This window comes from Myodes glareolus, chromosome 3, assembly GCF_982192425.1.
Source record: "Myodes glareolus chromosome 3, mMyoGla1.1, whole genome shotgun sequence".
Lineage (NCBI taxonomy): Eukaryota > Metazoa > Chordata > Mammalia > Rodentia > Cricetidae > Myodes > Myodes glareolus.
In genome coordinates this window covers 21,400,337-21,472,262 of record NC_142028.1, presented here as the reverse complement: position 1 = coordinate 21,472,262, position 71,926 = coordinate 21,400,337, and the positions used below count along the sequence as shown (strand labels likewise).

The 71,926-nt window shown below is 36.2% G+C and overlaps 4 protein-coding genes across 12 annotated transcripts in view; all 4 read right to left on the bottom strand.

Annotated features, from left to right (window-relative positions):
* The window catches only part of LOC125399099 (NKG2-A/NKG2-B type II integral membrane protein-like), an 11,901-nt gene extending 5,676 nt beyond the window's left edge, over positions 1–6,225 (bottom strand). The window contains exons 1-7 of one of the 2 annotated variants that reach the window (XR_015737429.1): positions 5,740–6,223; positions 4,211–4,554; positions 3,787–3,888; positions 3,285–3,335; positions 2,267–2,415; positions 341–441; positions 1–39 (exon numbers count right to left, since the gene is read on the bottom strand). The exon at positions 1–39 is cut by the window's left edge and continues 103 nt beyond it. Coding sequence is in view for 1 of the 2 variants with exons in the window: in XM_087904084.1 (XP_087760210.1) it covers positions 1–39; positions 341–441; positions 2,267–2,415; positions 3,285–3,335; positions 3,787–3,888; positions 4,211–4,397 (629 nt within the window). In the remaining variant the exon portion in view is untranslated. Of the gene's footprint in view, positions 40–340; positions 442–2,266; positions 2,416–3,284; positions 3,336–3,786; positions 3,889–4,210; positions 4,555–5,739 lie in introns of both variants that reach the window. The other variant, XM_087904084.1, reaches the window with a different exon arrangement.
* Positions 6,226–15,045: 8,820 nt separating this feature from the next.
* Positions 15,046–31,754, bottom strand: LOC125399097 (NKG2-A/NKG2-B type II integral membrane protein-like). 5 transcript variants are annotated; one of them, XR_015737426.1, is made up of 11 exons: positions 31,538–31,696; positions 31,135–31,236; positions 29,923–30,092; positions 28,781–28,881; positions 28,329–28,470; positions 27,273–27,573; positions 22,481–22,584; positions 21,839–21,932; positions 17,544–17,632; positions 16,505–16,653; positions 15,046–15,728 (listed from the first exon to the last, which is right to left on the bottom strand). XR_015737426.1 is itself a non-coding variant. In XM_085687235.2 (6 exons), exons 1-5 carry the CDS (start codon positions 31,602–31,604, stop codon positions 28,353–28,355), a joined length of 558 nt encoding a protein of 185 aa, XP_085543361.2. In that variant the 5' UTR covers positions 31,605–31,749; the 3' UTR covers positions 25,846–27,573; positions 28,329–28,352. The 5 variants fall into 5 exon arrangements, 2 of the variants coding, with proteins under 2 accessions (XP_085543361.2, XP_087760209.1); XR_015737428.1 differs by lacking the exons at positions 15,046–15,728; positions 16,505–16,653; positions 17,544–17,632 and adding an exon at positions 20,737–21,734; XR_015737427.1 differs by lacking the exons at positions 15,046–15,728; positions 16,505–16,653; positions 17,544–17,632 and having other exon boundaries at positions 20,737–21,932.
* Positions 31,755–40,391: 8,637 nt separating this feature from the next.
* On the bottom strand, positions 40,392–56,222 carry LOC146895308 (NKG2-C type II integral membrane protein-like). 4 transcript variants are annotated; one of them, XR_015737424.1, is made up of 8 exons: positions 51,399–56,214; positions 50,987–51,088; positions 50,304–50,354; positions 49,863–50,032; positions 47,838–47,938; positions 45,149–45,291; positions 43,352–43,434; positions 40,392–40,981 (listed from the first exon to the last, which is right to left on the bottom strand). XR_015737424.1 is itself a non-coding variant. In XM_087904081.1 (7 exons), exons 1-6 carry the CDS (start codon positions 51,463–51,465, stop codon positions 45,174–45,176), a joined length of 609 nt encoding a protein of 202 aa, XP_087760207.1. In that variant the 5' UTR covers positions 51,466–56,216; the 3' UTR covers positions 40,392–40,981; positions 45,149–45,173. The 4 variants fall into 4 exon arrangements, 2 of the variants coding, with proteins under 2 accessions (XP_087760207.1, XP_087760208.1); XR_015737425.1 differs by lacking the exon at positions 50,987–51,088 and having other exon boundaries at positions 51,399–56,216; XM_087904081.1 differs by lacking the exon at positions 43,352–43,434 and having other exon boundaries at positions 51,399–56,216.
* A 1,334-nt stretch (positions 56,223–57,556) lies between these two features.
* Positions 57,557–70,237, bottom strand: LOC148122568 (NKG2-A/NKG2-B type II integral membrane protein-like). Its single transcript, XM_085687233.2, has 8 exons — positions 69,623–70,237; positions 68,261–68,608; positions 67,838–67,939; positions 66,750–66,800; positions 66,311–66,480; positions 64,469–64,569; positions 62,743–62,885; positions 57,557–58,561 (listed from the first exon to the last, which is right to left on the bottom strand). Exons 2-7 carry the CDS (start codon positions 68,445–68,447, stop codon positions 62,768–62,770), a joined length of 729 nt encoding a protein of 242 aa, XP_085543359.2. The 5' UTR covers positions 68,448–68,608; positions 69,623–70,237; the 3' UTR covers positions 57,557–58,561; positions 62,743–62,767.
* Between the last annotated feature and the right edge of the window lie 1,689 nt (positions 70,238–71,926).

Sequence of the window (71,926 nt, the reverse complement as noted above, 5' to 3'; positions counted from 1 at the left end):
ATGACACAATTATGTTCACCATGGGAAAGTTCTGTTATCCTACAATGGTGGAAACACAAAATGAATATATACTTTATGTAGATAATCTATTAAGTGAGGGACTCCTATAAATAAGTGCAAAAGAAGGATGCAAGTAGGCAATGGTGTCTTCACTAATAGTGTGGTAAATACTGATTATTATGAAAGCCAAGTAGCCAATTCTTCAGATTCACATAAGAAGTTCATGAGAGTCAGCTTCTTTCTGTCTATTTATAATTCAATTTCATTTATTGACACCATTCTTTTGAGGCTTTATTTTTATGAGTTTTTCTTGTCTATTGCATCATTCCTGAAAACTTACTTTGGTTTGAAAGTTGAGTCTTTTTTCCAAACCCAGGGTTGATCTCTGCTCTCCCGAAAGATTCCAGTCCATGTGATAAGTGAGAGGGATTGCAGAAAGTTCTGCCAGGGAATCAAGGAATTTTATTAGTATAAAGTCTTATACTGTCTTTCAAATGTGTTAGTATATTCTGTCACAGTATGTTTATTATCTAGTACAAACCAACTTATTAAAGTTAAGAATACTTACTACATTGCCAAAATATTCACATATATATGTAATTTTGACTTAAAGTATACTTTCAAATGTTTACAATTATAAGTTTTATTCTTGTATTAGTAGGATACTTGGCAACTTATTTATGTAACTTAATTTATATATATATATATATATGTGTGTGTGTGTGTGTGTTCACAACACAAACATAACAGGGATTCAAACAAATTTCTGGAAGTTATGCATGAAATTCTCTAGGTGTTGACCTCAAATCAATTTTTCTACTGTTTCTCAAAGTTCAGTTTTAGAAAGAGGGTTGTGCCTTGCTATTGATGAAATGGGTGATGTAGTGGACATAGTTTCTGTTTTATGGGTGCCATGTTATCACTAAGTAGCTGAACCTCCACTGTTGTCAATCACTGTAGAGGTAGCTTACTAAAAGGGTAGCTCTAAAGGTTATCTTGGCTATTGTTATAAATAAAGGTCAAATATGGGGAGTTATAATCAAAGAAACAATCAAGAAATTCTGAAGGCCTGAAACAAAGCTGAAAGGGCTTGACACCTGAAGGTAGGGGACTACAGAATGGCAGGGCATCTTGTGTCACTCATTCAATGGAAGGAAATTACCCTATATATTCTTTCTCGGCACCCAGCAACAACATGTAGATTATATGAGCTCTCTCCTCCATGTCTAAGAGAGACTGACTGGCCAGCAGCACTCTGCAAGGCTGAAAGCACCTAATGGGGTAATTGGTCATATGAAGGGCTTCTCTTACTTGCTGAAGGACACCAGTGCAGGAGCTGGTGTTGGGGATCCCATGAGTACAAATAGCCATGTAATATGCCACTGTCTTTGAGGGTCTGACACTCACTCCTTCCTTCAGGGACCACTAGATAGAGTGGGTTTTAGAATGTTATGCTTATATAACACAGCAGTGAAAATCCACAGCCTTCAGATCAATGCAGGAGCATGGATCAATGATTTGCTCTAAGAATAATAGTGTTTGTTTTCAACATTCCAAATGCTGCAAGACTTTTGTACAATTCCTCATGTTGTGGTGAACCAAAACCATAAGATCATTTTTATTTTCTACTTCACAAATGTAATATTGTTACTGTAATGAATCATACTATAAATATCTGATATTCCTTATGGTCCTAGGTGACCACTGTGAAAGGGTCATTCACCCTCAAAAGGATTGTGACACACAGGTTGATAACTGCTGAGTTGCAGGTTGTTTATTCAACAGTGCATATGTATGTCTGATCCAAGACTTACAAAACTCAATGGCAAGTGCAGCTATTTATAGTGAGTCAGAAAAAAATGTTTTGTGCAGGTACATCTGATGAGAGTATGCATAGGAAAGGGAATTGAAGGAAATCAAAATGTCTGCCTCGTTATTTGATGATAATTGCCTCTGCCAATTCATATTCCTATCATGTATTGACTATCATACACATATAGATATTTTTGTGTATGATAAAATTAAATGGCAAAGTTAATTTCAGAGTAAATGCACTTGTAGAAGAATGGTTTTCATAAAATTAAAAAATCTGGATATAAGTATTCAGTACCAGTACACAAGAATAGATAAAATGTTCTAAAATAAAGCAACGAAATATTATACAAAGTCATAAATACATAAAACATGTATAAGAATATTAACGGAACCAACACACATCACATTGGCAGAAACATTTAAGCAATGATGGACACATGGCAGCTCTTACCTGCTCCTCTTCACTCTCTATGTAAAGCAGACTAGCGTTTTTGGCATTGCAGGACACCAAACTGTCAGTCCAATTTTTCTTCTCCACACTAATGTAATAAAAATTGTGGGAATATGACATCCACTCTTTTGGACAATGACAAAGGTGTCCTGAAGAAATGTGAATTTAATAATGAAAATTAATATGTTTTTATGGATTTGGACCTTCACGTAAAATATGTGTTTACACAGTTTGATAAATATAAAACAAAATATATACTCCATCACACAAAGAAAAGAGTCTGTCCAATGGACCATGAATTTATTCATCTAAACTAAATAAGTAATTTATATGATGTAGGTGGGTCTTCTTTCTATGTGTTGCTTTCATTGTTTAATTAATAAAGAAACTGCTTGGCCTGATAGGTCAGAACATAGGTGGGTGGAGTAGACAGAACAGAATGCTGGGAAGAAGGGAAGTGAGGCAGTCGCCATGCTTCTCCTGCCCAAGATAGATTTTGGTTAGAATCCTCCCGGTAAGCCACCACCTTGTGGTGCTACACAGATTATTAGAAATGGGTTAGATCAATATGCAAGAGTTAGCCAATAAGAGGCTACAGATAATGGGCCAGGCAGTGTTTAAAAGAATATAGTTTCTGTGTAATTATTCCAGGTAAAGCTAGCTGTGAGCTAGAAGGCGGGATCGCAGCCCTCTGCTCCATTCACTACATTTTTACTCTGCAAATTATTCAAAGTCTCTAAACATGAGCATTATTCTAGAATAGTGAATTCATTTCTGTCTTATCATAGTTCATCAGTTGGAAAAAATCAAAGAAATTAAACTTTGCATGGTTATTTTATCTGAATATCTCTTATTGTGACACAAAAGAGTTATTATCCTTAACATTTACTTATGAATATGTAGTGTTCATGTTTCTAAGTATTTTATTCCTAGAAATCTACTATCATCTTTTCATAGCTTTAGTCAGACACAATATATAATGTGTAAAAACATCAGAACTTTGACAAGAAATGCATACCTTTCTGGGGTCCTGACTTGGACAAGTTGATTTGCTCCTTTTCTTTAGGATCTGGTGAGTTAAAATAATTCTTATGAAAACAAGCATGTAAAATATTGTAACAATTTTAGTTTCTTAGTTTGGAGCTGAGGTACTGTCTTTGAATAAGGATATAGGGGAATACAATTAATTATCAAAAAATAAATAATATGGTGAAAACTATATCAATGAAAGCCCAGGTTTCATCATTTTTTCCCATATAACCTATGATAAAGTCCTTTTAAAACATCTCAGTAGAGAGTTTCTAAGGTTCTAAACTATGTGTTTGAGTTATGAAATCACTGATAAAACCAAAAGCAAACAGTTCATACAATTTGATAATACATTGATAACATCATAATACCATTTCACATCTAATACGAATGCAGACTTTATATTAAAAACTCCTCTTCTTGGTAAGTTTTGAATGGCAGTTTCAGCCAATAAAGTGAAGAGTGCTTTTATGTTTTAAAAACATGCTTACAGCTTGAGAAAACTGTTGTAATTAAAACCACAGCGACCATTAAGGCAAAGCCGATGACACCCAGGAAAACAATGATGAGTTTTTCCGGAGGAGATGGAAAACCTGCAGAAAGAAATGTAGGGATGAGGAGTGGCAGTTCACAAGGTTTACGTACACAAAAAGTCCACATACACAGTGAGTCAAACAGACAAACGTTGACCCCAGATCCTCCTCTACACCGTTATCGTCTGTAGGCAGTCTCATCACAACAGGATCTTTGTAAATTCTTGCAACAGAGTGACATCCACGCTCACAAATTATAAAAGCATGGATCGAGTTAGAGCTCTGGTCCTCACACGGAGAGACCACTGCCACCTCTGCACCCATCTCTTCATGCCCCTGGCATCTCAGAGCAGTTACAGTGAGGGTCCATTCAGGGTCTCACCTTTGCAGCAACAGTCCCTGCAGACCGAGGGATGGTCTGGAGAAGGATTTTGAAAGCTGAATTCCACATAGGTGATTTCCTGCTCAGTTACTGAGATGGAGCTGCGGGTGCCCCTTGGTTGCCTTTTCTGGTTCCTTGAATCCTTCGACACATTCAGTTCTGCATAGGTGACTCTTTCATTACTCATCTCGGCAGCCGAATGATGCCAGGGCCTGTACCATGCAGCTGCTCACCAAAAGGTACACATTCTGATGCAGCCATGGGTGGGGTTTGGAACATTGGAGCTATTTTGAGGTTTTAATTTGTAATCTGTTTTTTTGCCCCATGAACAATGAACTCATGTACTGTGGTAAAAATAAAAAGTAAAAAAACACATAAATAAATAGAGTTTTTTAAAGACAATCCACTTTTGACAAAATATTTTTGTTAGCACAATAACTTTGTGAAGAACAAATATGTCTATAAACAAAAAAATTTTACAAATTAAATTTAGTTTTCATAAAAGTAACACTATGAAATGTTTAAAGCTTACATCAAAGATCCCTACACTATATAACACAAAAGAAAGTTGCATTAATTTTTATAACTTAAATTTTTTTAGTTTTGAGAATTTCACACATGAGTACCATATTTAAATAATTTCCATCCCTCTCTCTTACCCCCAAGCCTGTTCCATGAACTCCACTCTCTCTTGAATCCATGACTTCCTCTTTAATTATCATTGTTATATACACATGTGCAGGCATACAGAACCATCTGCTGAACCTTCATAATAAATTTAAATTTAACAATGAGCAAAGACTGATTGCCTTAAATGAGTAGTCTAGGATAGTTGATAAACGTACATGCACATAAATCTAGCAATTACATTTAATAGCTAATAAATTTATAAAAGTAAGTGGCGTTATTGAGTGTATTTTATTTGAAGTAATTGAAGAGTATAGAGAAATCACTGAACATTTAAAGATGTAAATATTAGAAAATGGTATGTCAGAATAATCTTGCATAAAATAAACAGTACTAAAAGTACTTTCAAAGTGATTTTAATACCCACTTTATTTAAAGAAATAATCATCTAACACATGAAACCATAACATGAGAAAAGTAATTCAACTAGAATGATGACAGTTCAAATTATCACAAAGAGTCTGAGGCTGTCAAAGTCAGTATCATTTTAATCATGTACAATCCAACTGAAATAGCTCAACATAATTGATAATTCAAGCAATTAGTCCAGGAATCAGCGAGACCTAGAATTATTTATGGCTTTAAAACTTACATGTGAACTTTGAGAAGTTACCTATAGCCCAGTGAATTTGTCTAAAATATGAAATAAAACTCATTTAAGGCAATTAATTCTTACCATTGTCATGCAGAAATTTCAACAAATGCTATTTTTTAGTCTTAATTTCTACTATGACTATTCCTCACTATTCAGTCCTTTCAAGAATTTGTGACATCTGGGATAAATCCATATGTTGTTATCCAAAGATCTACAGAGCACAAGTTGCAACAGTTAAAATCCATACCTCATCATCAAGTCTCCTGTGGCTGTAGGTTTAAGTATACTGACAAGAAAATATAAACACGAGCTGGTGACGGACGCTCCACAGACAACAAGAACAGAACTTTGAGGCAGTCCTCCAGGGAATTCCACACTCTTGGATTATCCGAGTAGTTTAGAGGCATCCACACTCTAGTTTAGTTCCCTGCATCAGAACTGTCCCTTAGTTACTCCACATTTCACATTTGCAGTGTTCTGTCAGCTGACTGGGCTGGCGGAGAAGAGGCCAGTGTCAAGCTCTCTCTCCTGCCAGAAAGCCAGGGCTCCTGCAGTGAGGTGAGGAGCTCACAGGAGGTCTGTGGGAGCTGAGCATGGAAAGGTGAAAGTCAGAGGCAGAATCCAGGACAACAGTGACAGTGAACTAGACAGGCTGCCACATGATGCTCAGGGTAGGTTATGAGTGGAAAAGAAATTTCTCACTAATGTGTCTCTGAAGGCTGAACAGGAAATTCTCATACCCAACTGATTTGGAAATCAGTTTTTCTTATCACACCTTTACAATATAGGACACATTGGGCTTCCGTCCGAGGCACAAAGTCGTCTTGTAGTGTGATGTGTAGTGTGGTCTTTTCTAACTGTTTCACTAAAACTGTTTATATTTGTATAAATTAGAGAGGTCAGGGCAGGGAGATTGGCTGTATGTGGTGTCTTCTACAAAGGGCTTCTACAAAATCATTATTTTAGAAGAGAGACTTAGATTTGCAAGCCTTGGTTTTACACTAGAATACTTTTTTCCTTTTCTTTTTTTTTATCCTCCTTCCTTCCCTCCCTCCTTCTCTAATTTTAGTAGAGCTTCTTCCTTAAGCTGTTCATGTCAAGTGTGTACATTTTAACACACTTACACTCTCTCTATGTTTATATATATGTACATATATAACTTGTATACATATTTATACACATGTACACATATATAGTTTATATATGTATGTATTATAAATACATAGAGATACATATTTAAAATCTTAATTATACTATAATGAAAAATTATAAATTCATAGAAATATTATATACAATGCTATCTATTACTGATTTTTCTGAGCAGTGATCAGATTTTCAACCTTTTATGACTAGCACAAAAAACCACCCTTGCATACTCATCATATTAAACTCATATGTTTCTGTTTAATATCTTACAATTCCTAAGTTATTTAATTTTATGTTTTGCCTTTATGTTTGTCTATGTACCGTATGCATACCTCGTGTCTTTAGAGGCCAGAAAAGGACATTGGACCCTCTTAAAGTGGAGTTATAGAAAACTGTGTTCTAAAATATGGGTTCTGGAAATTGAACCTGGATCTGATAGAAGAGCAGTCAATGTACTTAATCTCTGAACTATGCCCCAAACACCTGTTGTAAGAGGCTGTTTGTTCATTTTCCAGCTTTACAGACTCCCAAAATAGTCACATAAAACTATATTATTTAAATCACTGCTTGGCCAATCACTTACGTATATTGCTTTCTAACTCTTACATATAGTATTAACCAATTTCCAATAATTTATATTTTACTACAAGATTCATGGCCTACCAGCAAGGTTCTGGTGTCTATGTCTCTAACAGTGGCTTCATGACTTCTCCAAACTCTGCCTTCCTTCTCACAGCATTCAAATTAATTTCCTCACCTAACCCAGTTCTACTCTGCTATAGGCTTGAAGACAGTTTCTTTATTAACCAATGGTATTCACAGCATACAGAGAGGAATCCTACAACACCTTCCATTTTCTGTTTAAATAAAAAGGAAGGTTTTAATTTTAACATAGCAAAATTACTTATAACAAAACAGGTATCAAGCAAGAATTATAGTTACAATATTTATATCTATGTTATCTTTTATCATAACCAAAGAAACCTATAATTATCAATTCTTCAACTACATCAAAGACCAAAGAATGATATAACAATAATATTACCTAAGTAAACAGGAAATGCATTGGAAGCAACTTCCAAAACTCTAGAATTGATGGAGACATCTTGCTGCCTGGACATTTACCCAAAGTTGTTCTGTATGGCTGGGGCATCCATCTTTAACCTACAGGTCCATAGAATCTAGCAATTTTTCCAAGAAGCAGGAAATTTCAAAGACAGTTCCACCTATACTGGCAATTTGTCAGTAACTTTCTTCTGTATCCTGCAGAATGTCTAACAAGCTCTTTCATGAAGCAGGATTCCTGAAGGATTGTCTCACCTTTAGGCAAGTTCAGTAGTCATTTCTCTGTGGGACCTGCATGTCTAGTTTATTCAGCATAGCAGCAAGCAGTCCAGGCAAGAGTCTTTTCTTACCCAATGGCTATCCAATGCCATAAGGAACATCTTCAGTGGCCATCATCCTCCTAAAGTAGCTAGCTGCTGCCAGGAGCAGATGTGCCTCACTGTTATGAAAAGTCCTAAGTTCTTAAACATTTAAATGGCATATACTGTAGTCTTTGAAACATTTGAAGAATTTCTATCATCTGAAATACATCTAGAAAATCTAACGAACATGACTACAAGCTTGACTGTTATAGATAATTATCTATTTACCTATATTTCTTAATTAAACATTACATTTTTAAATGAACTGCACAAACACAATACCTTCATCAGGATCAGAAATATACATACAACAAAATTGACCTTAAATTTGTATCAATAAACCAAGATTCACACCAATGTAAATATCTATAGCATATTCCCCTTTAAATGTAAAGAAACATTTACAAATGTGGACATAGTTCTTTTCAAACTGCTTTCTGCATTTTGTTGGATGAAGTAATTTTGGGGGGGTGTTCATGGTGACCTTTATGGGGGTCTTGGTCTATCAAACCACATTAGACTGGAAAGATTCCACAGGTCCTCATCCTCTGTGGGAACAAAAGAAGAAATTCTTTTCAAAAGCAATATATCCTTATACTCAAATTCTGAAGTCAAGATAACTTTAACGTATATATGTTGGTTACTTAGCTTATTTATCGTCAAAAAATTCGAAGAAGACACATTATTATACATAATCTAGACTCTCTGCATTTTTCATCTTTATGTGGTTTATTTGTTTTTACTCTATTACTTTTTAATATCTATTTTATTATCTTTACTCATTCAATCTTTTAAAGCAATTTAGTTCTTTTTATAACTTTCTATACTCTTTTTCTTTGCTCTTCTAAGCTTATGTAGATTTAACCAACATTGTGACCCATTTAGAGGTCTATATCTGTTTGAATCTGTTTTTATCAAATGTATGTAATTATTTATTGATCAGAAGCACTTCTTAAAATGTTAAGCACGTCTTAAGAATCTAAACAGCAGCATTGCTAAAGGAAATATGGCTCTGCCTGCTAGCTCTGCCCAGTCAAACATGGTGGACATCCATTGAGTGCCTGAAACTGCCAAGTAGGAGCCTTCCTCACTACCTCAACTCTGATAACTTGCTGTCCCAAGCTGCCACCAAGTAACTTTCAGCATGCTGTCCATGAACCCAATATAAATGCCCAGCTTCCTGAAAGAGCCAGTTCATGCTGGCAACACGACCCAGAAAACCACTGTTTCAAATCCACTTGGCTTTTATTTTCTGCTACTGTTGAATCAGGAAAACCTCTCTTGAAGTAGCTGCAGCATTCCACCAGCAAGCAGAGGCCATCTGGAAAAAATGCTTCTTTTTTTTTTTTTTTTTTTAGTGTCTAGCATTCCTTTCCAAGCCCTCTAAGGTTTACATGGATTTAGTTGACCACTTTAGAGTGTCAATTTGTTGTAAGAGGCTGTTTTCTCATTTTCCAGCTGCCCAGACTTCTAAAATAATAACACAAAAACTATATTATTTAAATCACTGTTTGGCCAATCACTTAAGTGTATTGCTAGATAAGTCTTACATCTAGTATCGACCCATTTCCAGTATTTTATACTTTATATTTTACTATGAGGTTCATGGCCAACCAGAAAGTTCCGGCATGTCTGTGTCTAGCAGTAGCTCCATGACTTCTCCAAACTCTGCCTTCCTTCTCTTTACATTCAGTTTAGTTTTTCTGCCTAGCTCAGTTCTGCCCTGCTCTGCTATAGTCTCAAGGCAGTTTCTTTATTAACCAATGGTATTAGAGCATACAGAGGGGAATCTTAAATCTAACACTCCAATATTTTATTTCATATTTTAAAAATAATAATTTCTAGGAAATATTTCCAAAACAAATATAGATTGAATGGATAAAACATTGAATTTTTATTTTTTTTTATTTCTCATGATAGCATTTCTCTGTGTATCTCTGGCCGTGGGCATATCTAGCCAGCTGTCCCTTTGGGTGTAAGGCTGGTGTCAAGCAGAAGCTGAAATTTCAAAGCAGATCATTTCGATAGCTAGCAGTGCCTAGTAGAGTTCCAGTGGGGCGCATAGGGGAATGAGACCATTTCCAATTCTGGAACTAGGACAAAATTTTACAAAACTGCCTCCTGAATGTGTCCCCTCTTTCAAATGATCTGTCAGTGACATAAAGTTTCTCAGAAATGTTGTAAAGGAATGTTGCAAATTACTGCAATTGTCAGGGGATATGAGTAGGAAACCTCCTTGAAATACCCCCATAACCTATTCATCTCACATAGGCAAGCATTTTAAATGTAGTACATTTCAACTACATAATTTGACTTGGATTTTGTTAATTAAAATAATGCATTTTTACTAAAATATAAACAGTTATGATAGAAGATGAATGAGTAAATAACAAATGACTATTTAGAATCTAATCTCTGGTTAATTGACACAGCTTAAAAATTAATATTATAGGCAAACAATGGGAATGCACACATTTAATCCTAGTACTTGGGAGACAGAGTTTGAGTCCAGCCTGGTCTATGGAACTCTGTTTTCATGATAGAATTATTATAGTTCCCACGAGGCTAGATGAGTTTCCTTCAGAACATGCTATCACAGTGTGAATGTAGTATCCTTGTCCTGCTGTCTTGCTTTTGCTCTCACCCTGTGAACAGTCATTTCTATTCACCAACCAGTATGGAATGTGTCTCAGACCAGAACATAAACAATTGGTGAGATATTCCCAGCAACCAGAACTACAAGGTGGAGTGCAAAACAAAAAACTCTTTTGATTATGAATGAATCAGCCACAGGTTTTACTTACAATGACAGAGAAGAAGAGATAAAGAAGATTAATTTCAGCTCAGTCTTTCATAATTGCAGCATGGGAGCATCCACATACACCCAGGACTGCAGAAGACACACTCAGTATATGATCTGTTAAGCATAATTCCACTATGGGTCATTAAATGGCCCTATGAAACAGCTTCATCCTCTTTGGACTATTATCTGAGACCTAGATTGTGAATCCAGGAACCCATCAAATGGCACATCTGTCCTTGACTTAAAGATAGTTGTAAAGAAAATGGCTCACTGTAGATCATGGAAAAGAGTCTGATAACTCAGTTCCAGTGCCCCTTAAACAGGGTCAGGCTATCTGTCAGGGACTCAATACTTGACACAATGGAAGTCCCCAAACTCCAAGAGAATTTCACTTATTCATACAACTTGCAAAAGACTCATCTTATGCACACCTGAGACATATTATCTCAGCATCAGCAAACTGGCACACAAAAAGTCATTAGCATGTTCATGTAGTATATATCACTTTTAATGAAATATCACCTGGTTTTAAATTTTTTAAATACTCTGAGCTACATTAACAAAATAAAGAAGAAAAACAGAATATAATAGCATCAATATTTGCTAAAAGAACTTTTCATGAATTCAATATTTTCTATTTTTCAACAAATGTGCTAATTTATGTGTTATGTTTAGTGCATTGGTTTTTTTGTCTGCATGTATGTCTATGTGAATGTGTCAGATCTCCTGAACCAAGAGATACGGACAATTATGAACTGTCATGTGGGTGCTGGGAATTGAACTGTAGGTCCTCTGGAAGAGCAGCCAGTGACCCGAACTCCTGAGCCTTCTTTCTAGTGCCTTCAAGGTTTTTTATGATAAAAATTTCAACCAGTTATGTACCTTGGTACAACCAATGCATGATAAGTTCACTACTTGACAATACAAGTTATCATCATATGTAACACAGAAGTTAGTTTTTCTAGCTTCATCTTTTTTCTTCAAAATTCAAGATGTCATTCTTTTTTTCTGCTGTGTAGTACTCCATTGTGTAAATGTACCACATTTTCCTTATCTATTCTTCAGTTTATGGAATTTAGGTTATTTCTAGGTTCTGGCTATGACAAACAAACTGCTATGAACGTAGTTGAGCATATGTCATTGTGGCACAATTGAGCATCCTTTGGATATATACCCAAAAGTGGTATTACTGGGTCTTGAGTCATCACATGTACTCACTCATAGGTGGATTTTAAACATAAAGCAAAGAAAACTAGCCTACAAACCACAATCCCAGAGAACTTAGCAATGAGGAAACTAAGAGAGACTTACATAGATTTAATCTACATGGGAAGTAGAAAGTAGAAAAAGACAAGATCTCCAGAGTAAGTTGGGAGTATGGGAACCTTGGGGGAGGGCTTAAGGGGTAGGGGAGAGGCAGGGAGGAGAGCAGAGAAAAATGTAGAGCTCAATAATAATCAATTAAAAAGAAGGAAAAAAGAAAAATAAACTGAAGTTTTTTTTATAAAAAAAAGAAGTTGGATTTTTTTTCTCTAACTTCAAGAATAGGCAAAAGCATTCATTTATCATCTCCATTTAGCACAATTGTATAAGTCCTAGATAAAGCATTTAGACAAGAGAAAGAAGTGAAATTGTCACCATCACTACTATTTAATTTAAATCATTCGTGTTACATGATCTGGGCATGGAAGCTTAAATATACTAATCAAAAAGTTTAGGAGGGGTTGGGGCAGACTGACGGGCCCCTGGAATTGGCAACAGGATTTACCCACAGTGTTTGTACTGGCTTTGTGGGAACCTATTCTCTTTGATGGAACCTTAGTCAGCCTAGATATAGTATGGAGGACTTTGGAACTTCCCCAAAGCAATGTGCTTTATCCTCTCTGAAGAGTAGGTGTGGGTTGGGGTTGGGTGTTAGTGGAAAGAATGAGAAGAGGAGAGAGATTGGGAACTTGGATTGGGTATGTATAGTGCTGGGACTACAGACATGGCATGATGTTTTAGTTAGTATTTCTATTGCTGTGATGAAATGACATGATCAGGAGCTACTTATGGAAAGGGTTTATTTGGCTTTCACTTCTACATCATGGTCCATCATTGAAAGAAGTCAGAATAAAAACTCTAACAGGGAAATAAATGGTATGGGAAGTCCATATATATATATATATATATATATATATATATATATATATATATGTGTGTGTGTGTGTGTGTGTGTGTGTGTGTGTGTGTGTGTGTGTGTGTGTGTATGTGTGTGTTGCTTTTATTGGTTAATGAATAAAGATCAGCTTTGGCCTGTGATAGGGCAAAATAGAGCTAGGCAGAGAAAACTAAACTGAACGATAGGAGGAAGAAGACAGAGTTGGGGAGAAAGCTTGTAGACCTACTGAAGACAAACACTGAATGGAACTTTACTTGGTAAGCCACTGCTACATGACAATACACAGATTAATAGAGATGGGTTAGTTTTGAATGTAAATGTTAGTCAGAAATATGCTTACACTATTGGCCAAACAGTATTACAAGTAATATAGCTCCTGAGTGATTATTTCAGGAGTTTGGGTGGCCAGGAAACAAACAAGCAGCTTCCAAGAACAAATTAGCACCCAATGTGGGGCATGAACACATAACCTGAGATTAAGAGTCTCATGTTCTACTGACTAGCGGACTGGAACCTGAAGCCTTGAGCTGGTACAGAGAGCATGAAGGGTTGCCACTTACTGGCTTCCTCAGCCTGTATTCTTACCAAACCCAGGACCTCCAGCTCAGGCATGGCAACATTCAAGATGAGTTGGGTTTTTTACCATGAATCATCAATTAAGAAAATGCCCTATAGGCTTGCCTATAGACAGATTTTATGGAGACATATTCTCAATTGAGGATCTCTTCCCTCTAATGACTCTAGCACCTGTCAAGTTGGCATAAAACTAGCCAGTACACATGGGATTCTACACTTAGTTCCTCATGCTTGAGATTGAACCCAAGGCTTCATGTGTGCTAGGTAATATCTCCAGAAACTGACTTATTTCCACAGCCTCTGCTTCTGCATTTTTGTTGTTTACTCTTAGACAGCATCTCTTTTTTGTAGATAATTTAAATTTTTCTTTTGCAAGTAAAAAATATATTAAGTTTCTTCATGCAAATCAGATAAACCATATATAAACCTATCATAATCTTAAAGAAAATTTATTTTAAACTTTAAATGCAGAGAACATACTATGAGGAATTTAATTGAAGAGCATCACTTAAGACTTATTCAGTGGAATTTTCTTCTCTTCTTCATGATGTTGTGTTGATGCCAGGGAAGCTCTGGCCACACAATGAGGTCTGAATGTCTTGTGTACTATAATTTTGGATGAAACATAAATTACTTGTTTAATTATTGTGCACTATTAGATATTTTGTCATAGTAACACAAAATTAAACATTTCTTTCAGCGATGAGGTTTCTGGAAGAACGAAAAGTATAATAAATTTAAAAGGGACTGTATCTAAAGTCATACTTTCCTTTGAGTGATGCTGATGGGTCTCCACATTGCTTTACTCCAGAATTAATAAAAGATCTGTATTGAACAAACTGTTCAATAATTCTGTATTTCAAATTTGATAATTATAGGGTGATGGAAAGTGCAGTTAAGGCCTTGTTCATGGCTCTCAAATGCTCTACCATTGAGATACAAGTCAATCCCTTTTAATGATATTTTATGACATTATTTGTTCATAATTTCATCCAATTTTAGCAATCTCTTAAACTAGTGAATTAGTTTACATTATTTATGTCCACAATTGTAATAAATGTTCAAGAAACAGGTTCTGGCTATTACAAATAGTGTAGCTATGAACATAGTTGAACAAATGCTTTTGTAGTATGATAGGGCATCTCTTGGGTATATTCCCAAGAGTGGAATTGCTGGGTCCTGAGGGAGGTTGACTCCCAGATTCCTGAGAAACCGCCACACTGATTTCCACAGTGGCTGCACAAGTTTGCATTCCCACCAACAATGGATGAGTGTTCCCCTCACTCCACATCCTCTCCAGCATAGGCTATCATTGGTGTTTTTGAGTTTGGCTATTCTGACAGGTGTAAGATGGTATCTCAAAGTTGTTTTGACTTGCATTTCCCTGATCGCTAAGGAGGTTGAGCATGACCTTAAGTGTCTTCTGGCCATTCGAAGTTCATCTGTTGTGAATTCTCTGTTCAGTTCAGTACCCCATTTTTTAATTGGGTTAATTAGAGTTTTAGTGTCTAGTTTCTTGAGTTCTTTGTATATTTTGGAGATCAGACCTTTCTCTGATGAGGGGTGGGTGAAGATCTTCTCCCAGTCAGAATGTAACCTTTTTGTTTTAGTGACATTGTCCTTTGCTTTACAGAAGCTTCTCAGTTTCAGGAGGTCCCTTTTATTCATTGTTTCTCTTATTGTCTGTGCTACTGGGGTTCTACCTAGGAAGTGGTCTCCTGTGCCCATGACTTGTAGACTACTTCCCACTTTCTCTTCTATCAGGTTCAGTGTGATCAGATTAATATTGAGATCTTTAATCCATTTGGACTTGAGTTTTGTGCATGGTGATAGATATGGATCTACTTTCATTCTTCTACAGGTTGACATCCAGTTATGCCAGCACCATTTGTTAAAGATGCTTTCCTTCTTCCATTGTATACCTTTAGCTCCCTTGTAAAAAATCAGGTGTTCATAGGTTTGTGGGTTAATATCCGGATCATCTATTCAATTCCCTAGGTCGACTTCTCTGTTCTTATGCCAATACCAAGCTGTTTTCAATACTGTAGCTTCTTTTATAAGTTGCTGTAGTGTTGCAAGGAGAGGGGCTGCTTGTTCATCCTGGATGCCTGGCTAGCGTACACCTGAAATAATTCCACAGAAATTGTATTAATTAAACCACTGCTTGGCCCATTATCTCTAGTTTCTTATTGGCTAACTTTCACATCTTTATTTAACCCATTTCTATTAATTTGTATATTGCCACATTGCAGTGACCTACTGGGAAAGATTCAGCATGTCCGTTTCTGGTGGCTATATGGCAGCTCTCTCTCTAACTCTGCTTTCTTACTTCCAGAATTCAATTCTGTTTTTCCTGCCTACCAAAGTTCTACCCTAACAAAGGCCAAGGCAGTTTCTTTATTTATTAACCAATAAAAGCAACACATAAACAGAAAGATCTCCTACACCATTTCCCCTTTTCGGTTTAAACAAAAATGAAGGCTTTAACATAGTAAAATTACATATAACAGAACAGTTATCAAGCAAGAGTTACAGTTACAATATTCATATATACTTTTTAACTTTTATCACAACTAAGGAAAACTATAACTATAACTATAAATTCTTCAACTTCATCAAAGACCTCAGAAGGATATAATATTGCCTAAGTAAACAGGAAGTGCAGTGTAAGCAACTTCCAAAATTCTAGAATTGAAACAGATATCTTGCTGCTTGGACAGTCACCCAAAGTTCTTCTGTACCATTGGGGTATCCATCTTCACCCCACAGGCCCATAGTATCCAGCAGACTTTTTCATGAAGCAGGATATTTCAAAGACAGTTCAGTCACTTTCTTCTGTGTTCTGCAGAATGTTTTGTGGAATTTTTCCTGAAGTAGGAACCCCGAAAGATCATCTCACCTTTAGACAGGTTCAGCAGTCATTTTTCTGTGAGTCCTGTATGTCCAGCTTATGTAACAGTCCAGGCAAGAGCATTTTCTTGCCCAAATGGCTAACCAACTCCACAAGGAGCCCCTTTGATGCCCATCTTCCTCTTAAAGTAGCTTGTGCTGCCAGGAACAGATGGGTATCATTGTCATAAAATGTCTTAAGTTCATTTTAAATGCCTTATTTTGAAGGTCTCTGAAAGATTTAAAGAATCCCTATCCATCTGAAATACTTCTTTGAACATCTAGAAAATCTAACTAACATGACTACAAACTTGAGTATTATATATAATTATCTATTAACCCATATTTCTTAATTATAAATTACATTTTTAAATGAAATACACAATCACTCTACCTTAATTAAGAGCAGAAATATACATATAACAAAACTAACCTAAAATTTTCATCAATGAACCAAGATTCATACAAATGCAAATTATTCATGCCTATGTCATATACCCCTTTAAATGTAAATAAACATTTACAGACAAATTTGGGAATAAGGGCATAGTTCTGTCCATATTGCTTTCTACTGAATGGTGGCACTGTTAATCAGGCCTTTCATGGTGTATCCTGTATGCTAAGTTCGTCTCAGTCAGGGGTTGGGTGAAGTAATTTTTTGAGGGTGTTCATAGCAACCTTTAAGGAGGGTGTGGTCTATCATACCAGATTAGCCTAGAAGCAACACATAAACATATTGGTCTGGAAGCAACACATAAACAGAAGGACCTCCTATATCAGCCATAGTTATGGTGTTTCATCACAAAATTCAAAAGGAACTAAGACAGAGTTTAAAGAACAGCCAAGGTTGTTGTACCAAGGTGAATAATGCAGTTGGTGTTGCAGAACCAGAACAGAGAGGAGAGTGAGAGATAGTGAATGTTCCTTGCTACTAAACCATTGAAGAATATTTAGCAGAGAGATTTTAAAAGATAGCTACTTGTTTTAGGTTGTCACTTTGAATATTCTCTTGACATTAGAATGTTTAGGTTGGGGTCCAGGGAACTTACTCGGGAAGTTCTTGGAGTTATTCACAGAACACACAGTCATGGTTTCATCATGATTAGATGGATGGGTGCTAGTGACATGGAACCCGAATCTGCACATGGTTTGAAAATATGAAAGGGAAGTCAAAAATTATAAAATTTTTTATCTAGCAGCTGTAAAGATGTTATTATCAGTGACTATGATTAATAATATCACAGATTCATTCTCAAATATGAACTTGATGAGTTTAATATGTATTTTGATATCTATGGTTACATTACATAAGCAATTTGTTATATGATTAGGAAGTTCTGATGAGATGATGCAAATTTAGTTTGCCCCAATGCTTTAGTGACACTGACACTATCAGGCTATACTATGAAACGTTTGACCATTGGGTGATCTTAGGTCTGACCCATTGGACACCTATGTGCATAAGATATCACTATGAGCCTAACCCAAAACGATTTTGAGAAAGATAAAGAGATGGGAAGTGATCCACAAGAGTGTAGCGTATTGTGATAGAACACATCACATTGGTTGTTTCAATAGGGGAAAATGATAAGCCTAAGGCAAGTAACTTCAGTGATAAACATTTTTGTTGTTGGGTTTCTTAATTGTGTCCATTAATTTATGTACACTGTAAAGCAAATAAGAATTTTTGAACATTTCCTTTTGTCTATTGCATGATTTATTATGTTATATTTTATATACTTAGCCTTTCATGCAATATTCATGGTCTGTGTTGTTACTGTTCAGCTCTATAAAATATGAACTTTTTGTTTTATATGTAAAATGTTAGAGTCAGATGGAAAAAAGTATGCTAGAAAGACCAGTAGCTTTCTACTGGAAATGAGATTAGCAGTGCAACCTTGTGTCCTTACCTTGTTATTCTGAGTCATAAGAAACTGATGATATTTTGATGTCTTTGTTTGATGTGTCATAAAGTAGATTTGCTGCATTTAGTCACTTCCCAGAAATTTCAAAAACTTTCTAAGACCTTTTGTCAAAAATGCCTTAAATGACAATGTATGACCCTTGCTTGGCCTTCAAAGACTCATGTTAATGCCATAATGCAAAATGTTCAGTTCATCTCTAAAAGTCATTACACTCTGAAATACAAAAAACTCCTTAAAAACACAAATATGAACCCAGTTTTGTTAAGCAATATAAACTTATGTATAAGGCACTGTGAAATCAATTTATGTAAGCTCAAGTTGTAGTGGTGTAGAGTAAATAAATTCAAGGAGAAGATATAAAAGATAAATAAGGAAGGACCAGATTAAAACAAGATGATAATTTAGTAAGGAATCCATTAAGTTCTATATTTTCATATTCATTATCTGGACTATGTCCTTATGATGTGGAACTCACTTGATTTGGAAGCACCATCCATTGATGACCCCAGTCTTGGGACTGGTTTTTCTTGCTCAGAAAAAAAATACATTTCTCAGCAAACGTTCCACACTCATGTCATCTCTAACTTCTTGGAATCTCCATTGTATGCTCACCTTCATCCTCACATTTTCATTCTTTACCCCGTTATGGAATATCAATATTGATCGTGTGTTACCCTTTCTGTCTATTCTTTGAAACAAAGTTGGAGGTCGCCATGTCCCCATAATTGTTTCATTCTGTATGATTATAAAACCAACATCAAATACATGATGACAAGCTACAGCGACTTTCAAAGCAATAGACTGTGCCCTGTGGATCACAGCTGCACTGGTGTCTGAGTACCTGCATTTCTGTCAGGTTCCTTCGCCTCAAAGCACCTTGTGTCTTGCATGTAAAACCAGAAAGCATTGGCACAGGAGACCACTTCCTATATATAACCCCAGCAGCACAGACACTGAGAGAAACAATTAATAAATGGGACCTCTTGAAACTGAAAAGCTTTTGTAAAGCAAAGGATACAGTCAAGACAAAACAGCCTACAGAATGGGAAAAAAATCTTCACTAACCCCACATCAGACAGAGGGCTGATTTCCAAAATATGCAAGAACTCAAGAAATTGGATACCAAAAGAACACATAATCCAATTAAAAAATAGAGTACAGACCTAAACAAAGAACTCTCAACAGAGGAATCTAAACTGGCAGAAAGACACTTAAGGAAAAGTTCAGCATCCTTAGTCATCAGAGAAATGCAAATCAAAACAACTCTGAGATTCTACCTTACACCTGTAAGAATGGCCAAGATCAAAAACACTGATGACAACTTATGCTGGAGAGGTTGTGGGGAGAAGGGAACACTTTTGCATTGCTGGTGGTGATTTCTCAGAAAATTAGGAAACAACCTTCCTCAAGACCCAGTAATACCACTTTTGAGTATATATCCAAAAGATGTTGTAGTTTTCTTTTCTAAAATTTTTCTTCATGTTTTCACTCCTTATTGTATTTCAATGCAAACAATAAGGGAGAAAACATTAAAAAAGACTTACATAGAACTAATCTACATGGGAAATAGAAAAAGACAAGATCTCCTGAGTAAATTGGGAGCATGAGGTCCTTGTGGAAGGGTTGAAGAGGGGAGGGGAGATGCAGGAAGGGGAGCAGAGGAAAATGTAGGGTTCAATAAAAATCAATTAAAAAATTCAGAAGTCTGAATAGGTCCTTAAATGTACTAGTTTCTGACAGAAAAAAATATCATAGTTCTATTGACTATGGCAATTTTCTTTGGCTGTATTCTATACACAGCCAGCCATCATCTTTATCACCATCACCATCATCATTATTGTTCCATATGCCATCATCATCATCATCATCATCATCATCATCATAATCATCATCATCATTTTATGTGTGTGGAACTTTTGGCTTTGTATGTATCATATGTGTTCCTGGGGCCCTCTGAAACCAGAATGATAAATTTTAGACTATCACTTAGAGAACTGTTATCAAATGTTCCTTCAAAGATTTGAAAAATCAGAATTTTAAATTTTCAGTTTTTTATGTTTTAGCACAAGAGCTTTCTTTTGTTTTCTCTTTATGTTTTTTGTTCCTCTTCTAGGCTCTCTCATCTGTTCTCCCATCATCTCTGGGTCACCTTTTAAATGACTGAAAGTGCAATATTAGCTGCTTTCTAGAAACGGCAGTGTCAGACAACTGTCCCCAGACTCAGAGCTCCTTTTTTAAAAAAAATCGATTCATTATTTTATATTATAATAACTCATACAAGAAGGTTACAGAAAAACCATACTGATTAAGCCAAGTCAAAATGTGAATTCTTTATTAGCTAGTGGCAAAGAACAGGTTCATGCCTCAACACCCATTGATGCTCAAGTTCAGGGTTACAGAATTTTTAAAGGCAAAATACACGAAGTTCAGAGTTTACATCAATGTTAGATGAGGGTCAGCATAACCTTGGAACATTTTTTTTTCTAGCAGAGAATAGTCAAAGTTTTAGACACAGCGTGACAATTATTTTTTAGTTTTATCTTCTCTAGTTTTTTTTTTAGCATATGTTAAGTTTGTGTAAACATTAATTATTTTGGTTAATACATCTGGACCATGGAAATTGCAATTGTTTTTCTAAGGTAAGTGTTAGTGGTGGATAGAGAGATAAGAACTCTAAGCAAACCTAAAATGGAGTCTGGAGAAGGTGGTATTACGTTAGACACTGCAATGCATATGTGAGTTATCATGTGCATGCAGGAGCCTGTGGAGATGAGAAGAGGGTGTCTGATCTGGTAGAGTTTGAGTAACAGACTACTGTGAGCTGACATGCGGGTGCTGGGAACTGAACCTGTGGCCTCTGAAGGAACAGTAAGCATTCTTAACCTCTGACCCAGACTCAGGATGTCCTAACGTTTTCAACGTCACTTGCCTTTTTCTTTATTGTTTTTCATTAAACCAGTTCTTGTTGTCTCAAACAGTGTTTTCAACACATGTCTTAAGCAATCTCAAAAGGTATCTTCTGGCTAGAAATCTACACTGGGTGAATGGGCGGTATCTCTGGTTTACCTACTAGATATACTGAGACTCAAAAACAGTTTGAGCCCTGGGAATACAATCTAGGCTGAACAACACAGTGTAAGATTATTACACAAACAGAAAAACCAAGCAGCAACATGGCTCATTGGGTAGAAGCACTTGTCACGCAAGCCCAGACACCCGAGTTTGACCCCTGGACTCCATATAAAAGTAGAAGAGAGAACCAGTTCCATCAAGTTGTCCTCTACCTCCTCATGTACACTGTGACATCCTCTGCTCCTAACACATAAAACAATTTATAAGCTTAAACAGACATAATTTGTTATTCATAGTTTAATAAAAATTGTGCTAATGCAATAGTTATCATGGCATATTAAACTTACAGGTGTATGCATCCTTAGATGAACAGTCTTTAATATGCAATTATTTTCCATGCAGATAATGACAACGATGATTCTTCTTTCTGAATCATTAATTCTGTGTAAAAATAATTAAAAAATCAGAAATAAGCAGGTGGTCCCTGCAGATCGCATTTCTTATTTCAAAGTTAGAATTATCTAAAAAAAATTCAAGCACAGGACAAAGAGAAGAAAAACATTGTTACAGTAAGAAAACGAAGAGCCGTCTTGGAGTCTGGTGTGGGTCGGGGTGAGGTGTGAGGTGGTTTAGTTACAGATCAATAACCTTAATGGAAAACATCAGGCACAAGTTAATTTTGCACTGTCTGAGAAAATATAACTGTGATTCAAATAAAAAGAAAATCACACAAGAGTTAGAGTTACAGGCTTCCTAATATGATATGTAAATGTCTCCAGGGAGTCCAGTAGAATAAAAACACACACGTTGCAAAGGTGAGAATACCTGAGGCTAACATGTTTTCTCTATTATGGCACACTGCTGCTTTCAGAGCAGAGCTCTCTCCTTTCTTCTGGATGCTCCTTCTGTGCCACACACAGACAGGATGCACATGTACAACAATCCCACTACCCTCAGCAAGGTCCACTTTATCCAAACATTGCACTTACCTGGTTTCCTGTATTTTGGTGCCATTTTCGCACAGCCAGGACCCATGTGTTTCATCTGTGTTGAGAATAATTCACCCTTGAATTTTAAACAATAGCAAGTTTTCCTGTTGAGTACAGAAAAATCACAACTCATAACTTTATGTAATCCTAATCATTTTTCTTTTCCTTTTGCCTTTTAAAAATATTTGACTAATTAAATTTTATATATATATAATATATATATATATATAATATATAATATATATATACATAATTTCACCCCATAGTCCAAACTGGCCTGGAAACTCACTGCATAAACCAAACTGGCTTCAAACTCAGGGTGGTTCTCCTGTCTCACCCTCCCAAGTGCTGAGATTAACGGAATGAGTTTCTAGGCTGGGTGATCTGCTCCTTCTTTACAAACTGCAGCTATGGGTCTCTGCAGGGCTTTACACAAGCCTGCTAAGAGAACTTCCTAGTGGGAGCTAATTTGTTTCTTTTGTTTTCTTGTAACATGAAACATTGCAATGCAGCAGAGAATCTCTATTTTCTCACTAGGGACAATAGTAAATCATCATTAGTAGCCATCAAAGTCCTTCCAGAACATTTAGTTCAGTAGATCTTCATGACCAGTTCTCTCAGAGCAAACAGTTACAAAGAAATGGAAAAGTAGGAGCCTGTGACCCACCAGCTCTGCTTTGGAGTCTATCTCCACAAGATGAGAATTCAGTTCCTCACAGGGAGACTTTACTGTCTGCCCAGGTTTTATTTCACGAAAACCATGATAGAAATTGTTTCAAAAAGCAACCTGGTCATGTGAACAAAGATCACAGGCGCCATCTAGGAACCACACATGTGTGAAATAGGTGCTTGTGAACGTTACATTTTGTGTGTTACTGAAGCCAGACCAAGACAATAATGTGTATATAAGAAGAGAATGATCAAGAAATGTGAACACTACATTCTCATAAATAAACATTAAAGAATGATTATACCTTTTGTCACTCAGTAAGAAGAAATAATCATGTAAAATAACTATACAACAGTTTTTATAATTGGCTTAAATTTCCTACTGACAAATTATGATGAGTCATAAATTAATTTAGTGTTCTAGAATAGATTATATATTCAGTAATCTTGAGCAAAGCTGTGGGATTTGTTTTGCATTCATATGCTTTATATGGACATATAACTATGGGCCAGAGGTTGCAGCTGTGCTTGTGTGTGTTTGAGTCTGCATTTTGTTTTCTAAGGACCAGCATCTGGAGTGCATAGCTATATTTTATACATGGATGCACAAAACTATCCAAATGCAAATTAGCTTCCATTATTAAATTCCTGTTGCTTCTAGATAATAATCTTTCTTCAGCACACCCTTGCGGCTCTTGTCCAAAGGAGTGGATGTCATATTCCCACAGTTGTTATTACATTAGAGTGGAGAAAAAAAATTGGACTGACAGTTTGGTGCCCTGCAATGCCAAAAGCTCTAGCTTGCTTTATACAGATAGTGAAGAGGAGCAGGTAAGAGCTGCCATGTGTCAATCATTGCTTAACATTTTTTCCTGTCAGTGTGATGTGTGTGGAGTTCATTCATGTTTTTATACATGTTTCATGTATTTACAACTCTGTATAACATGTCATTGTTTTACTTTAGAACATTTTATCTATATTTGTGTACTGGTACTAAATACTTATATCCAGATTTTTTTTTATTTTATAGAAACCTTTCTTTTACAAGTACATTTAGTCTGAAATTAACTTTGTCATTTAATTTTACCATACACAAAAATTTCTATATATATTTGATAGCTAATATGATCAGAATGTGAATAGGTAGAGGTAATTAAACTCAGATAACTTGGCAGACATTTTCATTTCCTTCATGTACATTCCCTATGCATATTTTTATCTGGTCTTCCTGCTCAAATCTTTATTTTCCTGTATTTTGTTATAACTAGTTGAACATGCTTTTGAGTTTTATAAGACAGGGATTGGACATATGTGTGCACTGTTACACAGACCCCCTTCAACTCAGTGGTTCTCAACCTGTGGGTCACAATCCCCTTGAAGGTTAATGACCCTTTCACAGGGGCCACCTATGACTATAGGGAATATCAGATATTTATATTATGACTCCCATTAGTAGCAATATTACAGTTTCCAAGTAGAAAACAAAAAAAATGATTTTATGGTTTTGGGTCACCACAACATGAGGTATTAAAGTGTGGCAGCATTTGAAGGTTGAAATCCAACACTATTACTCTTAGAGCAAATCACTGATCCATTTTAACATTGATCTGAAGTTTGTGAATCTTTAGAGTTAAAGTAATTCTTAGTAAATTTGACATCTAAAGTAATCATAAAAATTTTAGTCCCTTAATTTTAATTTTATGTGCTATTTGAATTAGAATAATACAGCATACAATTGTAATTGCTATGCTATGATTAATATGGTAAAAACTTTAGTGAAAATTAGTTCAGTAAATTCATAAATTTCAGCATTTTAACAGTACAACCTATAGATGGATAAAGACACTTTCAAAAGTAGTTGGTATTTCTCAGTTAAGTATTTTAAAGCTATGAGTGCCCCTGGATTTCCTTTGCTGCTTCCATGGGACCTGAGCCGCGTGTTCAATTCTGAGCAGATGACTCATGTCTACAGCCCTGTGGGGAGTTATGGTCATTCTACTTAAGAAGCTATGTATCCTGATGCAGTCACAAAGGAGGAGCTCAAAGAACTGGAGCTTTCGTATGGTTGAAACATCCAATTTTACCTTGGGCCTTGAGCTCATGTGTTATAGTTTAAAACTTACTACAAATATGACAAATTAGTACAAATAGGGAAAATGAAAAAACCAAACAAATTAATGAGACAAGAAAGTTTACAAATTAAGTGTAAAATTATACATTGGATTCAGTTTAATGTACAGTTTGAGTATGGACTCAAACTCCCCAAGCATATGTCCCTAAATCACGACACAAAATAACTCTTTTGAAACAAAACAATTATTTTTGTCTTGTCACGTAAGAGCAGTGGTAAATTTGAGGCAATTGATACCAAAGGACAAATGCCTTCAAAAAAAGGCCCAATGCTGTAATAAAATCAATAAGCATCAATTTTATGCTGTTTGAATTTAATAGGAAATAGAAATTAAATGATATAAATCAGTCACATTGATATATTCTAATTGTTTACATTATCTTATTTTGGGTCAATACTTTATATGAATTTAATAAAATGAATCATGTGCTACTAAATTAGCATTTATATGGAGTAATGGAATGGTTCTGAGAAATTACAAATATTAACTATTTGAAAATATTGAAAATTATTTTGTGCCAAAATAAACATGTACAAATTATACAATATTTGAAACACTTCAAAATTGTTTTTTTAGTATTTATTTTATTTGATGAAATAATTTGTTATTGATTTAATGGCTAAACTTTGAAGCTAACAAAGTGATAATGTTAAGACACTACACAATCAAATACTGTTTTTTTATACTTAGCCAGAGAACCTGTGGTTGTTAAAATCTACCATTTTTTCAGATTACTGATTCAATGATAAGAAGATTTCATTAAATAATTTAATTCTTGAGTCCTGGAATCAGTGATATCTAGAATTAATTTTGGCTTTGAGACTTATAACATATGACTGTTAATCAATTATTAGTATTTGCAACACTTAAAATCAACTTAAAATCATTACTACATCATTAGGTCTCCTATAGCTGTAGGCTTAATTATACTGATAAGGAAACACAAACACGAGTAGGTGGCTAACTCTCCACAGACAGCAAGGACAGAAATTTGAGACAGTCCTCCAGTGTGTTCCATGAGCTGGATTTCCCTGAGGAGCTAAAAGGCATCCATGGTCCAATTTGATTCCCTGCTTAGAACTGTGCCTCAGTGGCTCCACATGGAGCATTTCAGTGTCCCCTGAATTGAATAAGATGGTGGAGTCAAGGAGGCGGTGATATCCTCCCACTCCTGCCAGAAAGCCAGGCGTCCTGCAGTGAGGTGAGGAGCTCATAGGAGGTCTGTGGGAACTGATCACCAAAAGTTGAAAGCCAGTGTCAGAATCCAGGACAACTGTGACAGTGAACTAAGCAGGCTGCCCATGAGACTCAGGGTGAGTCAGGAGTGGAAAAGTAGATTTCTCACTAATGTGTCTCTGAAGGCTGAACAGGAAATTCTCATACCCGACTGATTTGGAAATCAGTTTTTCTCACCACATCCTTATAATGTTGGTCATTTTGTCTTACTGAAAGGACATAGTGGTCAACTGAGTGTGTCATTTTTCGAGTACCTTACAAGAATTTCTATGTGTTCTAAAAGGTGAGAGAGGATTAATCACCAAGCTTCCTCTTTCAAGAGATTCTTATTTGGGTTTTCTCTTTTACAGAAAAATATTTTCATATAATATAATCTGATTGCAGTTTTTTCTCTCCCTACTTCTTCCGGTTCCTACACACCTCCCCTCCCATTTGAATCCACACTCTATTTTTCTCTCATTAGAAAACAAACAGACATCTAAGCAGTAATAATATAATATAAATCAAAAGAAAGCAAATTGTAATAAAAGAAAAGAACTGAACAAGAGAAAGTGTCAAAGTAAAAGCATAAGAAATGCATATAGATGCAGAGACACCGGCATTCTCACACAGGAATCCCATAAAATCTAAAACTTTAAGTTATAATAGATATGCAAAGAATCATTAAGTTATAAAACAAGTAACCTGACTTAAAATTATGAGATAAGCAACCTCCAAAGATGCCATTGAGTTTGTTTTGTGTTGTCAATTGATACCTTAAGAATGGTTTATTTCTTCAGCGTGACACCCTTGGAGAAAATTAAATTTTCATTTGCAAGTGACCACCGATTGTATGTAGCCTATGTGTTAAGTAGGAGGACAGGTGTCCACTTTTCCTTCAGTTCTTGGACTCCATCTGTTGCAGACACATGCAGACCCTATGCATGCTGCCACAGTCTCTGTGAGTTCATCTGTGTGCAAGTCCTGTTGTGTGTGGAAGGATTTGAGTCCCTGGTGTCCTCCATCTCCTCTGGCTCTTACCCTCTTTCTGTCTCTTCTTCCACAGTTCCTGGAGTCCTGAGGAGGAAGATTTGATAAAGACATCCCTTTAGGACCATAATGTCCAAGTGCATTGATTTTGAACTCACAATCAAAAGCCTGCTTGGGACTGACCTAGTTCCTCTGCATGTATGTTACAGTTGTGTAGTTTGGTCTTCTTACGGAAATCCTATCAGAGGGGTTGGTGTTTGTTTCTTACATTTTTGCCTGCTTCTAGGACTCTTTTCCACTTCCTTGTTGCATCATTCATTCTTAATATCGGGAAGGGGCCTAGTCTTATTTCAACTTGATATGCCATATTTTGTTGATATCCTAGGGAGACCTTTCTATTCTGTGCAGAAACAGAAGATGAGTGGATTATGCGGGGAGAGGCTGGGAGGATTGGGGGATGGGTATCTACATATATATGGAAATGTTGTTGATAAATGAGCAACATAATCATACTGAGGGAACTCAATATGCAATCTTCAGCTTCCAGCAAAGCAATACTACAAAGTCCTATGACAACAGCAAATTGTATGGTAAATTTGAAATGTAACAGTACTTCTGCAAAATCTCTCCTTGGATATATGTAATATCTTATAAAATTTAGCATTATAAAGAGTATCTTGAGCAAAAAGTTTCAGATACAATAGTAATATTTATACTTTGGTGTGTTTAGTATACTTCCATGATTGTTTTTGAAAAAATTCATTATTAGAACAAATAATATAATTCACTTTAATATGCACATAGTCCTAATCTTATTTTCAGGTTATGAAATAGAGAATTACCTGAAAGACTCCAATACAGAGTTTTTAGTTGTTGAGCTTATGCTTACAAAGATATGTATGCAAAACTTGACAGTCATCTGCTGGGAGGCCAGAGGTTGACAGCATGACACAGTTACATTCACCATGGAAAAGTTCTGTTATCCTACAATGGTGGAAACACAAAATGAATATATACTTTATGTGGATAATCTATTAAGTGAGTGACTCCTATAAATAAGTGCAAAAGAAGGATCTCATGCAAGTAGGCAATGATGTCTTCCCTAATAGTGTAGTAAATACTGATTATTATGAAAGCCAAGTAGCCAATTCTTCAGATTCACATAAGGAGTTCACGAAGGTCAGCTTCTTTCTGCCTATTTATTTATAATTCAACTTCATTTATTGACACCATTCTTTTGAGGCTTTCTTTTTCTGATTTTTTCTTGTCTATTGCATCATTCCTGAAAACTTACTTTGGTTTGAAAGTTGAGTCTGTTTTCCAAATCCAGGGTTGATCTCTGCTCTCCCTAAAGACTCCAGTCCATGTGATCAGTGAGAGGGATTGCAGAAAGTTCTGCCAGGGAATCAAGGAATTGTATTAGTATTAAGTCTCATGCTGTCTTTTAAATGTGTTAGTATATTCTGTTATAGTATGTTTATTATCTAGTACGAACCAAATTATTAAAGTTGAGAACACTTATTACATTGCCAAAACATTCACATACATACATCATTTTGACTTAGAGTTGACTTTCAAATATTTACAATTATAAGTTTTATTCTTGTATTAGTAGAAAATTTGGCAACTTAGTTATGTAACTTAATTTATATCTATGCTCACAACATAAACATAACAGGGATTCAAAAAAATTTCCAGAAGTTGTGCATGAAATTCTATGGGTATTGTGCTCAAATCTATTTTTCTACTGTTTCTCAAAGTTCAGTTTTAGAAGGAAGGTTGTGGCTTGCTATTGATGAAATGGGTGATGTAGTGGACATAGTTTCTGTTTTATGGGTAGCCATGTTATCACTAATTAGCTGGGCCTCCACTGTTGTCAATCACTGTAGAGGTGGCTTACTAATAGGGTAACTCTAAAACTTCTCTTGGCTATTGTTATAGATAGAAGTCAAACTTGGGGAGTTATAATCAAAGAAACAATCAAGAAATTCTGAAGGCCTGAAACAAAGCTGAAAGGTCTTGACACTTGACGTTGGGGTCTTCAGAATGGCAGGACATCCTGTGTCCCTCAATCAATGAAAGGAAATTACCCTATATGTTCTCTCTCAGGGCCCGGCAACAACATGTAGATTATGTGAGCTCTCTCCTCTGTATGTAAGAGAGACTGACCAGCAGCACTGAGCAAGGCTGAAAGTGCCTAATGGGGTAATTGGTCATATGAAGGGCTTCTCTTTCTTGCTGAAGGACACCAGGGTGGGAGCTGGTGTTTAGGATCCCATGAGTACAAATGGCCATGTAAGTTGCCTCTGCCTTTGAGGATGTGGCATTCACTCCTTCCCTCAATGGCCACCAGATAGCATGGGTGGTGTGGGAGTATTGTCTAGCACATCAACAGGAAAAAAGGTTAAGCAATGATTGATACACAACAGCACTTACCTGCTCCTCTTCACTATCTATATAAAGTAGACTAGAGTTTTTGGCTTTGCAGGACACCAAACTGTCAGCCCAATTTTTTTTCTCCACACTAATGTAATAACAACTGTGGGAATATGACATCCACTCTTTTGGACAAGAACCACAAGGGTGTGCTGAAGAAAGATTATTATCTAGAAGCAACAGGAATTTAATAATGAAAGTTAATTTGCATTTGGATAGTTGTGAGCACCCACGTATAAAATATAGCTATGAACTCCAGATGCTGATCCATAGAAAACAGAATGCAGACTCAAACATACTCAAGCGCCGCAGCAACCCCTGACCCATAGTTATATGTCCATATAAAGCATATGAATCCAAAACAAATTCTCTCCCCACAACTCTACTCAGAATTACTGAGTATAACATCTGTTCTAGAATACCAAATTCATTACTGACTCATCCTAGACTGCAAGTAGGGAATTTAAGCCAATTTTAAAAACTGTTGTATAGTTATTTTACACAATTATTTCTTCTTATTGAGTGGCAAAAGGTATTATCATCCTTTAATGTTTGTTTATGAGATTATAGCGTTCATATTTCTAGATCATTCTCTTCCTATAAAAAATTATCTTTGCCTGACTTAAGATAGAGACAAACTATAATGTGTACAAGCCTCAGAACTTTGGCAAGCGAAGTGTACCTTTCTGACTTGTAATTAGGAAGGGGTGGGTTTGCTCCTTTAGTTTAGTGTTTGTAGGATTAATGTATTCTTAGTAAAGTTGACATCTAAATTAATCATAACAATTCTAATCCCTTAGTTTAAAATTTATAAGCTTTTTGAATTAGAATACTACAGAATACAATTGTAATGGATATGATATGAATAATATGGTAGTAGCTTTGGAAAGAATTAGTTCAATAAATTTCCAAGTTTAAGAAATTTTACAGTACAACACATAGGGTGACAAAACACTTTCAAAATTGGTTTATTTCTCAGTTAAATATTCTAAACATGTTGTTCAATTGTAAATTCATAATTGATACACTTAAAAGCAAACATTATAATGCCCCTTTTCTTTATAATGTTGACAAAATCAGAATAAAAATTCAACATTTAATCCATATATGTACTTGAAATTAAAAGCATTTTCCTCACTAGGAAAAAGCATTGAAAGACATGTCATCATTAAAGACGAAAGCTCCTTTATAATTTCTCAAAAGCATGCTTACATGGAAAGACGATTCTGGTCATTATCATCAAGGTGACCAATAAAGCAAACCAGACAATGCCCAGGATCACAGAGATGAGCTTCTCGGGAAGTGATAAAAATTCTGCAGAGATAGAAAATGGATACAGATGTTCACAGCATTTACACAGAAGAGAACTCAGAGAATCAGAAGAATAAACACAGCCCCCTGGCCCTTCCCAATGCTGCAATCTGTAGGCAATATCATTGCATTTCCAGTGAATAAAATGATCATATATTCTTGCAACACTGAATTAAAACTGCTCAAATTTTAAACATAACAGCATGGGTCAGGTTTCCTTTTCTTCCAGTAAGGAGTCTATTCCTGTCTGCTTGCCAGTTACCACCCAAGAACAGTTACACTGAAGGTTCATTCAATGCCTTACTTTTGCAGCGGCTGTGCCTGTTGATCTTGGGATTTTTCTGGGAAGCATTATGAAGGTTGAGTTCCATCAGCTGATTTCCTGTGGGGTTACTGAAATGGAGCTGTGAGTGCCCCTGTGTTTCCTTTGCTGCTACCCTGGGTCCTGAGCCACGTATTCAGTTCCGAGCAGATGACTCATGACTCATGTCTACAGCCCTGTGAGGAGCTATGGTCATTCTACTTAAGAAGACATCCTGATGCAGTCACAAAGGAGGGGCCCAGAGAACTGGAGCTTTTGTACAGTTGAAACATCTAATTTTACAATGGGCCTTGAGTTCATGTGTTACAGTTTAAAAACATACTACAAATTTGACAAATTAGTACAAATAGGGAAAATGAAAAAACAAACAAACAAATTAGAGATTAAAAGCTTTACAAATTAAGGGTAAAATTATACATTGAATTTAGTTTCTATGTGTCCTCAAACTCACCCAACATATGTCCCCAAATTCATGAGACATAATATCTCTTTTGAAACAGAATTATTATTTAAATCCTGTCATGTAAAAACTAGCATATTTGAGGCAATTGATACCAAATGACATAATGCCTTTGTGAAAAGGTTCAATGCTATAGCAGAATATATTATGTATTAATTTTTCATTGTTTGAATTTAATAAGAAATAGAAATATAATGATCTAAGTCAGTGACTAAGAACATTGACATATTTATTTGTCTACATTATCTTATTTTAGATCAATACTTTATATGAGTTTAATAAAATGAACCACATGCTATTAAATTAGCATCTATTTGGAGTAATGGAAGGGTTCTGAGAAATTGCAAAAATAATTAAAGGTATTGTAAATATTGAAAAATATTTTGTGTCAAAATAAACATATATAATTTAATCAATATTTGAAATACTTCAAAACTGTTTTTATCAAAAGAGATTTTTAGTATTTATTATATTTCATGAAATAATTTGTTATTGATTTAATGGCTAAACTTTGAAACTAACAAAGTGATAAAGTAGAGGCACTACATAGTCAAATATTGTTAATTCATACTTAGTTGGAGAACATGTGCTTGTTAAAATAAGCCTTTTTTATTGATTTTTACTGTTTTTTATTTTTTCTCTGCTCCCCCTCCCTGTCTCTTCCTTCCCCCTTCAACCCTCCCACAAGGTCCCCATGTTAACAATTTAGTCAGGAGATCTTGTCTTTTTCTACTTTCTACTTCCCATGTAGATTTGAACCTGATAGAAGAGAAAGTGGGAAGTAGTCTACAAGATATAGGCACAGGAGACCAGTTCCTAAGCAGAACCCCAGGAGCTCAGACAGTAAGAGAAGCAATGAATAAATGGGACCTCCTGAAACTGAGAAGCTTCTGTAAAGCAAAGGACACTGTCAGTAAGACCAAAAGGCTACCTTCCGACTGGGAGAAGATCTTCACCCACCCCTCATCAGACAAAGGTCTGATCTCCAAAATATACAAAGAACTCAAGAAACTAGACACTAAAACTCTAACTAACCCAATTAAAAAATGGGGTACTGAACTGAACAGAGAATTCACAACAGATGAACTCCGAATGGCCAAAAGGCACTTAAGGTCATGCTCTAACTCCTTAGCGATCAGGGAAATGCAAATCAAAACCACTTTGAGATACCATCTTACACCTGTCAGAATAGCTAAAGTCAAAAACACCAATGATAGCCTATGCTGGAGAGGATGTGGGGTGAGGGGAACACTCATCCATTGTTGGTGGGAATGCAAACTCGTGCAGCCACTGTGGAAATCAGTGTGGCGGTTTCTCAGGAAACTGGGAGTCAACCTCCCTCAGGACCCAGCAATTCCACTCTTGGGAATATACCCTAGAGATTCTCTAACATACTACAAAAGCATTTGTTCAACTATGTTCATAGCAGCACTATTTGTAATAGCCAGAACCTGGAAACAGCCTAGGTGCCCCTCAATAGAAGAATGGTTAAAAAAGGTGTGGAACATATACACATTAGAGTTTTACTCAGCGGTAAAAAACAATGACATCTTGAATTTTGCATGCAAATGGATGGACATAGAAAACGCTTTACTGAGTGAGGTAAGCCAGACCCAAAAAGAGGAACACGGTATGTATTCACTCATAAGTGGATTCTAACCATAATTAAAGGTCTTTGAGCCTATTATTCGTGATCCTAGAGAAGCTAAATAAGAAGATAAACCTGATGAAGATTATTTAGCTACCCGCCAGGAGGTAGGAAATAGACAAGAGTCCCAGGTAACCTCGGGTGCATGGGGGGGGGGTGGGAGTGTTGTTGGAAGGGGGGAGGGTTAGAGAGAAGGGAGTAGGGGAGGAATGGGGAAAGCTCAGTGGCCTGGGAGGGGGAGAGTGAGGAAGGATGAATATGGGGAAGAATCTATTTTAAATAAGGGAGTCATTTTAGGGTTTACAGGAGACTTGATTATATATGGGATCCCAGGTCCAAGGAGAGATCCCCAGATTATTCTCTGGACAGAGGAGAGGGTGCCTGAACCGGCCGTGGCCTATAACCATACTGATGTATATTTTGCTTATCACCATAGATCCTTCATCTGGCAAAGGATGGCAATACAGACGGAGACCCACATTGGAGCACCGGACTGAGCCCCCCAAGGTCCAAATGAGGAGCAGAAGGAGGAAGAACATGAAAAAGAAAATCAGGACTGCGAGGGATGCTATCACCCACTGATACAAGGGAACGGATCTAATGAGAGTTTACCAAGGCCAGTTGGACTGGGACTGAACGAGGACGTGATCTAACCAGATTCTCGGAATTTGGCCGGATTCTCTGAATGTGGCTGGCCCGAAGTCTTTCTGAAAAGCCATTGACTATGATACTGGGACTTGTTTCCTCTGCATATACTGGATTTTGGGGATCCAGTCTGTTTGGATACTCACCTGCCTGGACCTGGAGGGAGGGGGGAGGAACTTGAACTTCCCACAGGGCAGGAAACCCTGACTGCCCTAAGGGCCGAAGAGGGAGGAGGAGAGGGAGTGGGGGGAGTAGGAGGGTGGTGGGAGGAGGGGCGGAAATGGAAACTTTTATAATTTAATAAAATTACTTAAAAAAAAACAAAACAAAAAACACAAACAAACAAACAAAAAGATACAAAAATGCATATAGATGCAGAGACACATACATCCACACTTAGAAATCCCTCAATAATCCAAAACTGTAAGTTATAATAGATGTGCAAAGAATCTTTAAGTTAAAAAAAACAAATAAACAAAAGAAAATGAAAATCTGACTTAAATTTATGAGACAAAGAACCTTCAAAGATGCCATTGAGTATGTTTTGTGTTGGCCTTCGATAGCTGGGCATGAGGTCCACCCTTAAGAATGGTTTGTTTTTTCAGCATGACTCCCTTGTACAAAATTAAATTGTCATTTGCAAGTGACCACCAGTTGGAAGTAGCTTATGTGCTAGGTAGGAGGACATGTGTCCACTTCTCTCTTTAGTTCTAGGACTCCATCTGTGCAGACAGACACATGTAGGCCCTGTGCATGCAGCCATGGTCTCTGTGAGTTCATCTGTGTGAAAGCCATGTTGTGTCTGGAAAGAATGGAATACTTGGTGTCCTCCATCCCCTCTTGTTCTTACATTCTTTTTGTCTCTCTTCCATTGTTCCTGGAGCCCTGAGGGGAAAGATTTGATAGAGACATCCCTTTTAGGACTGTAACTTCCAAGGTCTCTCCCATTCTACACACTGTCCATTTCTGGGTCTCTGTATTTGTTCTCATCTGATGCAAAGAGAAGATTGTAAACTGGATAGTGGTATGCATGCCTTTAATGCCAGCACTTGGGAGGTAGAGTCAGGCAGATCTCTGTGAGTTCAAGGCCATCCTGGTCTAAAAGAACTTGTTCCAAGATAGGCACCAATGGTACATAGAAACATCCTGTCTCAAAACAAAAACAAAAACAAGAAAAAGCAAAAATGAAAGAGAGAAGATTCTCTGATAATGGCTAAGTAAGACACTGATCTATGAGTATGACAGAATGTCACTTATGAGTCATTTTGCTGCTATTTCCTTTAGTAGAACACTAGTGTTTGATTGCCCCCTAGGTCTCTGGCCTATCACGTCTCGTGGTCTTAGACATCTTACAACATTGGGTTATGGATTCCGTCTCATGGAGTGAGCCTTAACTCCAATAAGATATTGGTTGGTTATTTGCACAAGCTTTGCACCACTATTGCACCAGCATAACTTGCATGCAAGTCACTTTGTAGCTAGGTTGGTGTCTCCTTTACTTCTTTAGTAGTGATCATAGTTCCTTCAAGCATCATGAACACTAGTCAGTAGGGCTGAAGTCTCTACATAGGCACCAGGTCAATTATTCCATGTTTCATGAGTTGTGTAAGGGTTGTTTTCAGCAGTAAGGCTTCACTGTTAGTTTGTAGAGAGCCACTAATAGACTTGCAATAGCTTGGGTTGTTTGGGTGTTTCCATGGAAGGATTCTTGTATTTTATTTTAAGTCTCTGTCTGTCTCATGTCTAGCTCTGCAGGAGGCTTCCCACACCAAACATAAATGATATTACATACACTTTTCTCCTTGTAATCATATTGCATCATACATAACATGAAAAGGTCACAGAAACATTACAAAACTCAAAATACATTGTCAACTTATATTAAACTTGATGGTTGTGTAATCAATAAATTTTCTACATCTAATGACTGGTACAAGAAACACAAAAATCATCTCACATTTTTTGTTAAAATTTTGAGCCTATTATTCGTGATCCTAGAGAAGCTAAATAAGAAGACGAACCTGATGAAGATTATTTACCTATCCGCCAGGAGGTAGGAAATAGTCAAGAGTCCCAGGTAACCTTGGGTGCATGGGGGGGGGTGGGAGGGTTGTTGGAAGGGGAGAGGGTTAGAGAGAAGGGAGTAGGGGAGGAATGGAGAAAGCTCGGTTGACCGGGATGGGGGGAAGGGAGGAAGGATGAATGTGGGATCAGGGAAGAATATATTTCAACTAAGGGAGTCAAATTAGAGTTTACAGGAAACTTGATTATATATGGGATCCCAGGTCCAAGGAGAGATCCCCAGATTGTTCTCTGGACAGAGGAGGGGGTGCCTGAACCGGCCTTGGCCCGTGACCATACTGATGAATATTTTGCTTATCACCATAGATCCCTCATCTGGCGTTGGATGACGATACAGATGGAGGCCCGCGTTGGAGCACCGAACTGAGCCCCCCAAGATCCAAACGAGGAGCAAAAGGAGGAAGAAAATGACGAAGGACTGCGAGGGATACTATCACCCACTGATACAAGGGGTCGGATCTAATGAGAGTTTACCAAGGCCAGATGGACCGTGACTGAACGAGCATGTGATCCAACCAGATTCTCTGAATGTGGCTGGATTTTCTGAATGTGGCTGGCCTGCAGTCTTTCCAAGAAGCCATTGACAATGATACTGGGACTGGTTTCCTCTGCATATACTGGATTTTTGGGATCCAGTCTGTTTGGATGCTCACCTTCCTGGACCTGGAGTGAGTGGGGAGGAACTTGGACTTCCCACAGGGCAGGAGACCCTGACTTCCCTTGGGGACAAAGAGGGAGGAGGAGAGGGAGGGGGGAGTGGGAGGGCGTTGGGAGGAGGGGCGTAAATGGAAACTTTTTATAATTTAATGAAATTACTAATAAAAAAAAATAAAAATAAAAATGGGCAGTATAAATCCTAGAAGAAACATTAGTTTTATATTTTAACCTTTTAACCTTCTAAATTTTAGTTTCAATTAAACATCTTCAAAGTGAATAAAATTATTTTAAAAAGAAAAAAAAATTCTTGAAGTCACTACATTTTATTTGATTTTCAAAAATAAATTTTTATTTAAAATCCCTTCAATGAAATAAATGTTAGGCATGTAAGATATTATTGAATGTTATCAATGTTACTCTGTGTCATTAAAACAGAAATTAACACATTAAATATGTACTTATATGTAACTATTTTATCCTTAATTTTAACTGTCTATATTTCAATAGAAATGTTTAGTTTTAAATGACAAAAGTTCAAATATAACTATTTAGTAAATAAACTAAATTAAAAATTCTTATCTCTTACACAGGAGAATTATTTCAATATTTTAAGGTTTGCTTTGTGGTCTGTTTGGAGACTCTTTTATCTGACACTCAGAAGAACCCTTATTCCTTGTCTGCCAAAATTATACTACTAAAATGCTTCCATATTCTTGGACATGTGTTTCTATATTATTTACAAGTCTCTGAAACATATATTTCCTGTTTTGACTTCATAGTATCTCATTTATATTTTAATATTGCAGAAACATATTTGACTATTTTCATTTCAGTTCCTATGGCCACACCTCGTTTCAGGCACAAAGTTGAGAAAATCGATTGTTCTACATTTTCTACATTGAGGCAGGCGCTCTCCTGATCTCAGAACTCACTGATATGTGTGTTCTAGCTGTCCTTTTTTTTTTCTCAAAGTTTATTAATATACAAAAGTCTCCATTTCCGCCCCTCTTCCCAACCCCCTCCCACTCCCCCCACTTCCTCCCCTTGTCCCTCTCCATCCCCAAGAGCAGTCAGGGTCTCCCACCCTGTGGGTAGTTCAAGCTCCTCCCCCCTCCCTCCAGGTGCAGGAAGGAGAGCATCCAAACAGACTGGATCCCAAAAATCCAGTATATGCAGAGGAAACAAGTCCCAGTGTCATTGTCAATAGCTTTTCAGAAAGATTCCGGGCCAGCCACATTCAGAGAATCCGGCCTCATTCAGAGCATCTGCCTGGATCACATGCTCGCTCAATCCCAGTCAACTGGCCTTGGTGAACTCTCATTAGATCAGTCCCCTTGTATCAGTGGGTGATCGCACCCCTTGCGGTCCTGATTTCCTTTTTCATGTTCTCCCTCCTTCTGCTCCTCATTTGGACTTTGGGGGACTCAGTCCGGTGCTCCAATGTGGGTCTCCGTCTGTATCACCATCCATCGTCGGATGAAGGTTCTCTCTGATCTTGCCTTCCTTGCTCACGTTCTCTTTCCTTCTGCTTCTCATTTGGACCTAGGGAGTTAAGTCCAGTGTTCCAATGTGGGTCTCCGTCTCCATCTCCATCCATCGCCAGATGAAGGATCTATGGTGATAAGCAAAATATTCATCAGTATGGTTATGGGCCAAGGCCAGTTCAGGCACCCTCTCCTCTGTTCAGAGAACAATCTGGGGATCTCTCCTTGGACCTGGGATCCCATTTATAATCAAGTCTCTAGTAAACCCTAAACTGACTCCCTTAGTTGAGATATATTCTTCCCTGATCCTATATCTATCCTTCCTCCCTCCTCCCCTCCCAGTCCCCCAAGCATTCCCCATTCCTCCCCTGCTCCCTTCTCTCTAACCCTCTCCCCTTCCAACAACCCTCCTACCCCCCCATGCACCTGACGTTACCTGGGACTCTTGTCTATTTCCAATCTCCAGGAAGAAAACTACCTAAATCTTCTTCAGGTTCACCCTCCTATCCAGCTTCTCTAGGATCACGAATAATAGGCTCAAAGACCTTTAATTATGGCTAGAATCCATTTATGAGTGAATACATACCATATTCGTCTTTTTGGGTCTGGCTTACCTGACTCAGTAAAGCGTTTTCTTTTCTTTATTTTTATTATTATTATTTTTTAAATTTTTTAATTTTTTTATCTTTTTTTTTTATTTAATTTTTACTGGGAACCCGCCATCCTTATCTCCCTGGCTACTCCAATGGGGCCGCTTCCCCCAGCAAAACCCTCTCTCCTCCTATGCCATCCCGGCTTTCTGCCTGGAACCCCTACTTTTCCTCTCTCCCTTTTTCGGGGCTTAAATTCCTCCAACTCTGCCTGGGTGGGCACCGAGGCCAGGACAGGCGGTGAGTGCAAATGGAAGGGGGTCCCTTTGTTCTAAAGGCCTGCCTGCAGCAAGGTAAGACTGCAGGCAGGGAGACTTCTGACCAGCGAGTGGCTCTTATCTTGTAGCAGAAGATACAATGGAGGGGTAAGTGTGTTCCTGACCGCCACACAAGTCCGGTAAGGGAACACACAATCTTCCCGCCATCCTTATCTAGCTGTCCTTTTTAACTCTAACAACCTTCTGTCTCTGCCTCCCACAGTCTGGGATTACCTGCTTGAGGGTACATCTGTCAAGTACTTATATGGTTTCTGTTGTTTCAAATGCTGGTCCTCAGCCTTGCACATAAAATACCATAGCCGTTCATCTATCCCGCTAGTCTACAAAGCAGAATTCTCATGGGACAGGAAATCAAACTCTAACTTCACGTTTTTCTTTGTACACTAATGTTGTAACAACTATTGCAAGATGTCAACTGCTCTTTTGTACAGCAATGGAAATAACATATCAAAGATTAGAAATTATTTCCCTGCAACAGCATTGATATTTAATGACTTTGCATTGTTCATAGTTATAAACAGGCATGTATACATTACTTGCACTATCATAGGCTGGTACATATAAAATGGAACACACACTAATACACATATGCACAGAAAAATGTCAAGCACATATCTCTAAATCCATCCCCATATAAGGAAAACAAAGAAACACTTAAACAACAAATGTTCGCAAAGTCATGGCACAAAATGACTCTTTTGAAACATAGCAATTGTTCAAATATTGTCATGTAAAAGGAGTAGCAAATTTGAGGCAATTGGTACCAGAGGAAATAGTGATTTCAAATATTTCCTTTCAACACTGTATATGAATAAATGTTTTCCTAAAGTCTTTATCTGTGAAGATTCATTGACTAATTTTTATTGTTTATTTTCCCTGAAAGCGTTGATTACTTTTGTGTAGTCTGAGATCAAGACAAATAAACCTGTGCAAATATTGGAACTTTGGCATTTATTGTGTATTTTGGCTGGGGTTTATTGAGGAGACAATGGTCTGTCCTTAATTACAAGAGGCACTCTGAAATAATTAATATGTCTACAAAAATAAATTTTAATTTATCAGTTTGAAATTTTCTTATAGCAAAATATAAGAAAATATAATAAAATTATTTAATACTGAAAATTATTATAGAAATTAAACTTGAAGGACAATATTATAAAAACCTAAAGGTCAAAACTACAAACACTGCAATAGTTAATGTAACAAGTTACAATATTAATTAACATCTTCATAAAGGTTTGCAGAGCATGTCTTTGAGTTACAAAATCATAACATATAGATATAAAAATCACTAGGCAATAATTCTATCATTATTCTTATGATGAATTCCAAACAAATATTTGACAAAGTTTTAATTACATAAATATGAAAATCAATATACAGAGACTTCCAATGCTCAGAGTGAAAACTTCCTTATAATCATATAAAACTTTCTCACAGGTGATAATTGTTTTTTCTACCATGAAGGAGAAGATTATCCTTTGGAGTCCAGCCACAAGTTCTTCTGAAGGGTACAGGAAATCTGTAAGGTAAAAGGAAGCAATGAGTAATATGGAGGGAGACAGCTGTACAGGAGGTAAAATGCATGGAGAATAGAAAAGATAAACATGGACGAAAATGCCACATCCACAAATCTAATTTTCTTTTTAGAATAGACATTTGTGTTTCCAATAAATGTGTTACTCATGAGTGCTTTGTAAAATGCTAGGGATTTAAGCAACATATTAATAATATTATCCTCGGGCATTAACACAGAAAAGTGAGTACATATTATATTTGAGCCATGGAGATTCTTGTCACTTCGTTCAAGGTGCTGGGGAGCACTTTGAGGGTACAATTCTAGACATGCAACTTCCCATGCAACCACTGGGTTGTATCTGCAACCGTCCTTCTTTTCCTGTGCTCATTCTTGGGTTCTTTGGCCTGATTCAGTTCACAGTAATCTCAGCTCTACAGCAGGAGGTCTCAGATATTTTATTCCAAGTAACTGTGCTTTAGACATTTTCGTAAACTTATAAAATATGGGAAGCTTAGGGTATTCAACTGGTTGAGATGTCGTGAACACTCCTTGTCTTACAGCTGTATACAAAATTCTAATTGAAATATCTTCAGACATTTGAATTGTATGTCACCAAAAAAATAAGAAAGCTTCAACAGATGTCTGGGTTCAACATAAATTCATACTTGGGACCACACAACAGACTAGCCAAAACTAAAGGTAAGATAGCCTAGTTCTTTGGTTTGCTTTCCTGTTTTTATGATTAAACATTTAAACCAAAAACAACAAAGTAAGGAAATGATTTGTTTCAACACATACTTCCAGGTCACATTCATCACTGAAGGAAGCCAGGGCAGGAACTGAAGCAGAGATCATGAAGGCTCGTATCTTGCTTCTTCCATCTCTAGCTTTCTTATACAATTCAGCACTATGTAGCTAGGAGTGGTGCCACAGACAATGGGCTGGGCTGGCCATGCCCATATCTGCCGTCAGTCAGGACAACCTCTCCCTGTGGCAACCACATGCCTAATCTGATCAATGCAATTTCTCAACGGAGACTCCCTCTTCCCAGGTTGTGTCAAATTTACAATAAACTAGTAAAAAGTACTTCTTGTTGATGTAGGATGTCTTTCTGTATATATTCTGCTTTTATTGGTTGATGAATAAGGCTTTTTTGGTCAATGGCTTAGCAGAGCAAAGGCAGAGGGGAAATCTGAGCACACACACACACACACATATGTATATATATATATATATATATATATATATATATATAGAGAGAGAGAGAGAGAGAGAGAGAGAGAGAGAGAAAGAGAGAGAGAGAGAGTAGGTGGAGTCAGAGACTCCATGAAGTTGCCCAAGATGCTAAAGGTAACAAACCACAGGCCTCGTGGTAAAATATAAAATAATTGAAATGGCTTAATTTAAGTTGTAAGAGCTATGCCAACCACAAATAATATTTCATTACTGTTATGTACTTAATGGCCTTTCACAATTAAGAATTATAAAAGCACAATTATTCTTATGAAAATTAATTTTTTCAAAGGCAAAATTACAGAAGGAAGACTTTAGTATGACATGAATTCATAAAAAGTGAAATCAGAAACAAGTTGCAATTCTCAACAAACGAAGCAGAAAGTGGAAAACAATAAACTGCAAAATTATAATTAAGGAAAAAATTATAACAAAAAAGGTTTATAAGGACCAAAGTAGATTCAATTGAAGAGACAGAAAGCCAAGGTTTGCGACACACAGATGTAAGTCTCTGCTGTTAAGATTCAGAATGCTTGCTGACAGTTTGATATCAGACTGTGCTAAACAGTTAAACACTGTCTTCAAAACGAAACAAAGGGTGTGGGAAGACTCAACGGGTAAATGTGTTTGCCACAAAACTTTTTAAACTGAGTTTAAACCCTATTCCCATACATTAGAAAGAGAGAACCAACTCCTGTAAACTGTCCTTTGACTTCTGTACATGGGCAATGATGTGTGTGTGTGTGTGTGTGTGTGTGTATGCACACACATGCAAACACACAACATTAATGACTGTGAAAGAGTATTTAAAAACAAAAGGAAGAAGCAATAGACACAAGACATTGATTAAAGGGCCATTAAAAATGTTACGAAGTTGAAAATATTTTATATGTGAATTTAATTTTTTTCCTTACAAGCTTTGCAGATCTATGATACTGAAACTATAAAAGAAATAATTTCAGAAACATTGCCAAATTTATTTTAAGAGGCCACAGTCACACTGGTACCCAAAATACAAAAAGACTCAGCGAAAGAAGAGAATTACAAACCAATTTTCCTCATAAACACTAACATGGATGCATAATACTCAATAAAATATTTGCAAATTGAATCCAAGAACACATCATAAGGATCACTCACCAGGATCAAGGAGTCTTGGTTCCAGAGATGCAGGGATGGTTCAACATATAAATTTTTTCATTGTAATCCAATATATAAACAAACTGAAAGAAAAAAACACACATGATCATATCCTTAGATGCTGAAAAAGCCATTGACAGAAACCAAAACCCTTCATGAAAAAGTACTGGAAAGATCAGGGATACAGGGAACATTTTTAAATATAGTAAAGGCAATATTCAGCAAGCTGATAGCCAATAACAAATTAAATGAGAAAAATTCAAAGCAATTCCAGTAAAATCAGGAATGAGACAAGGCTGGCAACTTTATCCATATCGATTCAATATAGTACTTGCAATTCTAGCTGAAATAATATGACAAGTGAAGAAGATGAAAGAAACACAAATTGAAAAGGAAGAAGTCAAAGTAATATAATTTGCAAATGATATAATTACATACAAAAGTGACTCCAAAAATTCTAGCAGGGCACACCTACATCTCATAAACACTCTCAGCATAGTGGCTAGATACGAGAATAACTTTAAAAAGTCAGTAGTTCTTTTAGATATAAATTACAAATGGGCTTCAAAGGAATTCAAAGAACTAATACCCACCACAATAGGTTCAAATAATGTAAAATACTTTGGGTAAATCAAAGAAAGCAATTGAAAAGTCATGTATGACAAGAGCTTCAAGTCTTTGATGAAGATATTAGAAGATAGAAATACTTCCTATGTTCTTGGATCAGTAGATTATCATAGTAAAAATGAACATTTTACCAAAAACAATCTACAGATTCTATGCAATCTCCATCCAAATTCCATTCCAATTCCACAGACCTTAAAAAGAACAATATTCAACTTCCAATGAAACAACAACAACAAATAGGATAACTAAAATAGAACCAAACATGACAGAAAAAATGTTAATGAGATTATTCTTAATGATATTCTGCTATTCTCATAGACAAGAACCTGACATAAACACCAGCCGAGAGCCACTAGTTGAAACTTGACAAATCCTTATGGCGAAAGTGGAAGAAGGATTCTAGGAACCAGAAGGGTTCAGGACATCACAAGAAAACCCACAGAAGCTACTAACATGGACCTAAAGGGTCTCAATGGGATAGAAGTGACAATCAGGGAGACTTCTTGAGACTTATCTAGTTCCTCTTCATGTATGTTACAGTTATGTAGATTGGTCTTCTTATGGAATTCCTAACAGATGGGGTGGTGTCTGCTTCTGTCACTTTTGCTTACGTTTTGGGACCCTTTTTCTTTCTACCAGTTGCCTCATTCATCCTTAATATGAGGGAAGGTGCCCAGTCTTATTTCAACTTGATATACCATATTTGTTGATATGCTAGGGAGATCAGCCTTTTCTGAACAGACACAGAAGAGGAGAGGATGGTGCAGGGGAGAGAAGTTGGGAAGGGAAGAGAAAGTGTATGTACATATGGAAATGTAGTTAATAAATGAAAAACCTAGTTGTGCTAAGGAAACTCAGTTTATCATCTTTAGCTTCCAGCCAAGTAATTCTAGAATGTCCTATGACAAAAACACATTGGATGGTAAATTTGAAATGTAACAGGACTTCTATAGGAACGGTCTTTGGATATATGTACTCTGTTATAAAATTTAACATTATAAGTGTATCTTGAGCAAAAAGGTTGAGATAAACAAGTAATATTTGTATTTTCATGTTTCTAATATTCTTCAATGTTTTTTTGAAAAAATCACTATTAGAATAAATAACATAATTCACTTTAATATGTACACAATCTTAATCCTATTTTCAGGTTATAAAATGCAACATTACCTGACAGACTCCAAGGGCAGGTGTTTTAGTTGTTGAGCTTATGCTTACAAAGATATATATGTAAATCTGTACACTTTCCTGCTGTGATGCTAGAGGATGACAACACGGCACAGTTTCGTTCGACATGGGAAACTTCTCTTATCCTGCAATGGTAGAAACACGGAATGCATATATACTTTAAGTGGATAATCTATTAAATGAGTGACTTCTATAAATGTGTGCAAAAGAAGGATCTCAGGCAAGTCGGCAATGGTATCTTCATTATGGTGTTGTAAATTCTGATCATTATGAAAGCCAAGTAGCCCATTCTTCAAATTCACATGATCAGTTCACGAAAGTCAGCATCTGTGATGGACTAGATCAACTGGGGTAATGTGAGATTTCCCTCTGCATGCTGTGAATAACATTGGTTAATAAAGAAACTGTTTTGAGCCAATAGCAGGGTAGAGATAAGCTGGGAAACTCAACTGAATGCTGGGAGAGAAAAGATGGAGTCAGAGAGAAGCCATGTAGCCCTTCCAGATATAATGCTGGAACTTTTCCCTGTAAGCCACAGTCTGGTGGCTAAACACAGAATAATGGAAATAGGGTAAATTAATATGTAAGAGTTAGCCAATAAGAAGCTAGAGTGAATGGGTCAAGCAGTGATTTAGTTAATACAGTTTTTGTGTGATTATTCTGGGTCTGAGCAGTTAGGAATAAACAAGTGGCCTCCTCTCACAACACCGGAGCACTGTAAGTGAGGGAAAAGGTTCTCAGGAATAGGTGAATGACAAACAGACACAAGACTCAATGGAATTGCATCTGAATGTGTACTTACTATACATGAGGCTCATCCTATATACAGAAAAGATTGCTTACCAGCATGTGTTGTTTTTTCATGTGGTACATATTATATTTAGAATCATCATATCAGATACATGAGAAAAGATTTTAATCAGAAAGTTGTTCCCAGTGAGAGTCTGTGGTTGGTCATGCTAGACATGACTTGGCATTAGTTTTTATAATAATCATTATATAGACTATGAGTTTATGGCATTTTGAACTAAGAACAATTAGTTGTGGTTACCAATCACACAAACTACAGGTTTTTTTTTAATTTATAAAAATTTCCACTTACTCCCCTTCTCCCAATACCCTTCCACTCCCCCCACTCCCTCTCCTCCTCCCTCTCCAGTCCTAAGAGCAGTCTGGGTTTCCTGCCCTGTGGGAAGTTCAAGTTCCTCCCCCCTCCCTCAAGGTCTAGAAAGGTGAGCATCACAAGAGACTAGGATCCCAAAATGCCAGTATATGTAGACGAAACAATTCCCAGTGCCATTATCAATGGCTTCTCAGACAGTCCCCATGTCAGCCACATTCAGAGAATCCGGTTTGATCATGTGCTCGTTCAGTCCCAGTCCAGCTGACCTTGGTGAGCTCACATTAGATCAGTCCCCTTTTATCAGTGGGTGAACGCACCCCTCGCGGTCCTGACTTCCTTGTTCAGGTTCTCCCTCCTTCTGCTCTTCATTTGGACCTTGGGGGTTCAGTCCAGTGCTCCATTGTGGGTCTCTGTCTCCATCCATCATCGGATGAAGGTTCCCTCTGATCCTGACTTCTAGAGAAGCTAAATAAGAAGGTGAACCTGAAGAAAATCATATAGTTATCCTCCTGGATATTAGAAGTAGATAAGATTGCCAGGCAAACTTGGGTGCATGGGAGGGGGGGTGTGGAAGGAAGGGGAGATGGTTAAAGAGATGGGAGTAGGGGAGGATTGGGGAAAGCTTGGGGGAATGGGATGGGGTGGAGGGAGGAAAGATGGATATGGGAACAGGGAAGTATATATCTCAACTTAGGGAGCCATTTTAGGGTTTGCAAGAGACTTGATTCTAAAGGAGTTCCCAGGCCTAAGGAGAGGTCCCCAGATTGTTCCCTGGACAGGAGAGGAGAGGGTGCCTGAACTGGCCTTGGCCCATAACCATACTGATGAATATTTTGCTTATCACCATAGATACTTCATCTGGCGATGGATGGAGATGGAGACTGAAACCCAAATTGGAACACAGTTCTTAACTCCTTAGGACCAAATGAGAAGCAGAAGGAGGGCAAACTACAGTATTTTTATGTTTCTGCAGAATATACAGTAAAACTCTTTCTATTTCTAACAACTTTCCAAACCTTCCCCTAAAACCAATCTCAAGATGTTACAGGCATTTCTCTCTCTCTTCTATCCTTATCCCATTTTTGCTGAATATGTATTAATTGCTTAATTAAGTTTGCCTTTTCTTCTTTATTTACTAAGCACCAGATCAAACCTGGGAAACTTTTTCCCTTGAATGCTAACCCATCTTCTTCCATTACCATCATTACTCCTGTATAAGGCAATGTCTCATCAGTAGACTCTGGAAACTTAACCACCCTATCTTCCCTTTCAGAAGAAACAAGACTGTGTTCCTAAAACATAAGCAGGTAATCCCAAAAGTACAAGGGCTTCAATGCAGGGAGCACAGCACACACACCCCTTCACTGTGGGCACGCTTTATTTAGTTTGTGCCACATCTCTCATGAGGGGTCACACAGACTCCTCAGGAGGTGGCATGACAACCATTAATAGCATGTCAATATTTCAGCTTCATTTACAGACACCATTCCTTGAGGCTTTCTTTGTATAATATTTTTCTTATCTATAGCATTATTCATAAAAACTTACTTTGGTTTGAACGTTGAGTCTTTTTTCCAAACCCAGGGGTGATCTCTGCTCTCCCGAAAGACGCTAGTCCATGCGAACACTGAGAGGGATATCAGAAATTCCTACCAGCGAATCAAGAAATTTTATCAGTATGAAGGCTCTTATTATTTTTTAAATGTGTTAGTATATTCTGTCAGAGTATGTTTATTATCCAATGTAAATCTACTTATTAAAGTTGAGAAGATTTCTTACATTGCCAAAACATTCACATATATATGTCATGTTGTTGACTTAGAATTAACTTTTAAATGTTTATAGTTATAAGTTTTATTCTTTTATAAAAGAATAAAAGATCAATTTTTGGCAATTGATCTATGCAACTTAATAGATATTTATGCTAAAAACACATTCATAACAGGTGTTCAAACAAATTTCAAAAGTTATGTATGAAATTCTTTGGGTATTGTGTTCAAATCAATTCTTCTATTGTTTCTCACAGTTTAGTTTTAAAGGGAAGGTCATGGTTTACTATTGAGGAAACGAGTGATGCAGTGGACTTAGTTTTTGTTTTTTGAGTACCATGTTATCACTAAGTAGCTGAGCCTCAACTACTGTCTCTCACTATAGGGGTGGGTTACTGAAAGGGTAGTATTAAATCTTCTCTTGACTACTGTTATAAATAAAGGGCAAATTTGGAGAGTTATAATAAAGGACATAAGCAAAGAGTTTTAAAGGCTGAAACAAAAAGCTGAAATGTCTAGACACCTGAAGATGGGGGACTACAGAAAGGCAGGACATCCTGTGTCTATTATCTAATGGAAGAAAATAACCCTACATGCTCTCTTTCAGAACCCAAACAATAAATGTAGATTATGAGATCACTTCTCCATGTATAAGACAGACTGGCCAACAGCATTAGGCAAGGCTGAAAGCACCTAATAGGGTAATTGGTCATATGAAGGGCTTCTCTAACTTTCTGAAAAACATCAGGGTGGGGATATGGTGTCAGGTATCCCATAAGTACAAATGGCCATATAAGATGCCTCTGTCTTTGAGGGTGTAACACTCACTTCTTCCTTCAAGAATCACCAGATAGAGTGGGTTTTAGAATGTTATGCTTGTATAATACAGACGTATAATTATGCAAACTGCAAATCAATGCAGGAGCATAGATCAATGACTTGCTGTAAGAACAATGTGTTGGTTCTCAAACTTCCAAATGCTACAATGCTTTTATACAATTCCTCCTGCTGTGGTGCCCCAAAACCATAAAATTATTTTTGTTTTCTACTTCATAACTGTAATACTTCTACTGTTATGAATCTTAACTTAAATATCTAATATTCCCTATGGTCCTAGGTGACCCCTGTGAAAGGGTCCTCAACCCTCAAAGGGCTTGCAACCCACAATTTGGTAACCATTGAATTGCAGGATTTCTATGCAAAAATGCATACTTATGTCTGATCACAGTCTTTTAAAACTCAAATGCATGTGCCGTTAATTACAGTAAAATCAGCTTTATGCAAGTTTAGTAGTCATTTCTCTATGGGTCCTGCATGTCCAGTTTCTACAGAATAACATCCAGCATACAGGTAAGAACAATTTCCTTTCTGAATGACTAGAAAATTCCAGATTAAAAGGTTTTGTGCGGGAAGACCTAGTAAGAGTATGCATAGGGAAGGGAAATGAAGGAAATGAATGTGTCTGTTTAGTTATCTGACTATAATTGTTTGTACCTATTCACATTCTGATCAATATTAACTATCATACACATTTAGATACTTTTGTCTATGGTAAAATTAAATAGCAAAGTTAATTTCATATTAAATGCACTTGTACAAGAATGGTTTTCATAAAATAAGAAATATCTGGAAATAAGTATTCACTACCAGTACCCATATAAATAAAAACTTATAAAATAAAACAATGAAATGTTATACAGAGTTGTAAATATATGAAACATGTATAAGAATATGAATAGACTTCACACCCATCACACTGACAGGAAAAAAGGTTAAACAATGATTGACACACAGCAGCACTTACCTGCTCTTCTTTACTATCTATATAAAGTAGACTAGAGTTTTTGGCTTTGCAGGACACCAAACTGTCAATCCAATTTTTTTTCTCCCCACTAATGTAATAACAACTGTGGGAATATGACATCCATTCCTTTGGACAAGAACCACAAGGGAGTGCTGAAGAAAGATTATTATCTAGAAGCAACAGGAATTTGATAATGAAAGTTAATTTATGTTTGCACAGTTTTGAGCATCCATGTATAAATATAGCTATGAATTCCAGATGCTGGTCCTTAGAAAACAAAATACAGACTCAAACATACTCAAGTACAGTAGCAACCCCTGGACCATAGTTATATGTCTAGTCTTTCTCTTCCTATAAATACATCATTATCTTGGCCTGGTTTAAGTTAAACACAAAATATAATGTGTACAAGCATCAGAACTTTTTATAAGCAAAGTGTACCTTTCAGACTTGTGTTCGGGGAGGGTTGGATCTGCTCCTTTGGTTCAGTATCTGGAAAGTTAAAGTAATTCTTAGTAAATTTACTTAGTAATGTAAAATGCTGACGAAAGATTATTATCAAGTATCACAACACTGGCATGCAAAGTATACCTTTCTGACTTCTAGTTAGGAAGTGGTGGGTTTGCTCCTTTAGTTTAGTATCTGGAGGGTTAATGTAATTCTTAGTAAATTTGACATCTAAAGTAATCATAATAATTTTAATTCCTTAGTTTAAAATTTATGTGCTATTTGAATTAGAATAATATAAAATACTATTGTAATGGCTATGATATGAGTAATATGGTAAAAGCTTTGGAAAGAATTAGTTCAATATATTGCTAAATTTCAATGTTTTTACAGGACAACCCATAGGGTGACGAAAACACTTTCAAAACTAGTTTATTTCTCAGTTAAATATTCTATAACATGTTGTTAAATTGCAAAATCATAATTTATGTATTTAAAAGGAAACATTATAATGCCCCTCTTCTTTATAACTTTGACAAAATTAGAATAAAAATTTCACATTTAGTCCACATATGTACTTGAAATTAAAAGCATTTTCCTCATTAGGAAGAAGCAATGAAAGACATGTCATCATTACAGACGAAAGCTCCTTTATAATTTCTCTAAAATATTCTTACATGGAAAGATAACTCTGGTCATTATCATCAAGGTGACCAATAAAGCAAACCAGACAATGCCCAGGATCACAGAGATAAGCTTCTCTGGAGGTGATAAAATTTCTGCAGAAATAGAAAATGGACACAGATGTTCACAGCATGTAGACAGAAGAGAACTCAGAGAATCAGAAGAATAAACACAGCCCCTGGCTCTCCCCAATGCTGCAATCGGTCTGTAGGTAATATCATTGCATTTCTAGTGAATAAAATGATCATATATTCTTGCAACACTGAATTAAAACTGCTCAAATTTTAAACATAACAGCATGGGTCAGGTTAGAGTTTCTTTTTCTTCCAGTAAGGAGTCTATTCCTGTCTGCTTGCCAGTTACCACCCCAGAACAGTTACACTGAAGGTCCATTCAATGCCTTACTTTTGAAGTAGCTGTGCCTGTTGATCTTGAGATGTTTCTGGGAAGCATTATGAAGGCTGAGTTCCATCAGCTGATTTCCTGCGGTGTTACTGAAATGGAGCTGTGAGTGCCCCTAGGTTTCCTTTGCTGTTTCCGTGGGTCCTGAGCCACGTGTTCAATTCTGAGCAGATGACTCATGACTCATGTCTACAGCTCTCTGAGGAGCTATGGTCATTCTACTTATGAAGACATCCTGATGCAGTCACAAAGGAGCCCAGAGAACTGGAGCTTTTGTACAGCTGAAACATCTAATTTTAACTTGGGTCTTGAGTTCATGTGTTATAGTTTAAAAACACACTACAAATTTGACCAATTAGTACAATAAGGAAAACTGAAAAAAAATTAGTGAGACAAGAAGATTTACTAATTAAGGATAAAATTATACATTGAATTTAGTTTCCATATGTCCTCAATCTCACCCAACATATGTCCCCAATGTCACAACACATAATATATCTTTTGAAACAGAATAATTATTTAAATCTTGTTATGGAAGAACAGTAGCAAATTTGTAGCAAGTGATACTAAATGACATAATGCCTTCATGAAACAGCCCAATGCTGTAGCAGAATATATTATGTGTCAATTTTAATTGTTTAAATTTAATAAGAAGTAAAAATATAATGATCTAAATAGTGACTATGAACATTGATATATTTAATTGTTTACATTATCTTATTTTGGGTTAATATTTTATATGAGTTTAATAAAATGAACCACTTGCTTTTAAATTAGGGTTCTGAGACATTGCAAAAATAATTAAAGGTATTGTAAATATTGAAAAAGATTTTGTGTCATAATAAACATGTGTAAAATGAACAATATTTGAAACACTTCAAAATTATTTTTTTCAAGGGAGATTTTTAATATTTATTTTATTTCATGCAATGATTTGTTATTGATTTAGTGCTAAACTTTGAAGCTAACAAAGGGATAACATGTGATTATTAAAATCTGTAGAATGAATGGCGGGCCACTTCCTGCTTCCCACCCAGCTAGCTTTACCTGAAATAATTATACAGAAACTGTATCCATTTAAACACTACCTGGCCCATTATCTGTAGCCTCTTATTGGCTAATTCTCACATCTTGCTTTAACCCATATTTAGTAATCTGTGTAGCACCATGAGGTGGTGTCTTACTGGGAGAGATTCAGCAAGTCTGACTTGTCAGCTTCATGGCACTGGCTCTCCTCCTCTGCTTTCTTCCTCCCAGAATTCAGTTCTGTTTACTCCAGCCACCTAAGTTCTGACCTATCAGGCCAAGCAGTTTCTTTATCAAATAGCCAATGAAAGCCACAGAAATACAGAAGACCCACCTACATCATTTCCTCTTTTTCTGTTTAAACAAAAAAGAAAGGTTTCCATTTTAACATAGTAAAATTACATATAGCAAAACAGCTATAAAGCAAGAATTATAGTTATAATATCTATTTCTATTTTATCTTTTATCATAACTAAGGAAAACTATAACTATAACTAACCATTCTTCAACTCCATCAAAGACTCCAGAAGGATATAATATTACCTCAGCAAACAAGAAAGAAGCAACTTCCAAAACTCTAGAAATGATAGAGACATCTCGCTGCCTGGACAGTCGCCCAAAGTCCCTCTGCACCATTGGGGCATCCATCTTCGGCCTACAGACCAATAGTATCCAGCAGACATTTCCATGAAGCAGGAAATTTCAAAGACAGTTCAGTCACTATCTGCTGTGTCCTGCAGAATGTCTCGCAGACTCTTTCATGAATCAGGAACCCCAAAAGACCATCTCACCTGTAGGCAAGTTCAACAGTCCTCTCTCTGCGGGTTCCTTACGTCCAGTTTATGCAACAGTCCAGGCATGAGCAGTTTCTTGCCCAAATGGCTATCAAACTCTATAAGGAGCCTCTTCACGTCTACCAGGAGCAGACGTGTCTCATTGTCATGAAAAACCCTAAGTATTAAAACATTTAAAATGCCATATTCTGTAGTCTTTGAAAGATATGAAGAGTGCCTATCTAACTAAAATATATCTCTACATATCTAGAAAATCTAACTAACGTGATTACAAGCTTGACTATCATTGACAATTATCCATTAAAAACCTATATTTCTAATAATACATTACATTTTTAAAATAAACTACACAATCACAATACCTTAATCAAGAGCAGAAATACATATACATATAACAAAATTGACCTTAAAATCCATACCAATGCAAATTATTCATATCTATATCATATCCCCCTTTAAATGTAAAAACATTTATAAACAATATTTGGGAATATGGTCACAGTTATTTCTCTCCATACTACTTCCTGCTGTATAGGGGCACTGTTAATCTGGTCTTTCATGGTAAAACCTGTGTGCTAGGTTCATCTCAGTTGGCAGTTGAATGAAGTAATTTTTTGAGGGTGTTCACAGCAACCTTTCAGGAGGACGTGGTCTATCATACCATATTGGAATAGAAGCAATCCACAGGGTCTCATCCTCTGTGAAAACAAAAGAAGGATCTCTTTTTCAAAGTATCGTATCCTTAGATCCAAATTATGAAGTCATAATACCCTTATATCCATTTGGTTTAGCTTGGCAGCCCATATAATGAAACGTCTCTCTGTACTTAGCTCCTTCAGAGTTAAAATTTTAAAGAAAACACAATAAAATACATAATCCAGACCCTCTCTGAATTTTCTATTTTTATGTAGCTTATTTTTGTTTATTTTTTTGATCTATAACTATCTGTATTCTGTCTCTGTAAAGACTTTACTTTTTTTAAGGCATTAACTTTATTCTCTATATTTCCTTTCTTCTCTCTCCCAAGCCTCTGTACAGTCATCCAACCCTATGACCCATTTAGAGGTCTTTTATGTCTGAATCTGTCCTATTGTGAATCTGTAATTCTTTATTATCCTGGAGCATTTCTTATAATGTCAAGCACTTCTTAAAAACTTAACTCGCGCCATGTAGAGGTAATACAGTACCACCTGTTTACTGCCAGTCTAAACCTTAATTGCACTGTAATTAGGATAATTACGATAGTTCCTGCCTGAGACCAGCACAGTTCAGCATGGCAGAGCTGAGCTGCTCCTGTCTAGAGCCTTTTGGTGCCCCTGAGCTGCGCACAGTTCAAGGCACACAGCAGTCCACATTGCCATCAAGCAAGCCTTAGCACTTTACTCCAAATGCTCCATTCAAAAGCTCTGTCTCCTGCAGGAGCCAGACAGAGACTGAGATGGCAGCACAGCCCAGGAAGCTGCATTTTTAAACTGCACAGCTTTTTTCCTGCTACGGCTGCTGAGTCAGGGAAATTTCTTTGCAGCACGCCACCCACAAACAGTAAAAAGCTGTGTTAAACTCTCTGTCCCTTATTTTTAAGCCTTCTCAGGTTTTTAAGTGGGTTTAGTTACCATGTTGGGCGCCGCTCTGTAGAAGGAGCAGTGGCCTGCGGTCCAGATCCTGGCTAGCTTACCCCCGAAATAATTACACGGAAAATGTATTCTTTTAAACACTGCTTGGCCCATTATATCTAGCCTCTTATTAACTAACTCTTACATATTGATTCAACTCATTTCTAATAATCTGTATATCACCACGAGGTTGTGGCCTACCGAGAAAGATTTAGCATGTCTGACCTGGCAGCTTCATGGTAGATAGCTCTCTGCCTCTGCTTTCTTTCTCCTACAATTCTGTTCTGTCTTCCCCAACTACCTATGGTCTGATCTATCAGGCCAAGCAGTTTTCTTTATTAATTAACCAGTGAGAATAACGCATAGATAGATTACCCTCCTCCATAAAAAAATCAACCATTTTATCAGATTACTGATTCAGTTATAAGAAAATTTGATTTATTAATTTAATTTCCTAGTCCTTTAATCAGCGAGATCTAGATTTAACTCTTGCTTTGAATAATATAATATGTGACTGGTAAACAATTATAAATATTTGTAATCTAATAACCCTGTTTATTCATCTAAAATCTAAGTTCAAGTATGTACAAAATATAGCATGTAAGGAAGTTAACACCCAGCTTGGCATATCAAGCTCTTGGTCTGTGCCCTGTGGCATAAATCAATATGTTGTTACAAAAGATACACGGAGGAGAAATTGCAACACTTAAAATCAATACTTCGTCATTATGCCTCCTATAGTTGTAGGTTTAATTATATTGATAAGGAAACACAAACACGAAGAGGTGGCTAACTCTCCACAGACAGCAAGGACAGAACTTTGAGACAGTCCTCCAGTGTGTTCCATGAACAGGATTTCCCTGAGGAGCTAAAAGGCATCCATGCTCCAGTTTGATTCCCTGCTTAGAACTGTGCCTCAGTGGCTCTACATGGAGCATTTCAGTGTCCCCTGAACTGAATGGGCTGCTGATTACAAGGAAGCAGTGGAAAGATCCCTCTCTTGTCAGGCCTCCTGCAGTGAGGTGGGTGAGGAGCTCCCAGGAGGCCTCTGGGGGCTGAGTAACAAAATGTGAAAGTCAATGTCAGAATCTAGGATAACTGTGGCAGTGAACTAAGCAGTCTGCCCCATGAGGCTCAGGGTGAGTCACGAGTGGAAAAGTAGATTTCTCACTAATATGTCTCTGAAGGCTGAACAGGAAATTCTCATACCCGACTGACTTTGAAATCAGGTTTTCTCATCACACCTTTACAATGTAGGTCATTTTGTCTTATTGAAAGGATATGGTGGTCAGCTCAGTGTGTGATTTTCCGAGTACCTTACAATAATTATTATGTGTTCTCAAAAGGCAAGAGAGGATTAATCACCTAGTTTCCTCTTTCAAAAGATTCTTAGTCAAGTTTTCTCTTTTACTGAAAAATATTTTTATACAATATATTCTGATTGCAGTTTCCCCTACCTCTACCTCTTTCATTCCTTACATATCTTTCCTCAATCTGAATCCACACTCTATTTTTCTCTCATTGAGAACAAACAGGCATCTAAGGAGTAATACTAAAATAAATAAGTATAATATATAAATCATAAGAAAACAAATCATAATAAGAGAAAAGAACTGAACAAGAAAAAGAGTCAGAGAAAAAGATTGAAAATAAAAGTATAAAATGCAGATGGATGCAGAGACACACACATTCACACTAAGGAATCCCTCAATTCCAAAACTGTAAGTTATAATAGATGTGCAGAGTATCTTTAAGTTAAAAAACAAATAATCAAAAGAAAATAAAAACCTGACTTAAGTTTATGAGACAAAGAACCTTCAAAGATGCCATTGAGTTTGTTTTGTGTTGGCCATCAATAGCTGGGCATGAGGTTCACCCTTAAGAATGGTTTGTTTTTGCAGCATGACCCTCTTTAACAAAATTAAAGTGTCATTTGCAGGTGACCACCGATTAGAGGAAGCCTAATCGGTGTGTTAGGTAGAAGAACTTGCCTTGTGGCCTGTGTTATGACCCTATTTGGAGACTCTTTTATCTGCCACTTGAAAGAACCTTTATTCCTTATCAGCCAAAATTATGTTGCTAAAACTCTTCCATATTATTGTACATGTGTTTCTATATTATTTACAAGTCTCTGAAACATATATTTCCTGTTTTGACTTCACAGTATTTCATTTATATTTTTATATTGCAGAAGCGTATTTGACTATTTTTATTTCATTTCCTATGGCCACACCTCGTTTCAGTCACAAAGTTCAGAAAATCGATTGTTCTACATTTTCTACATTGAGGCAGGCGCTCTATTGATCCCAGAACTCACTGATAAATGTGTTCTAGCTGTCCTTTTTACTCTAACGATCTTCTATTTCTGCCTCCCACACTTTGGGATTACCTGCTTGAGACCACACCTGTCAAGTACTTATATGGTTTCTGTTGTTCCTAATTCTGGCCCTTAGCCTTCCACATAAAGTATCATAGCCATTAATCTATCCCGCTAGTCTACAAAGTAGAATTCTCAGGGAACAGGAAATCAAACACTCACTTCACGTTTTTCTTTGTACAATAATGTTGTAACAGCTATTGTAAGATATTAACTGCTCCTTTGTACAGCAATAGAAATAACATAGCAAAGATTAGAAATTATCTCCCTGCAACAGTATTGCTATTTAACGGCTTTGCATTGTTCATAGTTATATACAAACATGTATACATTACATGCACACTCATAGACTTGTACATATAAAATAACACTTATTTATTACAGTATTTATTATTTATTAAGTGTTATTAAAATAACACTTATTTATTATATACACATATGCACAGAGAAATGTCAGGCACACAATCCTATATCTATCCCCGTATAAGGAAAACAAAGAAACACACAACAAATGTTTCCAAAGTTATGGCACAAAATGACTCTTTTGAAACTTAATTGTTTAAATCTTGCTATGTAAAAGGAGTAGCAAATTTGAGGCAATTGGTGATTTCAAGCATTTCCTTTCAATATTGTACATGAATAAATGTTTTCCTAATGTCTTTATCTGTGAAGATTCATTGACTATTTTTATTGTTTATTTTCCCTGAAAGTGTAGATCACTTTTGTGTAGTCTGAGATCAAGACAAATAAACCTGTGCAAATATTGGAACTTTGGCAATTATTGTGTATTTTGCTAGAGTTTATTGATGAGGAAATGGTCTGTCCTTAAATACAAGAGGCACAGGTACTCTTAAATAATTAAAATGTCTACAAAAATAAATTTAAATTTTTTAGTTTGAAATGTTCTTATAGAAAATATAAGAATATATAATAAAAATTATTTAATACTGAAAATTATTATAGAAATTAAACTTTGAAGGACAATATTATAGAAACATAAAGGTCAAAACTACCAAACATTGCAATAGTTATTATAACAACTTACAAATATTAATTAGCATCTTCAAAAAGGTTTGCAGAGGCATGTATTAGAGTTACAAAATCATATTATATAGATATAAAAAACACTATACAATAATTCTGTCATTATTTTATGATGAATTCTGAATAAATATTTGACAAATTTTTAATTACATAAATATGAAAATCTATATACTGAGACTTCCAATGTTCAGAGTGAAAACTTCCTTATAATCATATAAAACCTTCTCACAGATGATAATTGTTTTTCTACCATGAAGGAGAAGATGATTCTTTGGAGTCCAGACACAAATCCATCTGAAGGGAGCAGGAAATCTGTAGAGGGAAAGGAAACAACGAGTAATATGGAGGGAGACAGCTGCACAGGAGGTAAAATGCATGGAGAATAGAAAAGATAAACATGGATGAAAATGCCACATCCACAGATCTACTTTTCTTTTTAGAATGGACATTTGCATTTTCAATAATTGTGCTACTCCATGAGTGCTTTGTGAAATGCTAGGGATTTAAGCAACATATTAGTAATATTATCGGACATTAGCACATAAAAGTGAGTACATATTATATTTGAGCCATGGAAATTCTTGTCAGTTTCATCAAGGTGCTGGGGATCACTTTAAGAGTGCAGTTCTAGACAAGCAACTTCTTGTGCAAAACTGGACTCTATATGCAACTGTCCTTCTTTTCCTATGCTCATTCTTGGGTTCTTTGACCTGTTTCAGGTCATAGTAAACTCAGCTCTGCAGCAGAAGGTCTCAGAAATTTTAATCTAGGTAAATGTGCTTTAGACAGTTTTGTAAACTTATATAATATGGGCTTAATAAGCTTAGGGCATCCAACTGGTTGAGATGATGTGAACACTCCTTGTCTTAAAGCTGTATACAAAAATCTAATAGAAATATCTTCAGATATTTGAATTATACCTCACCATAAAATTAAGAAAGTTCCAAAAGATGTCTGCGTTCAACATAAATTCATACTTGGGAACACACAATAGACTGGTGAACTAAAAGTGAGAAAGCCTGGTTCCCTGATTTGCTTTTCGGTTTTTATGATTAACCATTTTATCAAAAGCAACAAAGTAAGGAAATGATTTGTTTCAACGCATACTTCCAGGTCACATTCATCACTGAAGGAAGCCAAGGCAGGAACTGAAGCAGAGAGCATGAAGGCTCGTATATTGCTGCTTCCACCTCTAGCTTTCTTATACAATTATGTAGCTAGGCGTGGTGCCACAGACAATGGGGTGGGCTGGCCATGCCCATATCTGCCATCAGTCAGATAACCTCTCTCTGTGGCAGCCATATGCCTAATCTGATCAATGCAATTTCTCAACTGAGACTCCCTCTTCCCTGGTTGTGTCAAATTTACAATGAACTAGTAAAAAGCACCTCTTGTTGATGTTGGATGTCTTTCTGTATATATTCTGCTTTTATTGGTTGATAAATAAATATTTTTGGCAAATGGCTTAACAGAGAAGAGGCAGAGGGGAAATCTGAGCATATATATATATATATATGATATATGATATATGATATATGATATATATATATATATATATATATATATATATGTATCAGAGAGAGAGAGAGAGTAGGTGGAGTCAGAGACTCCATGAATTTGCCCAAGATGCTAGAGGTAACAAACCACAAGCCTTGTGGTAAAATATAAAATAATTGAAATGGCTTAATTTAAGTTGTAAGAGCTATGCCAAACACAAATAATATTTCGTTAACTGTTATGCACTTAATGGCTTTTCATAATTAAGAATTATAAAATAGCACATTTTTTCTTATGAAAGGTTGATTTCTTCAAAGGCAAAATTACAGAAGGAAGACTTTAATATGACATGAATTCATAAAAAGTGAAATCAGAAATAACTTTCAATTCTCAACAAATGAAACAGAAAGTGGAAAACAATAAGCTGCAAAAGTATGATCAAGAAAAAAAATGACAACAGAAAAGGTCAATAAGGACCAAAGTAGATTCCACTGAAGAGACAGAAAGCCAAGGTTGGCAACAAACAGCTCTAAGTCTCTGCTCTTAAGAGGTAGAATGCTTGTTGACAGTTTGATGTCAGACTGTGCTAAACAGTTAAACACTGTCTTCAAAACAGAACAAAGGGTTGAGGGGGGCTCAGCGGGTAAATGTGATTGCCACCATAATTTTTAAACTGAATTTAAATCCTGACTCCGACACGGTAGAAAGAGAGAACCAACTCCTGTAAACTGTCCTCTGACTTCTGTACATGGGCAATGGCGTGTGTGTGTGTGTGTGTGTGTGTGTGTGTGTGTGTGTGTGTGTGTATGCACACACATGCAAACACATGACATAAATAAATGTGAAAGAGTATTTAAAAACAAAAGGAAGAAGAAATAGACTCAAGACATTTATTAAAGATCCATGAAAAAAGTGTTACGAAGTTGAAAATATTTTATGTGTGAATTTAATTTTTTTCCTTACAAGTTTTGCAGACCTATGATACTGAAACTATATAAAGAAATCATTTCAGGAAGATTGCCAAATTTATTTTAAGAGGCTACAATCACTGGTACTCAAATTACAAAAAGACTCACAAAAGAAGAGAATTACAAACCAATTTTCCACATGAACACTAACATGGATGCATAATACTCAATAAAATACTTGCAAATTCAATCCAAGACCACATCAAAAAGATCCACCAGGATCAAGTAAACTTCATCCTAGAGATGCAGGAATTGTTCAACATACAAAAATTCATCATTGTAATCTACTATAACTGAAAGAAAAAACACACATGATCATCCACCTCATTAGATGCTGAAAAAGCCTTTGACAGAGTCCAAAACTCCTTCATGAAAAAGTATTGGAGAAATCAGGGATACAGGGGCCATTTTTAATTATAGTAAAGGCAATTTTCAGCAAGCTTATAGACAATATCTATTTTAATATAGAAATATTCAAAGCAATTCCATTAAAATTAGGATTGAGACAAGGCTGGCAATCTCTCCATATCTATTCAATATAGTACTTGATATTCTAGTTGAAATAAAATACAAGTGAAGAAGATCAAAGGAATACAAATTGAAAAGGAAGAAGTCAAAGTAATATAATTTGCAAATGATATGATTATATCCAAAAGTGACTCCAAAAATTCTAGCAGGGCACACCTGCATCTGATAAACACCCTCAGCAAAATGGCTGGATACGAGATTAACTTTAAAAAGTCAGTAGTTCTTTTAGATATAAATTACAAATGGACTTCAAAAGAATTCAAGGAACTAATACCCACCACAAAAGGTTCAAATAATATAAAATACCTTGGGATAAATCTAAGCAAACAACTGAAAGACATGTGTGACAAGAACTTCAAGTCTTTGATGAAGATATTAGAAGATAGAAATACTTCCTATGTTCTTGGATCAATTAGGTGTCATAGTAAAAATGAACATTTTACCAAAAACAATCTACAGATTCTATGCAATCTCCATCAAAATTCCAATCCAATTACACAGACCTTAAAAGAACAATATTCAACTTCAAATGGAACAACAACAACAACAAATAGGATAACTAAAATAGAACCAAACATGACTGGAAAAATATTAATGAGATTATTCTTAATGATATTCTGCTATACTCATAGATAAGAACCTGACATAATCACCATCAGAGAGCCACTAGTTGGAACTTGACAAATCCTTATGGCGGAAGTGGAAGAAGGATTCTAGGAGCCAGAAGGGTTCCGGACATCACAAGAAAACCCACAGAAGCTACTAACATGGACCTAAAGGGGCTCAATGAGGAAGAACTCACAATCAGGGAGACTGCTTGAGACTGATCTAGTTTCTCTGCATGTATGTTACAGTTATGTAGATTGGTCTTCTTATGGAATTCCTAACAGACGGGGTGGTGTCTGCTTCTGATATTTTTGCTTACGTTTTGGGACCCCTTTCCTCCTACCACTTGCCTCATTCATCCTTAATATGAGGGAAGGTACCCAGTCTTATTTCAACTTGATATACCATATTTGTTGATATGCTAGGGAGACCAGCCTTTTGTGAACAGACACAGAAGAGGAAAAGATGGTGTAGGGGAGAGAAGTTGGGAAGGAAACAGCAAGTGTATGTACATATATATATATATATATATATATATATAGTGGTTAATAAATGAAAAACCTAGTTTTACTAAGGAAACTCAGTTTATAAGCTTTGGCTTCCAGCCGAGTAATTCTAGAATGTCCTATGACAATAACACACTGGATGGTAAATTTGAAATGTAATAGGACGTCTACAGGAACTGTTCTTGGATATATGTTATTTGTCATAAAATTTAACATTATAAGTGTATCTTGAGCAAAAAAGTTGAGATAAATAATATTTGTACTTTAGTGTGTCTAATATTCTTCAATGATTGTTTTTGAAAAAATCATTATTAGGACAAATAACATTATTCACTTTAATATGTACACAACTTTAATCCTATTTTCAGGTTATAAAATGCAACATTACCTGACAGACTCCAAGGGCAGGTGTTTTAGTTGGTGAGCTTATGCTTACAAAGATATATATGTAAATCTGTACACTTTTCTGCTGTGATGCTAGAGGATGACAACACGGCACAGTTTTGTTCAACAAGGGAAACTTCTCTTATCCTGCAATGGTGGAAACACGAAATGCATATATACTTTATGCGGACAATCTATTAAATGAATAATACATACTTTATGCAGACAGTCTATTAAATGATTAACTCCAATTAATATGTGCAAAAAAAGGATCTCATGCAAGTCGGCAATGGCGTCTTCACTGTGGTGTTATAAAGCCTGATTATTCTGAAAGCCAAGTAGCCCCTTCTTCAGATTCACATGATCGGTTCACGAAAGTAATCATCTGCAATGGACTAGTAATGTGGGATTTCCCTTTGTATGCTGTGAATCCCATTGGTTAACAAAGAAACTGTTTTGAGCCAACAGCAGGCCAGAGATAGGCAGAAAAACTCAACTGAATGTTGGGAGAGTGAAGACAGAGTCAGAGAGAAGCCATGTATCCCTGCTGAATATAGATGCTGGAACTTTTCCCTGTAAGCCACAGTCTCTTGGCAAAACATAGAATAATGGAAATGGGGTAAATTAATATGTAAGAGTTAGCCAATAAGAAGATAGAGCTAAGGGTCCAAGCAGTGATTTAATTAATACAGTTTCTGTGTGACTATTCTGGGGCTGAGCAGTCTGGAATAAACAAGTGGCCTCCTCTCACAACACTGGAGTACTGTAAATGAGGGAACAGGGTCTCAGGAATAGGTGAATGACAGACACAAGACTCAATGGAATTACATATGAATGCATATTTAACAGTCATGAGGCTCATACTTTATACTGAAAAGATTGCTTATCTGCATGTGTTGTTTTTTTCATGTGGTACAGATTATTTTTAGAATCATTATATCAGATACATGAGAAAAGATTTTCATCAGACAGATGTCCACTGTGAGAGTCTGTGGTTGGCCATACTAGACATGGCTTGGCATTAGTTTTTATAATAATCATTATATAGACTATGAGTTTATGGCATTTACAACTAAGAGCAAGTAGTTGTGGTTAACAGTTACACAGAATACAGTATTTTTGTTTATGCAGTCTATACAGAAGAACTTCTTTCTATCTCCTTCTCCATATTTCTAACTCCTCTTCAAACATTCCCCCAAAAACAATCTCAAGAATTTATAGGCATTTATCTCTCTCTTCTCTCCTTATCCCATTTTTGCTGGATCTCTCTTAATTGCTTTTGCTTAATTAAGTTTGCCTTTTGGTCTTTATTTACTAAGGACCAGATCAAATCTGGCAACCTTTTTCCCTTGAATGCTAACCCATCTTCTCCCATTAGCATCATTACTCCTGTATGTGGCAATGTCTCATCAGTAGACTCTGGAAACTTAACCATCCTATCTTCCCTTTCAGAAGAAACAAGATTGTATTCCTTAAAACGTAAGTAGATTATCCCAAAAGTGGAAGGGCTCCAGTGCAGGGAGCACAGCACACACACCCCTTCACTGTGGGCACACTTTCTTTAAGCTTGTGCCTCATCTTACATGAGAGTTCACACAGACTCCTCAGGAGGTGGCATGACAAGCATCATTAGCCTGTAATTAATTCACCTTCATTTACAGACACCATTCTTTTGAGGCTTTCTTTGTATAATATTTTTCTTATCTATTGCCTTATTCATGAAAACTTACTTTGGTTTGAACGTTGAGTCTCTTTTCCAAACCCAGGGGTGATCTCTGCTCTCCCGAAAGACGCTAGTCCATGCGAACAGTGAGAGGGATATCAGAAATTCCTACCAGCGAATCAAGAAATTTTATCAGCATGAAGGCTCTTATTATTTTTTAAATGTGTTAGTATATTCTGTCATGGTACGTTTTTTATCCAATATGAATTTATTTATTAAAGTTGAGAAGATTTCTTACATTGCGAAAACATTCACATACATATGTCACGTTGACTTAGAATTAACTTTAAATGTTTATAGTTATAAGTTTTATTCTTCTATCAGTGGAAAATTTGGCAGTTAATTATGCAACTCAATAGATATTTATGCTAAGAACAGAAGCATAACAGGTATCCAAATAATTTTCAAAAGTTATGTTTGAAATTCTCTGGGTATTGTGCTCAAATCAATTTTTTTACTGTTTCTCACAGTTCAGTTTTAAAAGGAAGGTCATGGTTTACTATTGAAGAAATGAGTGATGCAGTGGACTTAGTTTCTTTTTTTTTTTGAGTACCATGTTATCACTAAGTAGCTCAGCCTCAACTATTGTCTATCACTGTAGGGGTGGATTACTGAAAGGGTACTATTTAATCTTCTCTTGGCTACTGTTATAAATAAAAGGCAAGCTTGTAGAGTTATAATAAAAGACAGAACCCAAGCAACAAAATGTAGATTATGAGACCTCTACTCCATGTATAAGATAGACTTGCCAACAGTATTAGGCAAGGCTGAAAGCCTAAGGGTAATTGTTCATATGAAGGGCTTCTCTAACTTTCTGAAAACACCAGGGTGGGACCTGGTGTCGGGGATTCCATCAGTACAAATGGCCATATATTATGCCTCTGTCTTTGCGGGTGTGACACTCATGTCTTCCTTCAAGGACTACCAGATATAGTTGGTTTTAGAATGCTATGCTTGTATAATACAGAAGTGTAAAATCGCAAACCTCAAATCAATGCAGGAGCATAGATCAATGATTTGCTGTAAGAACAATAGTGTTTGTTCTCAAACTTTCAAATGCTGCAATGCTTTTATACAATTCCTTATATTGTGGTGACCCAAAACCATAAAATTACTTTTGTTTTACACTGCACAACTGTAATACTGCTGCTGTTATGAATCTTAATATAAATATCTGATTTTCCCTATGGTCCTCAAGGGATTGCAACACACAGTTTGGTAACTACTGCACTGCAGGATTTCTATACAAAAATGTATACATATGTCTGATCATAGTCTTTTAAAAGTCAAAGGCATGTGCCACTAATTATAGCAAAAGTCAGCCCTAGGCAAGTTCCGCAGTCATTTCTTTGTGGGTCCTGCATGTCCAGTTCTACAGTATCACATCCAGTATCCAGGTAGAGCAATTTCCTGTCCAAATGAATAGAAAACCCCAGATTAAAAGGTTTTGTGCAGAAAGACCTAGTGAGAGTATGCATAGGGAAGGGACATGAAGGAAATGAATGTGTCTGCCTAGTTATCTGACTAAAGTTGCCTCCACCTACTCACATTATGATCAATATTAATATCATACACATTTAGATACTTTTGTCTATGGTAAAATTATATGGCAAAGTTAATTTCAGAGTAAATGCACTTGTATAAGAATGGTTTTCACAAAATAAGAAATATCTGGAAATAAGTATTCACTACCAGTACCCATATAAATAAAACCTTATAAAATAAAACAATGAAATGTTATACAGAGTTGTAAATACATGAAACATGTATAAGAATATGAATCGACTTCACACCCATCACACTGACAGGAAAAAAGGTTAAGCAATGATTGACACACAGCAGCACTTACCTGCTCCTCTTCACTATCTATATAAAGTAGACCAGAGTTTTTGGCTTTGCAGGACACCAAACTGTCAGTCCAATTTTTTTTCTCCCCACTAATGTAATAACAACTGTGAGAATACGACATCCACTCCTTTGGACAAAAACTACAAGGCTGTGCTGGAGAAGGATTATTATCTAGAAGCAACAATAATTTAATAATGAAAGTTAATTTATGTTTGCATATTTTTGAGCATTCATGTATAAAATATAGCTATTAACTCCAGGTGCTTGTCCTTAGATAACAAAATGCAGACTCAAACATACTCAAGCATAGTAGCACCCTCACCCATAGCTTTATATTCGACCATTCTCTTGCTATAAATACATCATTATCTTGGCTTGACTTAAGTTAAACACAAAATATTATGTGTACACGCATCAGAACTTTGACAAGCAAAGTGTACCTTTTGGACTTGTGTTCAGGGAGGGTTGGATCTGCTCCTTTGGTTCAGTATCTGCAGGGTTAAAGTAATTCTTAGTAAATTTACTTAGTAAAGTAAAATGGTGAAGATAGATTATTATCTATAAGCAACATGAATTTAATAATGAGAATTAATATGTTTTCTCAGGTTTGGGCATTCATAAAGTATGTATCTACACAGCCTAGAATCTGAAAATATTAAAAAATATATATTCAAGTACACACAGAGTCTGCCCTATGACCCCAGTGTTACTCATCTGTCTAAACTAAATATGCAAGTTTTTACAATTTTCAAAGTCCCTGAACATAAATAGTTCTAGTATAGTGAGTTCATTTCTCTTATCAAAGTTCGACAGTTGGAAAATCAAAGCAATTATTAAAAACTTTGCATGGTTATTTTATCTGACTATCCGTTATTGTGGGACAAAAAGTTTATCATCATTAATGTTTACTGATGAACACATAGTGTTCATGTTTCTAGATTATTTTATTTTTAGAAATCTGCTATCATCATTGCATAGCTTTAGTCAACAAAAAATATTAAGTGTACAAACATCAGAACTTTGACAGGCAAGGTGTGTCTCTCTCGGTTCTAGGCAGGGAGGAATTGATCTCCTCCTTTTCTTCAGGAACAGGTGAGTTAAAATATTATGAAAATAGACATGTAAAATATTGTAACAATTTTAGTTTTCTAGTCTAAAGATGATGTACTATTTTGAATTAGGATACTGGGGAATACAATTGAAATTTTCAAAAAATAAATAATATGGTAAAAACATTGGAAAAAATTACATCAATGAAAGCACAAATTTCATCATCTTTTCTCTATACAAGCTATGCAAAACCTTTTCAAAAAAATCTCAGTAAAGAGTTTCCCAGGTTTTAAACTATGTATTTGTGTTATGAAATCATTAATAAACCAAAAGCAAACATAATAGCTTTGATATTCATGATATTGATAAAGTCATAAAAACATTCCACATTTAATCCACATGCATAATTAATTGAAAGCTACTGTTCTTGATAAGTTTTGAAAGGCATTTTTAGTCATTATCTTAAAAACATGCTTACAAGTTTTGGCAACTGTAGTAATTAAAACCACAGCGACCATTAAGGCAAAGCCAACGATGCCCAGGATCACAGTGATGAGTTTTTCCGCAGGAGATGGAAAACCTGCAGAAAGAAATGTAGGGATGAGGAGTGGCAGTTCACAAGGTTTACGCACACAAAAGATCCACATACACAGTGAGTCAAACAGTCAAACGTTGACCCGGATCCTCCTCTACATCGTTATCGTCTGTAGGCAGTCTCATCACAATAGAGTGATCATAAATTTTTGCAACAGAGTAACATCCCTGCTCACAAATCATAAAAGCATGGATCGAGTTAGAGCTCTGGTCTTCACAAGGAGAGACCACAGCCACCTCTGCACCTATCTCTTCATGCCCCTGACATCTCAGAGCAGTTACAGTGAGGGTCCATTCAGTGTCTCACCTTTGCAGCAGCAGTCGCTGCAGACCGAGGGATGCTCTGGAGAAGTATTTTGAAAGCTGAATTCCACATAGGTGATTTCCTGCTCAGTTACTGAGATAGAGCTGCGGGTGCCCCTTGGTTGCCTTTTCTGGTTCCTTGAATCCTTCGACACATTCAGTTCTGCATAGGTGACTCTTTCATTACTCATCTTGGCAGCTGAATGATGCCAGGGTCTGTGCCCCGCAGCTGCTCACCAAAAGGTACACATTCTGATGCAGCCATGGGTGGGGTTTGGAACATTGGAGCTCATTTTGTGGTTTTAATTTGTAATCTGTTTTTCCTCCTTGAGCAATGAACACATGTTCTATGCTAAAAATATATAAATAAACAAATAAATAGAGTTTTCAGAGACAATCCCCTTTTGGCAAAATACTTTTGATAACACAATAACTTTGTGAGGAGTAAAGATGTGTATAAACAAAAGAAAAATTTTACAAATTAAATTTAGTTTTCACCGGTGTAACACTATGAAATGTTTAAAGTTGACATCAAAGATCCCTATACTATAAAGTATAGTTACAGGAAAGAATGTTTCATTAATTTTTGCAACTTTAATTTTTATTGTCTTGAGAATTTGACAAATGAGTAGCATATTTATATCATTTCCTTTCTTCTCTCTTTCCTTCCAGCCTTTCCCATGCACTCCACTCTTTCTTGAATCCATGACCTCCTCTTTAAATATTGTTACACATACATGTCTACAGGCTTAACAACAACCTGCTGGACTTTTATAATAAATTTAAATCCATCAATGAATAAAGACTGACTGCCGTAAATGGGTAGTCTAGGAAAAGTTTATATACATACATGCACATAAAACTAGCCTTACTTTTAATAGCTAATACATTTATAAAATTAAATGGCATATTATTAAATTTATTTTATAATTTAGTCAGAGAAATGACTAAATATTAAAAGACATTGCAATTGTTAGAAAGTGTTATGTCAGAAAATCTAGCATAAAGTTAATGGATTTCAAAATACTTCCAAAGTGATTTTAAAACCAATTTTATTTAAAGAAACAGTCATCCAACATGTGAAACCATAACATGATAAAAATGATTCATACTAGAATGATGACGGTTCAAACGTTCCCAAAGGATCTGAGTCTATCAAAGTCAGTGTCATTTTATCACACACAATACAACTCTAATAACTCAATATAATTGATAATTGATTCAATTAGCCTTGAAATAAGTAAGATCTAGAACTAATTTTGGCTATAAAACTTACATGTGACCTTTGAGTAGTTATCAATAGCCCAGTGCATTTGTCTAAAATACGAAAAAAAAAAAAACCTTATGTAAGGCAATTAATACTTACCTCTGGCACGCAGAGCTCTCAGGAAATGCTAGTTTTTTTAATAGTCTTAATTTCTACTATGACTGTTCTTCCTTCTCAGTGAGAGTCCTTTCAATAATCTGTGACATCTGGGATAAATCCATATGTTGCTATCCAAGGATCCACAGAGCACAAATTGCACCACTTGAAATCAATAGTCCATCATCAGGTCTCCTGTGGCTGAAGGTTTAATTATATCGACAAGGAAATACAAATACAAGCGGTTGGCTGACTCTCCACAGACAACAAGGAAAGAACTTTGAGGTAGTCCTCCAGGGAATTCCACAGGCTTGGATTATCCGAGTTGTTTAGAGTTATCCACATTCCAGCTTGGTTCGCTGCATCAGAACTGTCCCTTAGTTACTCCACATGTCACATTTGCAGTGTTCTGTCAACTGACTGGAGAAGAGGCCAGTGTCAAGCTCCCTCTCCTGCCAGAAAGCCGGGCCTCATGCAGTGAAGTGAGGGGCTCACAGGAGGTCTGTGGGAATTGAGCACCAAAAGATGAAAGTCAGTGGCAGAAATCTAGGACAACAGTGACAGTGAACTAAGCAGGCTGCCCCATGAGGCTCAGGGTGAGTCACGAGTGGAAAAAGAGATTTCTCATTATTGTGTCTCTGAAGGCTAAACAGGAAATTCTCATACCCGACTGATTTTGAAATTAGTTTTTCTCATCACACACCTTTAGAATAAATATAAGAAATGTCCTTTTATATTTATAGTGTGTTGTGTAGTGTTGTCTTTTCCAACTGTTTTTCTAAACCTGCATGTGCATAAAATAAAGAGGTCAGGGCAAGGAGTTCAGCCATGATTGAAGTTAATTGTTTTCTACAGAAATTGCTTCTTAAAGAGAGACTTAGACTTGCAAGCCTTGGTTTAACACTAGATTACTTTGTTTTCCTTTGCTTTCTTCCTCTTCTTCCCTCTTTTCTTCCCTCCTTCCCTCCCACCCTCTCTAATTTAGGTAGAGCTTTGCTTTTAGGCTGCTCATAACAAGTGTGTACAACATTATAACACACACACAAACAGTCTGTCTGTATTTATGTATGTATATATGTATATGCATATGTATATATGCTTATACATCATCACAAACATTGATCGGATGTATATATTATATGCTATACTGCACACATCATGCATGTGTTGTATATATATTCTATATATATATTATATGTGTATATGAATTTATGCATATATATTATACAAGTATATATGTTAATACAGAGAGACATATTATATTTTAAATCTTAATTGTATTATACTGTAAAATTATAAATTCATAGGAATATTATGAATAACAGACAATGCTATCTATTTCTGATTTTTTTTGAGCAGTGATCAAGTTTTCAACTTTTTATGGCTGGCACAAAAAACTTCCTTGCACACTCATCTTCTCAAACTCATGTATTTCTGTTTAATATCTCACAATTCCTAAGTTATTTAATTTTATGTGTATAGGTGTTTTGCCTTTATGTATGTTTGTGTACCATATACATGCCTAGTGTCCTTAGAAGTCAGAATACCCTTAAAGTGGAGTTACAGAAGGTTGTATACCACCATGTGGGTTTTGGGAATTGAACATGGGGCCTGTAAGAGAGCAACCAATGAACTTAATCTCTGAACTATGCCCCAACACCCCTATATTTTATTTCATATTTTAAAATAATAATTTCTAGGAATCTTTTGACAAAAAACAAATATAGATTGAATGGATAAAACATTAATTTTTTTCTTTCTTTCTTTTTTCTTTTTCAAGATAGCATTTTTCTGTGTATCCCTGTCTGTGCTGGAATTCACTCTGTAGATCAAGCTGGCCTCTAATTCTGCCTCCCAAGTAAAAGGATTAAAGGGGTACATTCCCATTGATTGGCTACATTATTGATTTTTAAGCTGTGTCAATTTATCAGAGATTAGAATTCTAAATAGTCATTTGTAATTTACTCATTCATTTTCTATCATAACTGTTTATATTTTAATAGGATTTAATTATTTTAATTAATAAAATCCAACTCAAACTAGACTACATTTAAGAAGCTTGTCTATGAGAGATGAACAGGTTGTGGTGGGTATTTTAAGGAGGTCTTCTATTCATATTCATTTACAGTAACAGTAATTTTGTAGCCATTCTTTGCAACATTCCTATGAAACTTTATGTCACTGACACATTGTTTGAAAGAGGGGACTCATTCAGATGGCAGTTTTCTTGAGTTAGAAATGGTCTCATTCCCCTAAGAGCTCTACTAGTACTATGCTAGACACTGCTAGTGCCCCAAACCACCTGCT

What these genes read in the sequence shown, in the direction of transcription:
- LOC125399097 (XM_085687235.2), bottom strand. Translation starts at nt 31,604, where the DNA reads ATGGAACTCAACCTTCATAATGCTTCCCAGAAAAATCCCAAGATCAAC. An exon ending in GACCAGAATCGTCTTTCCAT is followed by an intron (nt 30,093 to 31,134) that starts GTAAGCATGCTT and finishes TGTTGCTTCTAG; the next exon opens with ATAATAATCTTTCTTCAGCA. An exon ending in GACTCAACTTTCAAACCAAA is followed by an intron (nt 28,471 to 28,780) that starts GTAAGTTTTCAG and finishes CCACCATTGTAG; the next exon opens with GATAACAGAACTTTTCCATG.
- LOC146895308 (XM_087904082.1), bottom strand. Translation starts at nt 51,465, where the DNA reads ATGGAACTCAGCCTTCATAATGCTTCCCAGAAACATCTCAAGATCAAC. An exon ending in TAGATAGTAAAGAAGAGCAG is followed by an intron (nt 47,939 to 49,862) that starts GTAAGTGCTGCT and finishes ATTCGCTGGTAG; the next exon opens with GAATTTCTGATATCCCTCTC. An exon ending in GACTCAACGTTCAAACCAAA is followed by an intron (nt 46,773 to 47,837) that starts GTAAGTTTTTAT and finishes GATTTTCTTCAG; the next exon opens with GTTCACCTTCTTATTTAGCT.
- LOC148122568 (XM_085687233.2), bottom strand. Translation starts at nt 68,447, where the DNA reads ATGAGTAATGAAAGAGTCACCTATGCAGAACTGAATGTGTCGAAGGAT. An exon ending in TACTACAGTTGCCAAAACTT is followed by an intron (nt 66,801 to 67,837) that starts GTAAGCATGTTT and finishes TTAACCCTGCAG; the next exon opens with ATACTGAACCAAAGGAGCAG. An exon ending in CCTGAACACAAGTCCAAAAG is followed by an intron (nt 66,481 to 66,749) that starts GTACACTTTGCT and finishes TGTTGCTTCTAG; the next exon opens with ATAATAATCCTTCTCCAGCA.